This window comes from Dipodomys spectabilis, unplaced genomic scaffold (genome assembly GCF_019054845.1).
Source record: "Dipodomys spectabilis isolate Male_0828 unplaced genomic scaffold, ASM1905484v1 ptg000588l, whole genome shotgun sequence".
Taxonomy (NCBI): Eukaryota; Metazoa; Chordata; class Mammalia; order Rodentia; family Heteromyidae; genus Dipodomys; species Dipodomys spectabilis.
Window position 1 is genome coordinate 814,702 of NW_024871265.1, and position 72,089 is coordinate 886,790.

Below are 72,089 nucleotides of genomic sequence, written 5' to 3' on the forward strand. Positions count from 1 at the left end.
AGCTGGTACAATATATACAAGTCAACTATTGTAATGCGAGCCATCAGTAGAAGCAAGGACAAGAACCACATGATCATTTCCATAGATGCAGAAAAAGCATTTAACAAGATCCAACACCTCTTTAGGATAAAACCTCTGGAGAAGCTAGGAATCCATGGAGCATTCCTCAATATAATAAAGGTTGTATATGGCAAAGCTACAGCCAGCATTATACTTAGTGGGGAACAGGTTGAAGTATTTCCTCTAAAATCAAGACCAAGACAAAGATGCCACTCTCTCTACTCCTCTTCAATATAGTACTAGGAATTCCTAGCAAATGCAATAATGCAAGAGGAAAAAAATAAAGGGATCCAAATAGGAAAGAAGTAAAACTATCCCTCTTCACAGATGACATGATCCTGTATTAAAGAACTCCATACATTTCTCTCTCAAGTTACCTGAGCTGATCCAAAACTTTGGCAAAGCAGCAGTGTTAACCTTGCTTTTCTGTATGTCAACAATGAGAATAACAATATTGAAATCAGGAAAGCAACTCCATTTATAATAGCCTCAAAAAACAAAATGAAATACCTAGGAAAAAACTTAACCAAAGATACAAAGGACCTCTATGATGAAAATTTTTAAAACCTGAAAAAGAAAATTAAAGCAAATTTAAGGAAATGGGAAAAAAACAACGTCCATGCTCCTTGATTGGAAGGATTGACATTGTGAACATGGCAATCTTGCCCAATGCTATCTACAAATTCATTGCAATACCCATCAAAATCTCAACAACATTCCTCAATGATATCAAGGGAACAATCCAAAAATTCATCTGGAATAATAGAAGATCCCAAATAGCAAAAACATTCCTTAGCAGGAAGAACTGGCTGGAGGAATAGTAATACTAAACTTCAAGCTTTATTACAATGTCATAGTAATAAAAACAGTTTGATACTGGCACAAGAATAGGCATGAGGGCCAATGGAATTGAATAGAAAACCCAGAAATGAACCCACAGATTATAGCCACTTAATATTTGATAAGGGATCAAAAAACACAGGATGGAAGAAAGACAGCCTCCTCAACAAATGATTCTGGTAGAATTGGCTATGCACATGCAGAAAACTGAAGCTAGATCCTTCTATGTCACCTGCACCAGAATCATTTCCAAATGGATCAGTGACATCAATAAAAGACCAAATACCCTGAATATATTATAGGACAGGATCGGGGAAGCACTAGGGATCTTTTGCATGGGTTGAAACTTCTTAAGTAAAGATCCAGAGTCAGAACAAATCAAAGAAAGACTGGATAAATTGTATTGCATCAAACTGAAGAGTTTCTGCATGGCAAAGGACATAGATAGCAAGATGCATAGAAAGCATACAGAATGGGAGAATATTTTTACTAGCTGTGCTTCAGACTTGAGCCACATGTCTAAATATACTTAGAGCTCAAAACAATTAAACTTCCCCAAAACACAATTCCTTAAAGAAATAACAACCCAATTAATAAATGTGGTAAAGGCCTAAAAAAGAAGTAAGACCAGAAGAAGTAAGAATGGCCAACAGGCCCATGAAGAGATATTCAACATCTCTGGCCATAAAAGAAACACAAATCAAAATAACGTTGAGATTTCACCTTACCCCAGTTAGAATGACCATTAATCAAGAAAACTAACAATAACAGATACTAGCAGGGATGTGGCCAAAAGGGAACTTTATTACACTGTTGGTGGGAATGTAAATTCGTTCAACCACTCTGAAAACTAAAATGGAGGTTCCTCAAAAGACTAAAGATAAGAGCTTCTCTATGATCCAGCAATCTCCCTCCTGGTCATTTATCCAATTCACCACAAACTAGGCCCCATTAAAGCCACCAGCACAACCATGTTCACTGCAGTATTATGTGTGTGTGTGTTTATTGTAAAAATACTGTGCAGAGGAGTTACAGTTACATGAGTAAGGCAATGAGTACATTTCCTATTGAGCATTGTTACCTCTTCCTTTGATTTTCCCCTACCATCCCTTCCCCCCCAACTCCCCAACTCCTCCCCCACTCCCAAAGTTGTAAAGTTTATTTTTAACATAGTGTCTTGTATTTCTGATTGTTACAATGGGTCAACCTGTATCCTTATTTCAGCATTTTATTATTTCCCTTCTCCTCCCCAAATTAGAAAAATGAATGGCACCAGAATCAAATACAGTGAAAACAGGGGTTATACTGTGGGGGAAGAACATATAAAAGACACCAAAAAAATCACATATTACATTATAAATACATTAGAAACAATAGCAAGAAAGAAAAAATATTTGTGTCCCTATCTTGGGATTCATTTCACTTAACATCATCTTATATGGCCATATGTACATGGCTTTTGACCTTTTCTGCTTGTCCTAGACATATACTAGTTATTGTAAATAAGGGAAATCATGGGACCTAGGTTTCTTTGGGCCTGGCTTACTTCACTTAATATAATTTTTTTCCAAATCTTTCCATTTCCTAACAAACGGGGTGGTGTCACTCTTTCTAATGGTGGCATAGAATTCCAATGTATATAGACCACATTTTCTTGATCCATTCATCTACTGAAGGAGCATCTTAGCTATGGTAAATAATGCTGTGATAAACAAAATTGTTCTGGTAGTTTTGTGTAGCCTTGTTTGAGATTGTTTGGGTAATGCAGTTTTGTTTATGATAGCTAAGATATAAAATCAATCCAGATGCTCCTCAGTGGATAAATATATCAAGAAAATGTTGTAATATACATAATAGAATTCTATGTTTCTACCAGAAAGAATGACATTGCCTCATTCATAAGGAAATGAAAAGACTTGGAAAAAATTATATTAAGCAAAGTAAGCTAGACTCAAAGAAACATAGGTTACATGGTTTCCTCATTTGAAGTAGTTACAATGTGACTATAAATTTATAAGTAAACACAATGGATGGGAAAAGACAAAAAGTGACACCTGTGCATGATAAATTAAACAGGACTCTGAACATTTACACAGTGAGACCAAAGAAGGATATGCTTAGGCTTAATAATGATGTGCAAATGATCAAATAAAATGCTGTTATCAAAATGAACTCCAAGATATGGAAATAAGATTTTTATCTTGCTTTTTGGTTTTTTTGGTTGTTGTTTGTTTTTCTCCTTTTGTCATTGAATTTCATTTCTGTGTCATTTGTTTTATACATAAGTTTATCTGTTTGGGGATAGTAAAGGGAAGCACAGAAATGGTGGAACAAAGGGTGAACTAATTCAGCAGTGAAGTACACAACTTAAGGGGGAGGAGGGTTGGGAGGGAAAATCCTGAAAGAAAACAAGGGAAGAGGTGGCATTTTCAAAAAGAAATGTACTCGTTACATGACCTGTGTAACCATAGATCCTCTATACGTTACTTCTATAATAAAAATAAATATAAATAACTAAAATAGAATAAAAATCGTAAACACAAATCATATATATTTATGGCTATATGTATATATGGCTATATGTATATATATGTATATATGTATATATATATGTATATATATACATATATATATATGTATATATATATACATGCTCCTCTAATTAGTACAGACTATGATATGATTAGCTATCATCACTTATGTGTGCTTCTGGAAAAATCTGTGGGACATTCATTTTAAAATGAGAGGGAAATGTAGTGTTTTGAAAATAATTTTTACTACATGAGCCTCCTAGTAGTATGTTTGACTAAATTTTGTTCACCATATTATTTCCATCTCTACTCCTATAAGCTAACATTGCATATGCACGCACACACAAGCAGATACATACACACATCTGGGCATCTTGCCACACTTAGACAAAGAACTTTATCACTGGCTTTTTACAATACAAAACAATTAAATCCCATATGGTGTGAGGCTCAGTTATCATAATAGGGGCTGGACTAATGATTGCCTCAGCAAAGGCTAGTTAAAACAAAGTATGAAAGATGGGCAAATGAATAGTAATATACCCTTGGGCCTTTTTAGTCAGATAAGTCACTGAGCAGAAGCAACTGATCAGCATTGTGAATCGTGTGTGCGCCATGCATGAATGTGAGGAAAGGTGGTTTGTCTAGATGGCAAATGTTGAGTCAGCAAAAATGCCTGGACCTTGCCATATCCCTGTCTGAGACTCATCAATCACTGGAGAAAAACCTATCACTACCTATCACTCCAGTGCTGAAATAGATGTGCAAGGGCTCTGGAATGGTAGAGTGCTGCTTCAGAACCTGGGTTCTGACACACTGGACATCATTTAGGTCATTTGACTGCTTGGCTAACAGACTGGTTTTTCAGTCATCTGTCAGTTATTCTTCTTTCTGTGTTGGTGTGGATTTTACATACTCCTAGACAGCAGCAGTATGGATTTCTCAGACATTCTACTTCATTCTGCACAGCATTACTCCCACAATTGTGTTTCTGAACTCTCTGAGATCACCAGCCAAAGTGTGTTAAACATGTGCTACAGTAATATTTCATTGAAATGTATAAGGAAGATAGATTTCCATTGCCTCAAATTCTCTTTAGTCTAAGAAATATTTGCTATGCATGGTGGAGATGTGATGCATGCAGCATGGCCAATATTCATGGAAAATAGCCCTGAAACTGATTTCCCTGCACCCTTCAGTCCCAGAGTGACTGGAAGAGCAGCTTCTATCAAGGCGATTATGAATCTCAGTGGCTCCCTGACCAGAATACAAGTGTGAGCAAATATAGTCAGAATAATACAGCTAATTCTGCTTGGAGTGAAGACTTTAGACACAGGTGGATAGCTGTGTTTCTTGGTGCCACTTCCTGAATGGCAGTTAAAAGCCTGGTGGAAACCCTGGTGACCACAGTTGTATGAAGGGAACCAGGAAAAGTGCCTTGTAAAATTATGTACTCTATCCAACTAGAGCAAGTTCCTCTCTTCCCCCAACCAAACTGGACAGGGTGTATGGGGGAGGGGCTTCAGGAGCATTTCTCAAGTTGATTCTACTCATTCTTCCTGAATCAAAAGATTCTGGCTATGACCCCTATATTTTCATGTTTCTCTCTGACCAATGGTATACAAGAATTGAGGCCATGTCCACATTCCATGCTGCCTGATAGCACTGGTATTCCCTCTATTGGCTTACACCATTACCAGGAGTTGAGGGAGGTATACATGCTGAGTGGTAAGTGAGAGAACTGAGGTAACTTTGTAGATACAGTAGGAAGTAGACATAGTTGGTGGTGATTGTGAGAAGAGAGGTTATTTCAGAGAGCCTAGCAATTTGCTCCCCCTACCCTCTGTCCCAGTGCTAGAATGTCTGAGCAAACAAGACAAAAAAAAAATTAGCTGCAGGAAAGAAATTGCTGCAAGAATACCAGAAGAGGAATTGTCCTGAGGAACCTGCAGAATCCAAGAAAAAGAAGAGAACTAAAAAGGGAAGGAACCCCAAGACAATGGGCGCTGTAATTCAACTGAGGGTGTGATCAAAGACCACGCAGACCCTGATCCTCCTTGGCCTCTGTGCACAGTTGGAGATGCCAGGGTCAAGAGTGTCACCAAGGATCTAAAAAAGTGCTACCAACACCTAGTGCTTGGGCTAGACTCCAGCAGAATACAAAACCAGCAACTCTTCAGTGAGATTGAATAACAAGAGGAAAAGAAAGACATGCAGGATCAACAGAAGAAAGAGAATAAGAAGATAGCCTGTGTGTAGGAAGCATTGAAAACATCTGGAGCTCTACAAGCTAATCAATGCAGATGTTGGTTCCAGAAAAATTTGATTTACAATCTACCTTGACCCATGTGCAGCAGGTGACCAATGAAAGAGAAGCAGAGCATAAGCATCTTGCCAGCCATCTGCAGGCTTCACAGCAGCACCTCACAGAGCTAGAGATTACATTGTCTGCAGTCTCTACCATGCAGAATGAGACCAACACAACAACCTAGAGCTCATTAAAGCCCTGAATAATATGAAGCTGCAGGAAAAGGTCAGAATCAATGACAACCTAAAGGAAGAGATCACTGCCCTACAGGAGAGGTTAAAATTGCCTCTGACACAGAGACCAATATGACAACCAAAAATCACAAATTACAAGCACTAGAAGAGAAGGCAGAATTGTAAAGACAACTAGACAACCAGAAAGAGTTGGTGACAACATTCAAGTTGGAGAGAGATACCTTTTCAGAAGACTTGAGGGTGGAGAGTTCCACATGGAAGGAGAAAGTTCAACAGCTCTTGGAGCAGGTGGACAACCGAGAGAAGAGAAAGAGCAAAGGGTGAGACAGGTGTTGGACCTAGAGACCACCCTGGTAGAACTGAGAGAGCAGCTGGCAGAGCTGCTGCCCCCCACAGCTTCCTGCAGGGCTATCTCAGGCTGAGCAGCAGCTGCAGGCCCAGGCCTACCAGATGCAAAAGGAGCTAGTGAACCTGGAGGAGTGACTTGACATCCAGATACAGGAAACCCAGAGCCTGGAGCAGCAGAAGCAACTGTGGATACTGGAGAAGAAGGCTGAGGAATATGATCTGCATGGCAAGGAGCAACGCAAGATCCTTAAGACAATAGAGAGGGAACATGATACCATGAGATGCACCCTGGTGCGGTGCACAACTGAGAGCTGAACAATCAGCTGGCCCAGATGCAGGATGCCTTCCACAAGCTGAGTTACGAGATGGAAGACCTTGCCAGCCTCCTGTACTTAAAGCAGCAGGTAAAGAAACATCTGCAGAAGCCAGAGAAGTTAGGAGAATAGAAACAGATAGCTGAGTTAAAGAGCCAAGTGGCAGGCTGGAAAGGTGGCTCAGTGGTAGAGCACTTGCCTTGCATGCATGAAGCCCTGGGTTCAATTCCTCAGCACCACATAAACAAAAAGAAAAAAGCCAGAAGTGGTGCTGTGGCTCAAGTGGTAGAGCACTAGCCTTGAGCTGAAGAGCTGAGGGACAGCGCCCAGCCCCAGAGTTCAGGCCCCATGACCGGACTCCCACAAAAAAGAGCCAAGTGGCTCAGAATCTGCAGGAGCTGCTTTACTAGAACCTGGCCCTGCTGCAAGAGCTCCAAGCCACCTGTGAATAGCACACAGGCTCCAATCAGCAGGGTAGGAGGCCCTGTAGGAGTACCTGCTGAGGTAGAACCAGCTCCTGGAACAGCTGAAGCAGGAGCAGTTGCGGAGCTCATTGGGGGACCAGATGGTGCCTCAAAAGTTAAAGGACACACTGAAGTGCTTAGAACCAACAAGACATCAAAATGAGCAGCTGAAGGCCCAGCAGAGCTTCCTGGCTTTCCTTAGGAAGGTAAAGGGGTGACAAAAAAAGAAAAGGGTGAGGATGTGACTTCACCTGATGTGATTGTACTAGAGGATGTAGACAACCACAAACCATGTGGGATTTTTGCCTGGAAGCACAATTAGTTGCTGAGTCAAAGAATGCAAAACTTAGCCAGCAGCTGCAAGAGCAGCAGGCCTGCTGTGGGTGACTGGCCAACTTAACAGCCCAGTGCCAGATAAAGCTGGAGCACCAGTCCCTCTTCACCAAAGCTACAACTATGGCATGTCCAGGGACAGGAAAAAGGATACACAGGTGCCCAAGAAGCTGAAAATCTACTTTACTCATGACCTACTTGACAAGGAGGACTACCAGAATCAAGTGGATGAACTCCAACATCAATGCAGCCAGCTGTCAGAACACATCAGTGCCACTGATGGAAGCCTTGGATGAGCTGTATCAGGATAAAGACAAGTATGTCTACCAGCTGTCCCAGGAGAAGAGAGATAAGAAGAAACTACAGGATCTGCGATTTCACCTTGCAGGTAAAAGCACAGAGTACAATGACAAGATGCTGACAGCCACCAGGCCCCTGCTGCTGAAGCCCCCTCAGACCTGTCAGGCCTCAGGAAGATGGAAGTTATGGAGGAGCAGCAAGGTTTTGAGAACATGTGACTTAAAGACAAAGTGGAGCTTATCCAAGGAGAGGCTGGAGTGCCTTCTCCCCTGAAGAAACTCACCACAAAGTAGATCGTGTCACTGCTGTCCAATATCCAGCAGCACCAAGATGCAAATGATTGCCAGGGCTCAAGGACCTCATGATGGTTATTACAAAAAGTAAATACAAAGGAAGATAGGGAGTAATGGCATAGACTTCTATTAGCATATTGTATCAGTGATGTTATTTTAGAAATGACTTCCATATTAGCATATTCATTATGTTATTTCCTAACATATTTTATGCTGACTTATGGAGTAGTTTTCATAATTTTTGTATTTTTTATTATTATTAGAAAGATAATGTACAGAGGGGTTAAAGTTACATAAGTCAGGTAATGAGTACATTTCTTTTTTGGAGTCAGTTGTGGGATTGAAGGCGTGGGCGCTGTCCCTGAACTCTTTTGCCTCAAAGCTAGCGTTCTACCACTTGGAGCCATAGCACCGCTTCCATGAGTACATTTTTGGGTTTTTTGTTTGTTTTCTCAAATTCTTTATTGTGATTGAGTACATAATTTCCCAAATTTCACAGTATTGTGGGATAGTGATGCTTAGTTAAAGTCACAAACACATTCTAACTTTCATGGGGTAAGTTGTCTATCATGGTCTATAACATGAGTTCTATGAGCTTTTCTTCCTCATTGGATGATACATACATTTCTTTTGTTTTGCATAGCATCAGCTGTTCCCTCTTTCCCACTTGTTCCCTCCCTCCCATCACTGCCATTGAGTTGCTTAGTTCGTTTTGATCAATGTCCACTGCAGCTGATGTATGTTTTTCCCTGATTCCCTCTAGTTCTGTGTCATCCTCCTGGTTTCCCTTCGGTGTGCACATATATACCATATATGTGATCAGCAGCATGGGGTTATTTAGTAGTGATTCAACCAGATGAGTGGAAGTCCTTTGTTTCTTAAGTCTTGTTAATTTTGTAATATGACCTTACATTTTGGATTTAACATCCACTTATCAGGGAGACCATGTGCCATTTATCTCTTTGCTCTTGGCTTACCTCGCTCAACATGATTTCTTCTAGTTCCATCCATTTCCCTGCAAATGCCATTATTTTGTCCTTTCTAATGGTTGCATAATATTCCATTGTGTATAGATACCACAATTTTTGGATCCATTCATCTGTGGTGGGACATCTGGGATGTTTCCATATTCTGGCTATTGTGAACAGTGCTGCAATAAACATGGAGGTGCATGTGTCTTTGTATACTGGTTCCTGTTGGTCAGGATAGATGCCTAGAAGTGGTATGACTGAGTCATAAGGGAGGTCAATATTTAGCTTTCTGAGGACCCTCCAGACTGCTTTCCAAAGTGGTTGTATAAGTGTACATTCACACCAGCAGTGTAATGGATTGAGTTCCTCTTTCTCCACACCCCCTCCAACATTTGTCGTTGGCTAACTTTAGGATGTGGGCCATTCTGACTGGGATAAGGTGGTATCTCAGGGTTGTCTGTCTTTGCATTTCCTTCCCAACCAGGGATGGCAAACATTTTCTCATGTGTTTCTTTGCCATTTTTATCTCTTCTGAGAAGTCTCTCTTTAGTTCCCTTGCCCATTTAGTAATTGGCTTGTTATGTTTGGGAGGGATTAGTTTCTTGAGTTCCCTGTAAATACTGGATATTAACCCCTTGTCTGATATATTCCTGGTAAATATTTTTTCCCAGTTAGATGGTTGTCTTTCTAGCTTGGTTGCTATAGCTTTAGCTGTGCAGAAAGTTTTTGTTTTAAGGTAGTCCCATTTGTCGAGTCTCTCTCCAATTTGTTGTGACCCTGGGACTCTGTTCAGGAAGTTCCTTCCTGTGCCTATAAGTTCAAGTGTCTCTCCTACTCTGTCCTGCAGTAGTTTCAGAGATTCAGGTTTGATGTTAATGTCTTTCATCCATTTTGAGTTGATGTTGGTGCATGGTGATAGGCTGGGGTCCACTTTTAGTTTTCCGCATGTGGCCTCCCAGTTTTCCCAGCACCAGTAGTTGAAGAGGCTGCGTTTCTTCCACTGTATGTCTTTCGCTCCTTTATCAACTATCAGCTGACTATAGGCATGTGGTTTTATTTCTGGATCTTCTATTCTATTCCATTGGTCTTCAGGTCTGTTTTTGTGCCTGTACTATGCTGTCTTTGTTATAATGGCTCTATAGTAGAGTTTGAAGTCTGGCATCGAGATCCCTCCCATGTTCTCTTTTTGCCTAGAATTGTTTTGGCTATTCTTGATCTTTTGTTGTTTCATATGAATTTTTGGACTGCTTTCTGTATTTCAGAAATGTACATCATTGGGATTTTAATAGGAATTGCATTGAATTTGTATATTAATTTTGGCAGTATTGCCATTTTCACTACATTAAGTCTGCCTGTCCAACAACATGGAAGGTCTTTCCATTTCCTGGTGTCTTCTGTAATTTCTTACTCTAAGTTTTTATAGTTTTCATTAAATAGTTAGGTTAATTCTTAAATATTTTATTGCGGAAGGGTATTATGAATGGGGTTGCTTTCTTTATTTCCCTCTCTGTTTGTACATTGTTAGTGTACAGGAAGGCGACTGATTTTTGTGGGTTGATTTTGTATCCTGTTACTTTGCCGAAGTGATTTATAATTTCTAAGAGTTTGGGGATGGAGTTTTTGGGATCATGAAGGTATAGTATCATGTCATCTGCAAAAAGGGATAGTTTAACTTCTTCTTTCCCTATGCAGAACCCTTTAATGTCTTTTTCTTGCCTTATTGCCCTGGCTAAGGATTCCAGGACTATATTGAAGAGGAGTGGAGACAGTGGGCATCCTTGCCTTGTTCCTGATTTTAGGAGAATTGGTTGTAGTTTTTCCCCATCAAGTATAATATTGGCTATTGGTCTGTCATATATGGCTTTTATTTTTTTAAGAAATGTTCCTTCTATTCCTATTTTCTCCAGAGCTTTTAACATGAATAAATGTTGTATTTTATCAAAAGCCTTGTCTGCATCAGTGGAGATAATACTGTAACTCTTGACCTTGTTGATGTGTTGGATTACATTTATTGATTTACATATGTTAAACCATCCCTCTATCTCTGGGATGAAGCCTACCTAGTCATAGTGTATGATTTTTTTATGTATTTCTGGATTCTGTTAGCTAGAATTTTGTTAACCATCTTTGGATCTGTGTTCATCAAGGAGATTGGTCTGTACTTCTTCTTTTTTTTTTTTTTTTGCTTGGTTTGGGGATGAGTGTGATATTGGCATTGTAGAATGAGTTTGGGATAGCTCCCTCCTTCTCTGTTTCTCTGAAGAGCTTGAGGAGTATGGGTATTAATTCTTCTTTAAAGGTCTTATAGAATTCCGTTGTGAATCCATCTGGTCCTGGGCTTTTTCTTGTTGGAAGACTTCTGATTGCTTCCTGTATCTCGTTGTAAGATATTGGCTTATTTAATTGATTTACTTCTTTGCTCAGTTTAGGCAACTTGTATTTCTCTAAAATGCATCCATTTCTGCTATGTTTTCTTTCTTTAGAGAGTATAAGTTTTGAAAATAGTTCTTTATAATTGTTTGGATGTCTTGGGTATTGGTTGTGATTTTTCCCGTGGCATCCCTGATCTTGTTAATTTGGGTTTCTTCTCTTCTTAATTTTGCCAAAGGTCCTTCAATTTTATTTTTTTCAAAAAGACAGCTTTATGTTTTATTAATTTTATCTATAATTTTGCTGTTCTCTATCTCATTAATTTCCACTCTCAATTTGATTATCTGGCTCCATCTAGTAACTTTAGGTTCCATTTTTTCATGTTTTTCTAGCAGCTTTAATTGCAACATGAGATTATTTTCTTGGTCTGTCTTTATTTTGGGGGGCACTGAGGGTGATAAATTTGCCCCTTAGGACTGTTTTTGCTGTGTTCCAAGTTTTTTGTGATGTATATTCATGTTCATTAAATTATAGAAACCTTTTAATTTCTTCTGTTACCCAGGTGTTACTTAGAAGAGTGCTGTTCCATTTCCATGTATTTGAATAATTTCTGCAGTGTGTTTTGTTATTGCGAACTAGCTTGATGCTACTGTGGTTGGATAGGATACAGGGGATTATGTCAATCCCCTTGTATTTGCTTACATGAACTATGATATGGTCTATTTTGGAGAAAGTTCCATGGGCTGCTGAGAAGAATGTGTACTGTGTCATTTTAGGGTAAAATACTTGGTAGACGTCACTTAGTTCCACTTGAAGTATGGCCTCACTTAATTCGGTAGCTTCTTTGCCAATACTCTGGTTGGTAGACCTGTCCTTTGGTCAGAGTGGGGTATTAAAGTCTCCTAGTATTATCATACTTGGATCTATTTTATTCTGTAAGTTTGAGAGTATTTGCTTAACATATTTGGGAGCTCCAATGTTTGGGGAGTATAAGTTGATAATGGTAATATCCTCATCTTGGATTGTTCCCTGTAGTGTCCTTCCTTGTCTTTTTGTATTGATTTTAACAAAAAGTTTATTTTGTCAGATGTCAGGATAGCTACCCTTGCTTTCTTACTGGGGGCATTTGATTGGTACTTTTCCAGCCCTTCACTCTGAGTTTGTTTGTATGTTTGGCTGAGAGGTGAGTTTCCTGAAGGCAACAGATGGGTGGGTCATGTTTTCTGATCTATTCTGCAGTTCTTTTTTTTTTTGATTGGTGAATTAAGTCCGCTAATATTTAAGGTTATTATAGAGAGATGCATTGTGGTCCCTGTCATTCCCTGTTGTCCTGTTTTTATTCTTTCCTTTCCTCCTGTGCTTACTAAGTTAGACTTCTATAAATACCTGTCTGGTGAGAGTCCCCTTCCTGGGGACTTTCTTCAGGTTGTGTTCCCCCTCTTAGTATTCTTTGTAATGCTGGCTTATTGTTTATGAGTTCATTTAGTTTTTCTTTATTATTAAAGAAAAATTATTATTATTTATCATTATTTTCACTTCTCCATTGAATGTGAATGCTAGCTTTGCCAGGTATATCAGTGTGGGTTAGCAGGTATTGGTTCTCGGACGGTACTTTCCCAGGCCTTTTGTGCATTCAGTGTCTGTGTGGAGAGATCTGCAGTGATTATAATTTTTCCCATGGTAGTATAGCTCCTTCTTTGTTTTTGCTGCATGCAAGATTGTTTCCTTATTATTCAGATCTATCATTTTTACTATAATGTGTCTAGAAGTGTTTCTCCTGGGATCCTGCTTGTTAGGTGTCTATATGCTTCTGTTGTGTAGGTAAAATGTTCCTTTTTAAGATGGGGAAAATTTTCATTGATAATCTTGTTGAATAGGTGTTGCATTCCCTCGCTTTGACATTCCTTACCTTTGTCCACTCCAATTATATGAAGGTTAAATTTCTTGGCACTATCCGCTTTCTCTTGGATTTCCCTTTTGCATAATTTAAGTAATTTTTCCATAACTGCGACTTTTTGGTCCAGTTGGTGTATTCTGTCTTCTGTATCTGACATTCTAAATTCCATTTCATTCACTTTGTTAACTATGGCTTCCATTGTGGTTTGCACGGAGAAAATGGACTCATTTATAGATTCGATGTTGGTTCTCAACTAATTTCACCTTTAATGAGGTGTGTACTGCCTCTATTTTTGTACTAATCTTATCTTTTAGTGAGGTGTGTACTGCCTCTATTTTTGCGTGCACCTCCTGTTTGAGACCCTGCATCTCTTTCGATAGTTCGTCTCTGTGTTCTTTAAATTTCTGGTCTATTTCTCACTTTATTTCTTTTTTGTTGTTGTTGTTTAAGATTCTTTTTTTTTTTTATTGTGAGAATACCGTACAGAGGAGTTATAATTACATGGGCAAGATAATGAGTACATTTCTTATCAAGCATTGTTGCCTCCTCTTTTTTCCCCTTCCGATCCCTTCCTAGCCCTTCCCTTTTCATTTCTAAAAATTCATATGGAACAATAAAAGACCCCGAATAGCAAAAAAAAGATCCTGAACAGAAAGAACGGTGCTGGAGGAATATCAATACCAAATTTCAAACTCTACTACAAAGCCATAATAATCAAAACAGCTTGGACACAAGAACAGACTCCAGGAACAACGGAATAGAATTGAAAACCCAGAAATGAACCTACAGACCTATAGCCATCTAATCTTTGATAAGGGAGCTAAAAAAATAGAATGGAAGAAAGACAGCCTCTTCAGTAAATGATGCTGGCAAAATTGGTTAGCTACTTGTAGAAAACTAAAGCTAGATCCTTATATATCACCCTGCACCAGAATCAACTCCAAATGGATCAAAGACCTCGAAGTCAAAGCAGACACTGAAAACATTACAGGATGGAATAGGAGAAACCCTAGGTCTCCTTGGCACAGGCCGAAATTTTCTTAATAGAGACCCAGAAACACAACCAATCAAAGAAAGGTTGTACAAATGGGATTGCATGAAATTACAGAGCTTCTGCAGGGCAAATGACATAGCTCACAAGATCAATAGAAAGACCGTGGATTGGGAGAAGATCTTCACTAGCCATACAACAGACAAGGGTCTCATATCTAAAATATACCTGGAACTTAAAAAATTAAATCCCCCAAAAACAAATCTTCAAAGAAACAACTGCCCAATAAATAAGTGGGCTAAAGACTTAAAGAGAAACTTCTCTGAAGAGGAAAGAAGGATGGCCAATAGACACATGAAGAAATGCTCAATCTCTCTAGCCATAAAAGAAATGCAAATCACTTTAATTCTTGAGTCATTGCCTCCAGCAACTCTTGGATGTAGCTTTTGTCTTCCATTCCTGCTTTGCTTCCACTGGGGCTCTCCCTTCCGTGGCTGCTGGCTTTTGGGAGTAGCTTGCTATCCTGGGTGTTGATAACCCTTTGACCCGTCCAGCAGGTTCAGTTATTCGTTAGGCTCGAGGAGGCGCCTCCTAAAAACCAATGGGGGCGAGAGAGAAAAGAGACCAAGCGCATAAAGGAAGACAAAGTCAGTCTGAGTCCCGTCAAGGTCTGCTTTATTAAAGTGAGGCAGGGTTTATATACCCGAAGGGACAGGGGAAGGGAAAGAATGAAAAAACTTTGCAGAAGCAAGGGTGAGAAGTCCCGGGGTCAGGGATGGGTCATGCTTTTCCTTTGGCCGTTGTGCTAGTCTTTCTAAGAAATATTTATGGTTAGCCAGGCGCCATTTGCTTAGGGATGGAGATAAGAGAAATATTTATGGTTAGTCAAATGTTGTCTGCTTAGGGCTGGAGGAATATTATCTTTCCATATACTTTCTTGGCTCCCAACAACCCTTGTAATTTTTCTCTGTGATTTTTGCATGGGTATTCAGGGATTATTGGAGACTAATCTGAAATTTTGTTTTGGTCAATAGGTGTTCTTTGCTTGGTTGCTGTTTCTGGCCTGGTGGAGAGAGTCTGTACCTGGTCTCGGTTCTGTTGGGGGCCGACCTCCAGCTGCTGGTCTGACCCATGTAGGGCTCTAGGCTCTTTGCTGTATGTAGATCACTGGTAGTTCCCACCTTTAGAAGGACTGAGTGGCCAAGACTGCTCCGGTTGACTCCTACAGGTGCTCTTGGCAAGATTGAATGTGCTGGATGTACTCTCCCAGTTGCTGGAGTCTGGTATGGGCCCCTGATTTATTTATTTTTGTTGTTGTTGTTGTTGGCGGGTTGTGGGCCTGAACTCTGGGCCTGGGTGCTGTCCCTCAGCGCTTCAGCTCAAGGCTAGCACCCTACCATTTGAGCCACAGCGCCACTTCTGGCCCTTTCTGCTTATGTGGTGCTGAGGAATCAGATCCAGGGCCTCATGCACACAAGGCAAGCACTGTACTGCTGAGCTACCTTACCAACCTGAGCTCCTATTATCAGGTGCTGGCAGCCTGAGTTGTCCAATTCCCAGCCTGGGATATATGGGTCAGGTTCTGGTGGGGTTTGGGCTTCTGGTTCTCTTGCCCTGGACAACCAGGTCTTTTGCTGTCACAGGTGCGATTCCCAGGTGGTGCAGTTCCCTGTTTTCCCCTCTCTGCTGAAATGTATGTTCAGCTTCTGACTTCAATCAGGAGGAGCTGATTGTGTTGCTCAGATACCGGATCCCCAGGCCTGGTCCTGGCTCCCAGTCCCCAGCCTGGGGCTCGCCAGTTGGACCTGTGCTGCTGTGTATCCCACCTGGGTTATGCAGCCTGGACTACACAGTTCAAGTTTCCTCCACTATTGGCTGTTGTGTCCCAGGGGTGCTGTTCCTGGCTTGGGTGTTTAAGCTCCCTTCCAGGGGCACTCTTGATCTAGCCTGGCCAGCTGGATGTGCTCTATGGGCTGGTGGAGCTCTCGAACAGTTCCCAGTTTTAGTGGGTCCTGTAGTCCAGGTGTTGGGGTAGGGGTCTGGGTCAAGGTCTGGGGGTTCCCACCAGCTCTGGTCTCCCTTGAGGGGTACACTGTCCCCTGTGGGGTACTCACCCTGGAACTAGTTGTTGTTTCTGTGCAATGTAGGTCACTGGTTGCTACTTCAATCAGAGTTCAGTTGAGATGCTTGTGTGCTGGGCCACTCTATGGTGCTTGTGTGCTGGGCCACTCTGGTGGCTCTATGTGTTTCTCCTCTGTCTCTGCCTCTGTTGATGCTGTTTGAGTCTGTGCCCCGGGATGGACCTCCAGCCTCTGGCCTCCAGCTGAGAGGTGGGGGAGAGGCCTCTGTGTAGGTTCTGAGCACTGGGGTTTGTCTCTGTTTGCACTCTCCAGATCAGCACCAGTACCTTGCAGGTCTTCTGCTCTGGCATTCTGTGGGCATGGGGCCAAGTGGCTTTGGTGGGATGGAGCCCCTCTGCTCAGAGAGTGAGGGGTGGGGGTGGGATCTTTGTGCAGGCTCCTGGCTCAGAGGTTTCTCTGTTCATCATGATCAGCAGGCCCAACACTGGTACCTCAGGCATCTTCTGCGAGGGTGGTCTGCAGACAACCCCCTGTGTCTCTGGGGACTCTGGCAGCCCCTGCCAGGCCAGGCTGGCCATGACTTGGTGCGTTGCCTCGCAGCCAGTAAAGCTTGGGGGAGGGGTCTTCGCGCTTCTCTGTTCTGAAATTCTTCCATTTCTTTCTTTCTTTTTTCCACCTCCTGTTTTTCTCTGGGTATTTGTCTTTTTGTTGTTGTCAGTCTCTTGGGGAAATTAAGCATTGGAACTGGAACTCTCTTTCTGGTTGGAGAAAGCTGTGGCATTTCCCTACTGTTCCATCGCCATCTTGGTCCCCCCTCTCCCATAATTTTTATACTGTTAAAGGGAAAAATTATATTATTTCCTCAAATCATTATTTAACATTATATGTTGGTTCATTCATGCATTAAAAAAATCATACTCTGTTATCAGCAACACTTGAATTTTCTTAATATTTTAACATACTATGATGGTAATACACAGAAGTGAAAAAAATATTAAACTCTGAAAAAGAAGAAAAAGTTATTAAACTAGACAATTTGGAAACAAATAATATTAGTAGAACAAATGGAGATGTCCTGAAGTGGAAAAACATACATCAAAAAAGGATAGAAATATAATGCAGAATAATACAATATAATGCAAAATAATACAATACACAATTATAGAACATCTATAGTGAGAATATAAGGTATCTCAATTTTTCAATTCTGAATTGATCAAGTGACAAATGTGGTATATTGGTCATAGAATCAAAATATTAAAATTCAAAAAAAAAGGTAACCAACCAGTCACCCAACACCTTTATGCCTGACAATGAGAAAGCACTTGGCTCACCCAACTGAGTAAGTCCACAAGTTGATACAATGGGGAAGTTAAGTCACACACAAACATGTGCTTGGCTCATACAGTGATATTTTAAAATACAAAGTAGGTAGCAAAGTTAAAAGTTAAGACATTTCACATAAAAATCTGGTCTTCTGAATTTAGGAAGGAGGAAAAGGAAGAGGAGAAGAAATGGAAGAAGATAAAAATAGAATTGTATGCTCTCAGTGTATTGTAAGTGCTGCCTTCAGAAAAGGCTTAATTTTCCACAATCCATTGCAAGAATATTATGTTTGGTGTTATATATTTGTGCAAGTGACACTTTTTTGTTGGTTGTGGGGCTTGAACTAAGGGCATGGATGTTGCTCCTGAGCCTTTTTGTGCTCAAGGATAGCACTCTACTACTCAAGTCACAACACCACATCCAGTTTTTGAGTGGTTTATTGAAGATAAAAGACTCATGGGGACTTTTCTACCTTGGCTGGCTTCAAACCATGATCCTCAGGTCTCAGTCTCCTGAGTAGGCAAGATTGTAGACATGAGCCACCAGCACCCAGCTGTAAGTAACACTTTTTAAAAGAAGTTTGAGGCAGGCAATGTAACTCAGTGGTAGATTGTTTTCCTAGCATAAAGCCTTGGTTCAATCCCCACCACAATAAAAGTGGGTCTTAAAGGCATCTAATTTTGTGTAAGCCATATTATTAAGGTTATACTTGCTCCATTTATCTAAAAAGCAAGCTTACTATATACTACCTAGATGCTTTGGAATCTGAAGGGCCATGAAAAGGGTCTCTTAAGCAAAAGACTGAGTAAACACAAAGTTCCTGCAATTTCTTCTGAATGCAAACATCACATTTAGCTGATTTACTTCAAGTTTACATATGTCTATATTTTCTATGAGATTTTTCAAAGCAAAAGGGGAAAATAATTAAGCAAAGAGAAACAATCTCCACCTTACAAAAACAGAGGAAACAATCACACACACACACAAAATGAAAAACTAACAGTACACGGGATTTTTTAAAATCAAGATTAATGGTGAAAGATCAAATACTTTCCCTCTCAGACAAGGAAAATCACAAGGATGTCTTTTCCTACCATTGCTATTCAGCATAGTGGAAGTTTTAGCCACTGCAGTATGGTGAGAAAAGTCAACAAAAGTCATACATATTGAGATGGGATAATTAAAATAGCTTCTATTTTCAGAAACAAGAACCAGTAACAAAAATAACTCATAGACCTGAACACCAGTGGCTCATGCCTGTAATCCTAGCTACTCTGGAGCCTGAGATCTGAGGATCACAGTTCCAAGCTATCCTGGGCAGAAAAGTCTATGGGATTGTTACCTCCAAATAAAGTGAACTCAGAAAAAGCACTGTGGCTCAAGTGGTATAACACTAGCCTTGAGTACAAAAGGCTCAGGGATAGTGCCCACCAGCAATAAAAAAAAAAATCCTCCTAGATCTAATAATGCAATAAGCCACTAAAATTATAAGACAAAGAGCGAAAGTCAACATATATATATATATATATATATATATATATATATATATACAAATCCATTGTTTCTATGCACTGAAAATTATGATTTTGCAATATTGCCAAAGAAAATGAAACACTTATATAAATAAAAAAAAAATAGAGAACCTTTATAAGTTTTTAAAAACTGATAACTAAAGTCAAAGTTCTAAATACTTGGTAATAGGTGTTTTGCTTATCTATTAGAACACTCAGTTGAATAAAGGTGTCAGTTCTTTCTAAATTGAATGTATAAGCTTAATATAAATCCTATTGAAATCTTAGTAAGGGATTTTTTTAAACATAGGAAAGATAGTCTAAAATTTATGGAGACCCCAAGATATGTATTCAAATGTTTTTTCTTTCATGCGATTGTTTCTAACACATTTATCAGATTATTTCTTTTTTGCTTTATATGTCCCTCCCCCACAGTATAACACTTGCTTTCACTGTATTTGATGTTGGTATAATTTGTGAAGGAGATGGGGAAAACAAGTCGTTTAAGGATACAGGTGGACCCGTTGCAACTATGAGAAGTACAAGTTGTCATGTCGAAAACGAACTTTACAACTTTGGTGGGGGGGAGGTGATGGGGGGGGGAGGCTGGGAAGAGATGTGAAGGGTAAACAAAGGAGGAGGCTGCAATGCTTGATAAGAAATGTACTCATTATCTTGCCCATGTAATTGTAACACCTCTGTACAGTATGTTCACAAAAAATTAAAATTAAAAAAAAAGAAAATGAACTTTACAACTTTGGTGCAGGGGGGGAGAGGGGGGAAGGGGGTTGGGGAGGATTGGGTAGGGGGGCGGGAGGAGGATGGGAAGGGATGGGAAGGGGAAACAAAGGAGGAGGCTACAATGCTTGATAAGAAATGTACTCATTATCTTGCCCATGTAATTGTAACCCCTCTGTAAAGTATTTTCACAATAAAAAAAAAATTATGGAGAAACTACCCCAAATAATTTATATGGGAAGGGCCCAATGATTTCATTTATTTACTTTTTTTGGTCCTGGGACTTGAATCCAGGGCCTGGGCACATTTTTGCTCAAGGCTAGTGCTCTACCACTTTGAGCCACAGCTCCACTTTTGGTTTTCTGGTGGTTAATTGAAAATAAGAGTCTCAGCCTAAGTTTCCTACTTAGGCTGGCATTGAACCACTATCCTCAGATTTCAGTCTCCTGAGTAGCTAGGATTATAGGTGTAAATCACCACAACCTAGCTCCCAAAACAATTTTTAGAAAGACTAATAGAAAGCCGGGTGCTGGTGGCTTACCCCTGTAATCCTAGCTACTGAGGAGGCTGAGAGCTGAGGATTTTGGTTCAAAGCCAGCCTGAGGAGGAAACTCCGTGAGACTCTTATCTCCAATAAACCACTAGTACACCAGAAGTGGTGCTGTGGCTCAAGCAGTAGAGTGCTCGCCTTGAGCTGAAGAGCACACAGACCGTGCCCAAGCCCAAAGTTCAAGACCCACTACCAACAAGAAAGAAAGAAAGAAAGAAAGAAAGAAAGAAAGAAAGAAAGAAAGAAAGAAAGAAAGAAAGAAAGAAAGAAAGAAAGAAAGAAAGAAAGAAAGAAAGAAAGAAAGAAAGAAAGAAAGAAAGAAAGAAAGAAAGGAAGAAAGAAAGAAAGAAAGAAAGAAAGAAAGAAAGAGCAATAGTAGTATTGTAAATCTGTTAGGCTATGATAATCAAGATAATGTGATATTAGTAAAAGAATTGAAGAATAAAATAGATGGCAAAAAATAGACCCACACATATATGCTCAATTAGTTTTTAACAAAATAGCAAAAAACAATTCAAATGGCTGAAAGATATCCTAAATCATAAGTGGTACCGAACCAATTGAACATATGTAGGAAAAAAAAAAAAAACCTCAACCTAAATTTCAAGCCATACATAAAAATTAACTCATAATGAATAGTGGATTTAAACGTAAACGTAAGCTATGAAATGCTAAAACTTGTAGAAAAATAATTGGAGAAGATCTTTGATACCTGGTTCTGGGCAAGAATCAGACAACAAATGTGATCTATAAAAGAAAAATATGGGGTACTGGTAGCTCACACTTGTAATCCTAGCTACTCAGGATATTGAGCTATAAGGATTACTATTCAAAGCCTGCCAGGGCAGACTCTAATCTCCTATTAACTAAACAAAACCCAGAAGTGGAAGTGTGGCTCAACTGATAAAAGTTCTAGCCTCGAGCAGAAAAAGCCAAACGAGAGCACAAGACCTTGAGTTCAGGCCAGTACCAGGACAAAAACTAGTAAGCCAACATCCTTATGGAAGAGATGGTAACAGAGCAGTTGTGAAAAATAAATGAAGAAAATGTTCCTATAATACCACACTTCTACAATGTCTTATACGTGTCACTCCCGACCTTAAAACTTTTCAATGACTCCATCTCAGGATTAAACTTAACTCCTCATCCAGACTTATTTATCCACCTCTGTGGCATCATCCCTTCCACTCTGTCCTGTACTCACTCTGTGCTGCACACAGAGTTTTCTTCAAATACCTCAGTTTACCCATCCTCCCTGTTGTCCCCTAGACATGACTTACCAGTTGGAAATCCTAACACCCAAGACCAAATTTAGTCTCTTCTGGAAGGATGAACTCTATCAAATCCTCCATCAAATTGCTAATATCTTCCTAGCTTCCAACCAGAGGAGCCTAAGTTCCAACCTCAGCACATTGGCACCATGGTCTGAAGGGCCTCAGTGAGGATCACACACCCCCACTGCCATGCTTCCTCAGTTTATCCTCCAGGTCTCAGCTTACAGATCGGCTTTTGGAAGAAGGTTGCCCTCAGTGCCGACTGTATGCCTTCACTCATCTGTCCCTTCTTCCATCCCAGGGAGAAGTCGCACATCTGTTGTGCTGGTGTGAACTGGAACAACTGGGGTGAAGGAACAGATGAGAACTGTTGGGGACTCATGGCTGTAACTCATTCATTCTCACTCGTGCCCACATAGAGGCTCCTTTGTGCTTATTGTAGCACACTGAGGAAGTCTTAGGAAAGCCTCTACTCCAACTCCCTCAAGAGAAAAAGGCAGCCATCCCCCCACCCCCGTTTGTGATTCTTGCTCCTAGGTAGTAAGAGCACCTAGTTGGAGCCAGCTGGAAGGAGGTTCATCATGTGCCACACTTTGCCAATTCCATCTATCTTCAGTACAGCAATGGAAGTAGATGCATACTCTATTTCCTATACCTTACCACTTGGGTTCGGAAAGGAGAAACCAAATGGTTCCCTTCTCCAGCCCTGAGCCCAGCTGCAGGCCCCATCCAATCCGTATATCAGGGATTCCTACATCCAGCTGTGGTCAGATGCCTGTCTGGTTATTTACAAAGCAAGTCTTGTGTTCCCTGTAGGGTTTTGGCACACTATGCATAGAGCACCCTCTGAAAGGCAAGATCAGTAGGAGGACTCAGCCATTAAATCCTTTCTTGAATGCTTAGCATTAAATACATGGGTAGCAGGTCATAGATGTTCATTAAATAATCACGGATTGAGTATAATTAAAGATAATAGTCCAACAGAAGATCCCAGCCCTAGGAAGCCCACAGATATGGTTAGGGAGGCCCAAAGTGGGTGGCATGGCTTAAAATCCCATGCTGCACAACAGTGACCACAGTAGAAAGTTACTGTGGGAAGTCTAGAGGCTACTAGAAGTTGCCAGTGCATGATACCTCCATACAAGCCAGCTCTTCCTCTTTTATTTACTGGCAGGGAAACTTTCTCTTTGCCTCCAGATGAGTGGGTAAGAACACCTGCTACTGGCTCTCCATGCTTGTTCTCTGGCCTGCACCCAGCAGCCCAGGCATGGTGGGATCCATTTGTCTGTCTGCTGACTCACCTGTCTTCACTTGGGAACCCATTGTCTTTTGGCTTTTTTCCAAGAATCAGCCTTTCTCACCTCCTTAGTCCTTTATACATCATCTACACAGTCGCTTGTTATATTCATAGATCCAATGTAAACCAAAAGGCTTTTTGCCATTTTTCAACCTCCCTTTTAAATTATTATCCAAAGTTCTTTTTTTGTTCCCTTTGATGGTACTAGTTTGAAATTAGGGCCTTGCTCTTTCTAAGCAAGAGCCATGCCACCAGCCCTTTTGGCTTTTGTTTGTTTTCCATGTAGAGTCTTATGGTTTTGCTTCAGACCAGCCTCATATTGCAATTCTCCTAAATAGCTGGGATTATAAGTGTGAACCACCATACCCAGTCTGTTTTTTGAGACTGTGTCTTGCTAGTTCTTTTGTCCTGGCTGGTCTTGTCCTGAGCTGGCCTCATCCAATCATGATCCTCATCTCTATTTCCTGAATAGCTAGAATTATAGGTGTGCACTACCATAGTTGACCTCAAAGAACACCAAAGTGAAAATGATTTCTGTCTAAGAAATGTTAAAACTGAAAGATATCACCATGGTCTGCGGATGGCTGCTAAATGGATTTAGAAAGAAGTCATGCAACAAGCTACAAATGTTATAGCGGCTGTCTCTCTCTGAAAGGTGTGGTTGTAAGGCCAGGCATGGTGGAGAGCATTTGTAATTCCCAGCACTGGGGAGGCAAAGGTAGGAAGGTAGTTTGAGCCCAGCCTGAAGAATACAGTAAGACTCTATCACAAAAACAAAATCGGCCAGGCACCAGTAGCTCATACCTGTAATCCTAGCTACTCAGAAGGCTGAGATCTGAGAATTGTAGTTTGAAGTCAGCCCAGGCAGAAAAGTCTGTGAGACTCTCATCTCAAGTTAATCAGGAAAAAGCCAGAAGTAGAGATGTGGCTCATGTAGTAGAAAAACAGCCTTGAGTGAAAAAGCTAAGGGCTAGCACTCAGATCCTGAGTTCGAGCCCCAATGCCTATACTCTTACACACACACACACACACACACACACACACACACACACAAATAATAGCACCATAAAACAAAACAATCAGGTATGGTTAGTAATGATTTGTTCATCTTCTCTGTGTACTTGTTGTCTACGAGTACCTTATGTAACGTTGATATCCAGGGCCTCTGACTTCCTGCTCTTCTCACTAGAGGATAGTCATTCACTAAGAAAGGCACCTCAGCAAGAGTTGACAGGAACCAGACAGCCATGAGTGTCTAGACACAGAAGCTGAAGAAAGAATAGAGAAAAGCACTTGATCTCTCCACTATTGAGCTAAGACCTTCAGAAAGTGCTCTTATATCCCAAGCTGCTGAAGGAAGAGTACTTATAACTTTATAATGTAGAATCTAGAGAGGAAAACATATATGGTTCATTCATATGAAAGGTTGATTTAGTGCATGTCAGAGGCCAAGCTAAGTGCTGGACACCCAATAGTAAGCCTATCCACCTATCATGCCTCCTGCTTTTGCCAGTACTCACAATGTAGGGAAAATGAGGAAAATGGAGACGCAGGCATTTTAGGCAAAAGACTTAGCCAAGACAAGATACACAGGGACAACAGAGAAACCAATCTGCTCTGAGTAGTTCTGGCAGGGCCTCTGCTAGGTTGACTGGGGTTGACACTCTGGACACAGATGCCCCATAGCCCCTCAAGGTCAGGGTAACCTTTAGGGAGGGCAGCACTGCTTTGGAGTTTTCCTTTAATAATATTCCTTTTCAACTCAGTGAGACTAGTAAGGAGAGATTGCGCCAGAATTGTAAGGAGGCTGAGCCATGAGCCAAGGAAAATGAGGAAAACCTAAGCCCTGGGCAAGGACAAGGCTTGGAGAGACACAGGTAGTGTCTGGTATCTTAAGAAGGCAGAATGGGAGCGGTTGTTCCAGACCTTTCCTTTCATAGCCCCTCAAGGTCAGGGTAACCTTTAGGGAGGGCAGCACTGCTTTGGAGTTTTCCTTTAATAATATTCCTTTTCAACTCAGTGAGACTAGTAAGGAGAGATTGCGCCAGAATTGTAAGGAGGCTGAGCCATGAGCCAAGGAAAATGAGGAAAACCTAAGCCCTGGGCAAGGACAAGGCTTGGAGAGACACAGGTAGTGTCTGGTATCTTAAGAAGGCAGAATGGGAGCGGTTGTTCCAGACCTTTCCTTTCATATACATAAGTCATTACTCTAAGATAAAGTTGAAAAGGAAACAAAAAAAAATAGGACATAAATGAGCTAGGAACAAATCACAGAGGGCTGTGGAGTTAGATAACCAGAAAAACTACTTAAAAAAAAAAAAGTGGGCTGGGAAGGTGGTTCAGTGGTAGAGTGCTTGCCTTGCATGCCAGAGGCCCTGGGTTCGATTCCTCAGCACCACATAAGCAAAAAGAAAAAAGCCGGAAGTGGCGCTGTGGCTCAAGTGGTAGAGCGCTAGCGTTGAGCTGAAGAGCTGAGGGACAGCGCCCAGGCCCAGAGTTCAGGCCCCATGACTGGACCCAAAAAAAAAGTGGTTCCCATTGTACTTCCTGAGTGTGAGAAATAGTTAACCAGCACCTTTGTTGTTTTCAATTATTTTTATTAGCACATATTAATTTTACTAGGTAAAAGGTTTTATTGTGGTATTTTCACAAATTCATATAAATGTACCATGCTCATACTCCTCACTCTGTTACTCTTCTTATTCCTCCTCATCTCAAGCCCCCATTTTAATTTTCATTAAAACATGTTAGATGAATTTCATTGTGATCTTTTTATATGTGCACAGAATGTACTTCTACCATATTCTCCCTACAACCCTCCCTTCTCCTTTTTCCTCCTCCCACTAACCCTACAGAGAGTCCTCCTTTTATGTTCATGTCCTTGTTTATGATATTTTTTTATCTAGGTCCTGCATATGAGATAAAACATGCAATATTTGTCTTTATCAGTTGAGTTTATTTCATTTAACAGAAGAAACTCTCTTTTTAAAGAGTTTTATTTTATTTATTTACTTATATACTTATTGTGGGGGGGTCCTGTCGTGGGGCCTGAACTCTGGGCCTGGGCGCTGTCCCTCAGCTCTTCAGCTCAAGGCTAGCACTCTACCACTTGAGCCTCAGCACCACTTCCGGGTTTTTTTTCTTTTTGCTTATGTGGTGCTGAGGAATCGAACCCAGGGCCTCATGCATGCAAGGCAAGCGCTCTACCACTGAGCCACCTTCCCAGCCCCTTGAAGAAACTCTTATTCTATCCATTTTCCTACAATTGACATGACTTCAATTTTCTTACTTAATTTTATTCTATTCTTAGTTTTATTCTATTTTTAATACACTAATACATTCTTTACTATGGCTGACTAATCTTCTATTGTGTGTATACATATACATATATACACACACATACATCTGTGTACATATATATATATATATATACACATATATATACTGACACACAAATATATTTTTTATTTATCCATTGATGGATGGACACCTAAACTGGCTCTGTAACTTGAATTGGACAATATATTAAGTTCACTAGTCCAGAGTATTTTTTTATTTTATTTTTTTTATTGTGAAAATACTGTACAGAGAGATTACAATTAATGAGTACATTTCTTATCAAGCATTGTAGCCTCCTCCTTTGTTTCTCCTTCCCATCCCTTCCCATCCTCCCACCCCACCCCCACCCAATCCTCCTCTCCCCACCCCCCCCCACCAAAGTTGTAAAGTTCGTTTTCGACATAACGACTTGTACATCTCATTGTTGCAATGGGTTCACCTGTATCCCTAGTTAAATGATTTGTTTTTTCCCTTCCCCTCCACAAATTATACACATCAAATACAGTGAAAGTATGGGTTATACTGTGGGGGAGGGACATACAAAGCAGCATAGAAATCATCTTATAAATATGATAGAAACAATTACATAAAAGGAAAAAAAACAAAAAAAACATTTGAATACTTATCTTGAGGTTCATTCCACTAACATCAACTTATCTGCCCTTTTCTGCTTGACTCAGACATATACTAGTTATTGCAAATAAAAGAAACCATGAGACCTATGTTTCTTTGGGCCTGGCTTACTTCACTTAATATAATTTTTTCCAAGTCTTTCCATTTCCTAACAAATGGGGCAATGTCATTCTTTCTGATGGAGGCATAGCATTCCATTGTGTATATATACCACATTTTCTTGATCCAATCATCTACTGAGGGGCATCTGGGTTGGTTCCATATCTTAGCTATGGTAAATAATGCTGCAATAAACATAGTTGTGCTGGTAGCTTTAGTGTGGTCTTGTTTGTGAACATTTGGGTAAATGCCCAAAAGGGGAATTGCTGGGTCATAGGGGAGCTCTATGTGGAGTCTTTTGAGGAAACTCCATACTGCTTTCCAAAGTGGTTGAACAAGTTTACACTCCCACCGACAATGTAGTAAGATTCCCTTCTGTCCACATCCCCTCCAGCATCTGTTGTTATTAGAGTTCTTTTTTTTTATTTTTTATTGTGAACATACTGTACAGAGGGGTTACAATTACATGGGCAAGATAATGAGTACATTTCTTATCAAGCATTGTAGCCTCCTCCTTTGTTTACCCTTCACATCCCTTCCCAGCCTCCCCCTACCCCCCCAATCCTCCTCCCCCCCCACCCCGCAAAGTTGCAAAGTTCGTTTTTGACATGACAACTTGTACTTCTCATTGTTGCAACAGGTCCACCTGTATCCTGATTTAAACGACTTGTTTTTCCCCTTCCCCTCCACAAATTATACACATCAAATACAGTGAAAGTATGGGTTATACTGTGGGGGAGGGACATACAAAGCAACAAAGAAATAATCTTATAAATGCGTTAGAAACAAATGCATGAAAGAAAAAAAACATTTAAATACATATCTAAGGGTTCATTTTCCTAACATCACCTTATCTGACCTTTTCTGCTTGACTCATACATATACTAGATATTGCAAATAAGGGAAACCATGGGGACCTATGTTTCTTTGGGCTTGGCTTACTTCACTTAATATAATTTTTTCCAAGCCTTTCCATTTCCTAACAAATAGGGCAATGTCATTCTTTCTGATGGAGGCATAGAATTCCATTGTGTATATATACCTCATTTTCTTGATCCATTCATCTACTGAGGGTCATCTGGGTTGCTTCCATATCTTAGCTATGGTAAATAATGCTGCAATAAACATAGTTGTGCTGGTAGCTTTAGTGTAGTCCTGTTTGTAAACATTTGGGTAAATGCCCAAAAGTGGGATTGCTGGGTCATAGGGGAGCTTTATGTGGTGTCTTTTAAGGAACTTCCATACTACTTTCCAAAGTGGTTGAACAAGTTTACACTCCCACCAACAATGAAGTAAGGTTCCCTTCTGTCCACATCCCCTCCAGCATCTGTTGTTATTAGAGTTCTTGATTCTAGCCATTCTAACTGGGGTGAAGTGGTATCTCAATGTTGTTTTGATTTGCATTTCTTTTATGGCTAGGGAGGTTGAGCATTTCTTCATGTGTCTATTGGCCATCCTTCTTTCCTCTTCAGAGAAGTTTCTCCTTAAGTCTTTAGCCCACTTATTTATTTGGCAGTTGTTTCTTTGAAGATTTGTTGTTGGGGGATTTAATTTTTTGACCATAGTATTTTTTTTTAATCACTAGATCTTAGCTGGTCAACATGCAAAATTAAAACCAAATACATTAACAGAAGGATACCTGTGAGGCCTGGACACACTATTTGTGGCACACTAACATGTGCTGGTGCACTCCACTGGTACAAGGTACATGGAGCATCTTCCAGATGTTCTATTATAAATACAAGAACAAGTACTGCTGAGTCTCATGTCCTCAATGCTTCATGGCCAACTCCAAATACTTACAGGGCAGAGAAGAAATTTCTAAAGGACCTAGAAATTGTATTTGCAAAAGAAAAAAGGGAACTGAATGTGGTTTCCAACTTTTCTCAAGAAATCTTAAACTGCTTCCAAAATAATATTATCAATAATTAACAATATTTAAGAGAAATCAATTTCATGAGGAAAATGAAGTCTCCATGGTTTTCATAAGACCTTTTGCTTCCGTGACTGCATGTTAAGAGAAGATGCAGTAATGCGACAGAAAATTATTGTGAAGCAAAGCAGACAATTGCGAAATTTAGAAAATTTACTTCCCAACATCCTTCTTGACTGCTCAGGCCATCATCACAACAGAAAACACACATTACGGTTATTGTGTGACACAAATAAGAGTGACGTGGCAAAAGAAAACAAAAACCCCTCTGATTAACCAAAAACAGCCAACATGGACTGCCAGAGTGGCTCATAAGTGCTAGTGTTGTAAAGGCTAAGGAGCAGACAGTGTTTGTGACCACAACAGGAAGAGCCTTATGCCTTCCTTCTGCTTTCCCATTTACAAAGCATTTTCCCCACATTAGCTTATTGCAAAAGCCCAATTATAAGAGAGGTACTATTATATTTAACCAACGACTTTATATAAACTAAAAAATAAATGAGGGGGGAAGAGGATTGGGTGGGCGGGGGCGAGGGGAGGATGGGAAGGGATGGGAAGTGAAAATAAAGGAAGAGGCTACAATGCTTGATAAGAAATGCACTCATTATTTTGCCCATGTAATTGTAACCCCTCTGTACAGGATTTTCACAATAAAAAAGAATAAAAGTAAATATGAAACTTTTCTGACATCATGAGACAAACCAGAAAATTTTCTAGATGGGCAACATATTTGAAAAGATTACAAAGGAATACACATAAAAGGGGCTGGGAATGTGGCTTACTGATAGAGTGCTTGCCTAGCCTGCATGAAGCTCTGAGTTTGATTCCTCAGTACCACATAAACAGAAAAATCTAGAAGTGGTACTGTGGCTCAAGTGGTAGAGTGCTAACATTGAGCAAAAGAGGCTCAGGGACAGTGCCCAGGCCCTGAGCTCAAACCCCAGGACTGGCTAAAAGTTTTTTAAAAAACAGTAAATAAAAGAATAGATAAAAAAACATCAATATGCACATTTCAAAAATGTTTAATATCATTGACCATCAGGGAGAAAAGCTAGAATCACAATGAAATGCATCTAGGAAGCCACTATAATTAAATAAAACAAAAAGTACTTTCAAAGATATGGAGCAACTGCAACTCTGATATATTGCTGGTGTGAGTGCAAAATGGCAAGCCATTGCAAAAAACTGCTTGACAATTTCTTCCAAAATTAAACATCTTTTGTGTGTGTGTGTGTGTGTGTGTGTGTGCGCACGCGCACGCGTGCACGCATGCATGTGTGCGTGCACACTCACATGTGTAAACCAACGTGCCAGTACTGACACTAGAACTCAAAACCTCATGCTCTTAGCTCAAAGCCGGTGCTCTACCACTTGAACCACACTTCCAGTCAGTTGTTTCCTGGATACTTGGAGACAAGAATCTCTTGGATTTTCCTGACAAGGCTGGCTTTGAACCTCAGATCTCAGCCTCCTGAGTAGCTAGGATTACTTGTGTTAGCTACCTGGGCCTAGTTTACACTTTCATCATGATCCAGAATTGCCATTAACCAAGAGAATTTAAAACATAAGTCCACTCTAGATTTATACATGAATAGTGACAATATTTCTATTTGTAAATAGTCAAAAATTTTAAAAATATTAAGGCTCACCCACAGATGAATGGATATTCAATTTGTGATACATCTGTACAGAGAAAAACTACTCAGCAACAAAGCAAAATAAAAACATGGAAAAAACTCAACGACATTAAACTAAGTAAAAGAAGTCAGATACAGGGGACTGGGAAGGTGGCTCAGTGGTAGAGTGCTTGCCTTGCATGCATGAGGCCCTGGGTTCAATTCCTCAGCATCACATAAGCAGCAAAAAAAGAGCCAGAAGTGGCACTGTGGCTCAAGTGGTAGAGTGCTAGCTTTGAGCTGAAGAGCTGAGGGACAGCACCCAGGCCCAGAGTTCAGGCCCCACGACCAGACCGCCCCCTCCCCTGCCAAAAAAAAAAGAAGTCAGATACAAAGGACTGTACAATGCATAATTCTATTTATATGAAATTGTAGATGATCCCATTGAAGAGGTAGTGACAAGTAGATCAATGGCTATGCGAAAATAAGCTAGGAGGGTGACAGCAAAGGAGTATAGGGAATTTGAGGGTGGAAGCTGTGGCCTGATTCAATTCATGGTTGCATCATATCTAGCTGTACACTTCAATGCAAGTCTCATTGTATATACATTATTCCTTTGTCCAATTTATTTAAGAGAAAAACAATACAATTAAGTAGGACTCCACTTAGGCATAGAAACAACAACAATAAATAAATCACTTAACCTTAATCCTATGTACGTATACATGCAAAGGAAAGGCTTTAATCTAGAAGGAGGTCAGCCCACTGATAACATGGTTATCTTGGAATTAGAAAACATAGTTGGAGGTAAGAGAGTTACAAAGGGAAACAGGGAGCATTTCTTCTACAAATTCTGTGTTGTTTGAATTTAGGGTAGAAACAATGAAGACAAATGAGCAAGAAGGAGGAGAAGCCAAAATTTAATTGATTAGCTCTGGAGCTCTTGTGAAAGATGGTCAAACTTTCAAATTCTAGGAGAGTAATGTACTCCCAGGAGGAAGCTCAAAGGAGTGACCTTCACCATCACCTGATGCTTTCTCTGACAGAACACAAAAGTGTCTAAATGCAGCTTAGAAAACTCCCAATTGTGGGAAACAGCCAGATTTTTGTGGAAATATTTATTGTGATGTTTTCTGATTTCAAATATTAAGGAAACATAAGACTTTTTAACCATTACCTTCTTAGGGATGGAAAGAGTGAGCTCTGTTTCTGCTTTCTTACTCTCAGCTGCAGTTGTAAGAAGCAGGCCCTCACAGAGTCCCCTCCTTGACTAGCCACTAAGTAGACCTGAGACAGATACTTCAGCTGCAATTCACTTCTTGTTAGCCCCATCCTGTTGTTTTTTAAACATTATAGAATGCTATAACCTAGATCTTGCCTTCCCTCTTAAAAGCTTCAGCATTTTACTCTCTAAAATATGAGTCTGCCAGAAAATGGAAACAAGAGGTTTTTCTTTGTTGTCTTTTTCATTTCCTTTTTGCCTTGTTCATTTACCTGTCTTTGGGAGGGTAAGTAGGGCAGAAAAGGAGGGGGAAAGGATAAACAAATGCAGCAATACAAATGGACAATCCAACTTGTGGATGGGGATGGAAAGAAAAAACTGGGAGACAGGAAGGGAAGGGGTAACATCTTCCAAAAACAAATGTACTCATTGCCTGACTTATGTAACTGTAACTGCTCTGTACAACACCTTTATATTAACAATTAAAAAAGAAAATGGAAATATAAATCAGAATTTCTTATCAACTGGTACTTTTAAAAGACATATATTCAGTATGGCTATTTATGACAGCAATGAAGGTTGGAACACAAACAAATGCCACATTTCTCTTACAACAACTATTTCCCCTTGGTTTTTGGTTCAGTTGTGTTTTGTTTCACTAAAACCTTCCCCTTGTAAACTCACAATGAGGCTCCCTTGCAATGTGGGCACTTACCCACTAGGTGGTGCCTGAGAGTCCACCACTTGGAGAGTGAACGGCTACTCTGCCCTCATGTAAGGATAAAATGAAATGGTCAGTATGTAGTGGCCAGTAGCATTCTTGTCATGGGAAAGATGCTCAATCCATGGTGGCTGCTGCTTCTAAGGTTCACTTTAGAAGTCAGGATTTGTGGAAACCTTAACTGTACATGGTTTAACATCTTCCCCTATGTTAGACATAGGTGGAAGGTAAAAGTTAGGCTCATCTGATGCTTTTATTGTCTTAAGAAGGATCTAATGATAAGGTATCCACAGCTGCTGGACCAATGGGATAAAGCATATGAAAGACATCACTGGAAGTAAAGCATCAGGAAAAGTGAGGGGTAGCTAATAGTACAGAGTAGGCCCCAGCTTCCCTTCCTATCTGACCAGGTCCCTGCTCTACTTCATGGTAAGGCTCAAACTTCTTATCTCATCCCAGAACTAAAGCCCTTTATTTCATCCACTTTAATATTAGCTGTTTTTTGGAACATTAAAATAACAAAATAGGGGAAGACAGTGATATCGTCACAGTTGAACACCCTAGGTGTCTCTGACAAGAGATTTAAGATTCCAGCACACACTTCACCTCAAGAGATCCACACTAATCAAACTTTGAACAGAGGAGGAGACTCATTCCTACAGGAAAAAAATCCTACTGTGGAAATGCAAGTGCAGAAAACAGTGAAGATTTCAGAAGCAGCAAGAAAACCCCTACTGGGTGGCTGAAGCCACATGCCCTTTACCAGGCTATCCAGGAAAGACGCTTGAGACATAGCCCTGCCCCTGTGCCACCAAACTAAAACTCCTAGCTCTCGGCAAAACTCCCACCTGCAGACAGCAACACCCCTTGAAGAGACACTCAGCCTGGGAGGCACCTGGGAAAACAACACCAAGACTTACTCCCATACAGGAAAGAGGGCTGAAAACCATTACATCCCCCAACCCAGCATCTCTGATGAAGATAGGCCACATGTAGCTCCAGTAACAACTAGAGTCAAATTACAACTCTAAACTGAGGATCTTCCCTTCTTACTTTAGGACATTCCCACAGAAACTTCAGTACAGAACATCCCTAATCTCTGACACACTAAGCAGAGAGATTCTTTTATTCTCTCTCTCCCTCCCACCCATCCCCTTCTTTCTCTTTCTCTCCCTCAATCATTAGAAAACAAGAATCTCCAAGCTGAATGTTCTAGGTCTACTTAATGATGACTTAAGATAAGTATTTACACAATTTATAATATGTTGCTAGTAACATATACACATATAATATCCTAGTCTTCTTTATATCACATTTCTCTCTTCAAAAGTAGAGCTATAATTTGACAGGAGATAGCAAGTACCTTAAGCTTTTTAGAGAAGAAAGCATTAAAGTTCAGGGATTTTAATACAATTTCTCTTTATTTGACTTTCTTCAATATAGAATTCCTTCTTCAATATAGACTACAAGGTTGTTTTTTCTTTTTTTTCCACTTATTATTTTTTCTTCTCCTCCTCCCTCATGTATACTCTCCATCACACTCATTCCCAGTTCTCTCCTTCTTTTCTCCTCTAACTCCTCTATAAACTTGTACTCCTCTTGTTCATATATATCCTTGAAAACTACCCATCACCCATCCCCATCCTAACCTTACCTCACAACCTCAATATTTTCTTCTGATAGGCAAATTTTAACAGTATAATTCCATAGCACAACTGAACTCTACATCTCTTCAACCATCCCTACAAGCCCTGAATCCAGTAAGTAAATCTCCAGAAAAGGACTGAACACCAGCTGCCTAGGCCACCGAGAAAACAAGAAACAGCCTATTTAGAAGACTACAAATCCCCAAAAGATAAAACCAAAAGGGTCTTCAAAGAGCAGAACATCTCATAGAAATACTAGAAATATGCAAATCCAAAGAAATACAATAATCACAGAAAACAACAGGACAACAGAGCAGGAAATGGGGACCTAAAAGACACTTCACAACATGCACTAAAAGCATTGCTAATAAATTTAATTAATGAAAAGTTTGAAAACACATGCAAGACAACTTGTGAGCATGATGAGACTAACTAAAGAATAATGAAAGAATTCATGAAGAACACAAACAAGAAGCTAATTGATGTCCAAGAGATGGCAAAGGAGTCCAATGAAAAAGCAGCCACTTAGTTAAAGAAGATTAATGAAAATGCAAACAGACAAATCAGTGATATAGAGGTTCTTAGAAATCCTAAAACAAGACTTCAAAAAAGAGTAGAAGCCCTCTGAAATGACCAAACAGAACACAGAGAATTAAACAATGAAGTGCAAAGTCTGTGGCTGAATAAATGGAGTGGAAGACAGAGTCTCAGAACTGAAAGACAGAGCAGATCAGATTGAATGACAGAAGGCTATTATACAGAACAAATCCAAGAAACAAGAAAGAAGCCTCAGGAATTACAAGACTCAATCCAAAGACCAAATATGAAACTGATAGGTATTCTAGAAGGGGAAGAGGAGATAATCAAGAGGATAGCAAACATATTTCACAGAATCCTGGCAGACAACTTTCCATATGTATATGTATATACGTATATATATGGCCCATTCTAATACAAGCAGCATTGAGGATGCCCAATAGGCTGGGTCAGAACAGAACATCCTATTGCCACATTATAATTTGCAAAGTATCAATAGAGTCCAAGGAAAAGATCCTAAAACTATCAGAGAGGAAAAAATTGATTACTTATAAAGGAAAACCAGACAAATAACTACAGACTTCTCAGCAAGAAGAGCTTGGCCTGATGTATTCCAAACTCTAAAAATCAAACAAATACCAGCCCAGAATACTGCACCCAACAAAGCTCTCCTTCATAACTGCAGGACAAAATTAAAACATACCGTGACAAAGAAAAAAACTGAAGCAATTTATATCCACCAAACCATCACTCAAAAAAAAATTTAAAGATGTTCTTCATACAGGAAATCAATATAGTAAGAATATAGGAGGCATAGCCCCTAAAAAAGGAGATAACATGAAAGGCATTACCACACAACTCTCAGTCCTAACCCTCAATACCAATGGACTTAACCCTCCAATTGAAAGACATAGATTGTCTACTTGGATGGAAAAGCAAGATCTGTCCATCTGTTTACAAGAGATACATCTTGCCAACAAAAGCAGACAATTCTCAAATTGAAAGGTTGGAACAAAAATCTTTCAAGCAAATGGCCCCAATAAACAGGCTGGAGTAGCAATCCTAATATCAGATAATAAAAAAAAAAGACTTCAAATTTAAATCAGTAAAGAGAGACAAACAAGGTCATTACATGCTAATAAAGGGAATTCTACTACAAGAGGATATGACAATTCTAAATATCTATGCATCAAACCCTGGAACCCAACTTCATCAAACACATACTACTTGACTTAAAAGTACACATAGATCAATACACATTGACTGTTGGCAACTTCAACACATCTTTGTCCCCTCTGGATAGATCACCTAGGCAAAAACTCACCAATGATACCTCAAACCTAAATAACTTCATCGAACATCTAAATTTAGCAGACATCTACAGACTAACCCAACAGCATCAGAATATACATTCTCTCAGCAGCCCATGACACATTCTCCAAAATAGACCCTATGCTAGGTCACAAAGCAAATCTGTGCTTTTAATCTGAAAATATCCCCTGCATCCAACTACCAAAACAGAATAAAATTAGAGCTCAACAGCACAAGCCATCACAGAAAATTCTGTAACTCATGGAGACTGAAGAACACATTGCTGAATGATCAGTGGGTCATCGAGAAGATTAGAAGGGAAATTCAAATGTTTATAAAATGTAATAAAAATGAACACACAAAATACCAGCTCCTCTGGGACACAGCAAAGGCAGTACTCAGAGGAAAATGTATAACTCTGAGCACTTACATCAATAAATCAGAGAAAGTGCAAATCAACACTTTTATGTTACCTCAAGCTCCTTGAAAAGCAGGAAAAGCCAAACCTCAAATCAATAGATGGAAAAAATAACCAGAATTAAATCAGAAATAACTGAATTAAAGAATTAAAAAAACAGAAAATCATCAACAAAACAAAAAGCTGTTTTTTTAAAAAAATAAAATTGACAGACTCTTAGCAAAGAAGAGAAAACACCCAAATTTATAAAATTAGAGACAAAAATGGGAACACAACACAAATATGCAAAAATTCATGAATATTATTAAGTAATACTTCACAAAACTTTTGCCAATATATTTGAGAATCTGAGAGAAATGGAAGCATTCCTAGAGAACATTGATATCCCCAAACTGAACAAAGATTTATAGACGCATAACAAGTAATGAAATTTAAATTACAGTAAAGAACCTCCTTTCCAAGAAAAGCCTGGGACCAAATGGATTAACAGACAAATTCTATGAGGCCTTCAAAGGAAAACTCACTCCCAAAGTCCTCAAACACTTCAACAAAATACAAAGGGAAGGATTACTACCAAAATCATTCATTGTACAAAGCCAGCATAATGCTCAGCCCAAAACCAGAGAGGGACCCATCAAAGAAAGAGAACTATAGACCCATTTCTTTGATGAACCTTGATGCAAAACTCTCAATAAAATTCTGGCCACTAAATTCAAAAATTAAGAAAAAAAATCATACACTACAATCAAATGGGATTCATTCCAGGGTTGCAAAGCTGGTTCAATATATGCAAGTCAATAAATGTAATTTTACACATCAATAGAAGCAAGGACAAGAACCACATAATCATCTCAACAGATGCAGAAAAAGCATTTGACAAAATTCAACAACCCCTTAGGATAAAAGCTCTGGAGAAGCTAGAATCCATGGAACTTTCCTCAATATAATAAAGACTGTATATGACAAACTTACAGCCAACATTATACTTAATGGGGAAAAGTTAAAACCATTCTCTCTAAAATCAGGAATGTGACAAGGATACCCACTCTCTCCACTCCTCTTCAACGTGGAACTGAAATTCCTAGCAAAAGCAATAAGACAAGAGAAACATGAAAAGGGATCCAAATAGGGAAAGAAAAGCTAAAGCTATTCCTCTTTGCAGATGACATGATCCTGTATTTAAGGAACTCTATAGATTCCTCACTCAAGCTACTTGAGTTGATTCAAAACTTTAGCAAGTGGTGAGGTATAAAATCAACCCACAAAAATCAGGAGCTTTTCTGTATGCCAACAATGAGAAAAGTGATGAGGAATACATTTGTAATGGCCTCAAAAAATACCTAGGAATTAACCAAAGATGTGAAAAACCTCTATTGTGAAACCTCTGAAAAAAGAAATTAAAGCAGACTTAAGGAAATGTAAAAACCTCCCATGCTCCTGGTTAGGGAGAATAAGCATAGTAAAGAAGGCAATTCTTCCCAGAACAATATACAAATTCAATTCAATACCATTAAAATCCCAACAATTTTCTTCAAAGAAATAGAGAAATAAATCCAAAAATTCATATAGAATACTAAAAGACCCAGAATAGCAAAAACAATCATTAGTAGGAAGAACAGTGCTGGAGGAATATCAATACCAAACTTCAAGCTTTATTACAAAGCCCGAGTAATAAAAACAGCTTGGTACTGGCACAAAAATAGGACTGAGGACTAATGAAACAGAATAAAAGACCCAGAAATAAGCCCACAAACATATAGATACTTAATATTTGATAGGGGAATCCAAAAACACAGGATGGAAGAAAGACAGCCTCTTCAACAAATGGTGCTGGCAGAACTGCCTATCTAGGTACCAAAAATTGCAACTAGATATTCATATATCACCTTGCATCAGAATCATCTCTAATGGATCAAAGACCTCAATGTAAGGCCAGATACTCTGAAAATATTACAGAAGGGGTAGGGGAAAGCCTAGGCCTTCTAGGCCCAGGGCAAAACTTCCTAAATAAAGATCCAGAATCACAACAAATCAGAGAAAGACGGGATTAATGGAATTGTATCAAACTGAAGAGCTTCTTTGTTGTTTTTTTTGTTTTGTTTTGTTTTGTTTTGGGGGGGGGGTGCGCTCATGGGCCAGAACTCTGGGCCTGAGAGCTGTCCCTCAGCTCTTCAGCTCAAGGTTAGCACTCTACCACTTGAGCCATAACGCCACTTCCGGCTTTTTTTTTTCTGGTTATGTGGTGCTGAGGAACCGAACCCTGGGCCTCATGCATGCAAGGCAAGCACTCTACCACTGAGCCACCTTCCCAGCCCTCAAACTGAAGAGCTTCTGCAAGGCAAAGGATATAGCTAGCAAGATACATAAAAAGAGCACCAAATGGAAGAAAACTCTTCACTAGCTATGCATCAGACAAGGGCTTCATATCTAAAATATACTTAGAGTTCAAATAATTAATTCCCCGCAAAAAAACTCAAAAACTCAAAAACCCAATCAACAAATGAACTAAAGCCTTAAAGAGAGACTTCTCAAAGGAAGAAAAAAATGACCAATAGACATTTGAAGAAACCTTCAACACCTCTGGCCATAAAAGAAATGCAAATCAAAACAACATTGAGATTTCACTTCACCCCAGTTAGAATGGTCATTATCAAGAAAACTAACAATAACAGAGGCTGGTGGGGATGTGGCCAAAAGGGAACTCTATTACACTGCTGTGGGAATGTAAACTTATTTAACCATTCTGGAAAGCAGCATAGAGGTTCCTTAAAAAACTAAACATATAGCTTCCCTATAACTCAGAAATTTCACTTCTGGGAATGGACCACAAAACACACCACACTAAAGCCACCAGCATAACCATGTTCATTGCAGTATTCTTTACCATAGCCAAGATATAGAATCAACCTAGATGTCCTTCCGTGGACGAATGTATCAAGAAAATGTGGTATATATACACAATAGACATCTACTCATCCATTAGAAAGAATGATATTGTACCATTTGTAAGGACATGGAAAGACTTGGAAAAGATTATATTAAGCAAAGTAAGCCAGACACAAAGAAACATAGGCTGCAGGCTGCATGGTTTCGCTGATTTGTGGTAACTAGAATGTGCCTATATATCTACAAGTAAACAAGTAAAATCTACTGAATGATTTATGTACATATATATATATATATGTACACACTGGAACATGATAAATTATATTGGACTCTAGACATTCTCACACTGAGGAGGATATGCATAGGCGTAGTTGACAAAGGCTCAATAGCTATGTGCAGATGATCACACAAAATAATATTCTATGAAATGAACTCCAGGAAAAGGAAATGAGACATTTTTAGTTGCCATTGTTGTTGTTTTTGTTTTCTTTTCCTTTTGTGTGTTAATTTGTTTTTGAAAGGTTAAGAAAAGGCACATTAAACAAGGGTGAACAATAAAACAGTGGCACTTACTAGACACTTTGTGGAAAATGAACTGGCTATCTTGTGGGTGAGGATAGGAGGGAAAAATTAGAACAGTGACAGAAAGGGAGACATGGTTCAAAAAGAATCGGGTACATTACTCATTACCTGATTCATGTAACTGTAACCTCTCTATCTATCAACTCTAAAATAACAAAATAAAATAATTCTGCTTCCAATATTCAAACCCATCTATAAAACAAGCTATCTAATACCTAAATAAAACCAAATCAATAAAATATTTATTGTGTATGTGTTGGTTATTGAAATTTCTATTTTAGCAAAAAGTATACCAAAAAACTACATTTCCTTGGCTTTTTATGGATAAACAGGTCTTTCAATCTGACCATTTAAACCATGATGTAAATAATTTCTAGTAGAAGCTGAATGCTGTGATCTTCAGGAGGCTAAGATCATATGATGGTGGTTAATCACCAGTCTGAGCAGAAAAGTCTATGAGACTCCATCTCTAATTAACCAGAAAAATGCCAGGCTTGAAGCATGTCTCAAGTAATTGAGTACCAGCTAATAAAGTTGAACAAGCATGAAGCCCTGAGTTCAAACCCCAATACCAGCAAAATAATCAATAATAACTTCCAGCAAGCCAGTTGTAGCAGTTTTGGTAAGTCATTCCTACAAGGCCATTCATGATTTCTTGTGTGTCTAATACATTCACACTATTACTTATATCCAAAAGCAAAACCAATACAGCTTTTGATTCTAAACCATTGGAGGCAAAGGCTTCAGTCCTGAGAACTTCACACTAAGAGAAATGGCATTTTCCCATTAGTTCATTCAAATGACCACTGCACATTTCTGGGACCTGGAGTCTCCCTTTAGTAGAAATAGAATGAAATTAGAGAAGCCCTGTATTGTTAGGGAGTGTCTCAGAGTAGACAAGGGACTACAGGGTGTACTTAGGCCCAGTTTTGGAACAGCAGGCACTAAGGACAGGATCATAGGATGGACTTTATGTACAATATGCAGCCCATTTGCCCACAGTTGTCTTCATTTCATTTTTAAAGTCAGTTTCAGCATAGTTCTGGAGGTAAAAGGGGAAATGACCTGTCCTCAAGTGCTTGCATGTTGCTATTCTGGAAGAGTATGTGGTTTTCTCTATAATAGGCCTCTGTACGGCAGGCCACCTTTTACTGAAAAGACTCAGGCCCTGCTTTAAGAAAGGTCCAAATACTAGATAGGATACTAACAAAGTGATAGATAAGAATATTTCAACACAGACCTCAGCATCTCTGATGGTCTGACTCAAAGGCGATGCCAGAATCTTCTCTCATCTGTTTTGACATTGAGGGATCCCAACCTGGAAATCCTAAAAAAAAAAAAAAAAAAGATCAGTTCTCTTTGAATAGTTACCTACCTATCTGCCCTTCAGCCCATCTGTTTATCTGCTGCTGCTACTGCTATCGTTTCTTCCCTTCAGAACTCAGACTTGTCTTCTCCCACCTAATGTGACAGGTGCAATGTTCTCATACTTTCTCAATCTTTTGCTGCTGTAGAGTCAAAAAGGAGCCAAGAAAACTGATAATTCAGCAGGTCATCAGCAGCCCACACGGCTGGTAACCCTGTATTTTCTGTCACCTGTGTCTCCTCAATCACCACATCACCCCCCTCCCATCCCCTACCCCCCCATCCTCCACCCCCCCCCCACCCCTGCCCCTGCCTTTGCTTCCTGTCCCTTCTGATAAGATTTCTTGCAACCCTGTAGCTTTCTGGATCCTGTTCCTGCCCTTGCTCTCTTTCCCAGGATCTAGCTCAACAATTCAAAGTTATATACCATCAAACTCAGCCCAGTGGTACATGTCCCAAAGCCGAATCATTTCTTCCTAAACAGCCAAGAATCTTTTCTTCCTTCCTATGAACCCCTGAGCAACTAGTTTCCTTGAAGAACCATTCAGAACATGTATGGGCTTTAAGTGGGCATCTGTTATAATCCCATAACAGCTGTTCTCATAGCTGCCAGAGTATCCTGAGCTCAACTTGTCATAGAGCATAAGAAGTAAGGGGCTAGGGAACTTGATAGGAAAGCTCCCTTGTGAGTGTGTGTGTGTGTGTGTGTGTGTGTGTGTGTGTGTGTGTGTGTGTGTGTTTCTAGTGGTATACTGTGCCTGACATCTACAGCAATGACTTTCTGAGACTGACCTTAGTACAAAGCTTTTGAGCTATACGCTGAATAAACCCTCAAAATGGCCTATTTCAAAGGACAAAACAACATTGAGGGCAGATACAGCATTTTAATTGTCATCATGAACTCTTCTTTATTGTTTGATTTCTTTCCTTAAACTTCCATAAAAATTATGGAAGTTTATGCTCTAGAAATTTCAAAACTACAGTGTCTAGCTTGTATAGCCTGGTCTTCCTGTAACAATACAGTTAGTCCTGCTATGCGATGGCTTATTTATATCAAACATAGTCACAATGCTTAGAGCCAAGCATCATGAATCAAAAGTCATTTTCCCACCTGCCATATACTCAGCTCTGTGCTATGGGGATACTGAGTCCGCCCAGAACACAAGTCCCGCAGTTAGAAAGAAACAGTCGAACACTTTGATTTCAAGAGATCCATTCAAAGAGTGTGATCATGTTCTAATTCTTCATTCTAATTTTTTAAGAAAAGAAAAAAAACTGAAAAAGTGCTATAGACTCAGAGAGGCTGATTTATTACCAGCATGAAAGGAACTCTGCTTCAGGATCCCCCTAGACATGGTAATTAGATAGAGCAGCCTGCCCATTAGCAGTACCTGCCTTTTGCACCTGAGTTTTATTGCATAAAAATGCTAATTCGTTTGATTTGGTTATTTCACAGTGCATATATACATCAAAATGTCACTTTTATGTCATGAATACACACATTTCATTTGTCAATTATACTATAATAAAGGTGGAAGATATCTGGAGTAGTAATTTAAATTCTTAGGTTTAGAAAACCTCTTTACCAGTTCACTGCCCTACCTGGTCATACCAGCAGCACTATCACTGCCAATTACATGGATGGTTGCTGTCCCTTCATATCACATAATATTATTGCAAGAATTAAAAGAAATGAGTGACACAGATGTGAGTACCTCAATATTCCAATGTTTCCTAGAGGGATAAAGGCTCAAGAATTGGGATGTTTCTTGAAAATAAGTTCCCAGAATGTCTCAAGGGAATATAATATATACTTTCACTTTTTATTTTTCCATTCCTTTTTCACCTGAGTCTTTTTGCCTGCTCAATACTTACCCCATCTAGCCTGCAGGACAAGTCATTCAAGTGCAACTGTTGAAGGAAAGTAAAATCTCAAGAAGCTCACATGCTCTCAGCTGAATCCAGGACTGGGAAGGAAAGTTGAGAGGCCCCTGACAAGTGTTCTCCACCCGAAGGTCATGGCAAGGTAGGCATCAGAGTGGGTTATCACTTTTTCTAGCCTGTTGTCCCAGACCCTGGCCTTAAAACATGACCCAGCAGTCTGGAACCATTTCTCCAGTCCAAGTCAAGAACAGATGCTCTATCCAGCTTACTAGAACTTCTATCTGTTTGGATTGGACAGAACCAGAACCCAGACCCAATAGGAGTCATCCTTTTACATCAATCTGGTATGACAAAATATCCATTTCCCCAGAATTTCTCCAGACTGAGAGACTTTTGAACATTTCCTAAGGCTTTATTTCTACTCCCATACCTCAGACACCAGTCACTTAGAAAGTTGGAGAGTTTCAGTGTGAGTTGTTTTGCATCTCACAGGCAGAAAGCTCCTTTTTAAAAAAGAACAAATACAGGAGAGGAGTAAAGGAGCTGCTGTTATCCTGACAGGCAGCTACCTGGGAGCCTTCTCTTAGTAAAATTAACTTGGGAATTATAATAAAACCTAGCCATGCACAAAAACTTTTAATGCATTCTCTTCAAACTGCCTTCCTTATATTGCTCTAGGATGCTGAGGATCTGTGGTTATATGGAGATGACACTGGCATAGGGGACTTGAGGTAGAAACTCCTGAAAGTGGGATGCAAGGGAAAGGGTGAGTCAAGTTTATGAAGCAGCTCTCTCAGATGGCCTCTCCCAAACCTCTTCACTCACACTCTAGTTCATTCTGTCCTTGTTGAAATTTCTAGATTTATTTCAATTCTTCTTTAAAAAACAACAGAGGTCTCAGTGGATTCTTGAGGAGATAACTGGCCATATTCAATTCACGAATCATACCTTCTGGTATCTAGGGGCTACCTGGTCCTATCCAGGATAATGCTGGTCTGTTAGGGACTTCAGACATTTTTTTGGGGGGGGGGACTTCAGACATTTTTGTCAGCTTCATTTGGATCTGTTCTCCAGGGTTCAATAACCCTTAGCGGGATATAGTTTTCCAGCTAGTTATGAATTTGTTTTTTAATTTTCATTCCAACTCCTCACGTGGCATATTCCTTAGGGAAAAAAATGTCTATAGTGTTTATCAAGCACTTCACACAGTATCTTAAGTATCTGTCACATTTATTCCTATTTATTCCACAAGGCCAAAGTTCTTCTTCTCCTCACAGAGAAGGTCTTGCTCCCACTGTGGGACATCACAATTCAGGTACATGCATCCAATACAGACCCTAATGTGGGTCTGTAACATGTATCAGTTACATATTACATTCACCTTGAACATTCACCTTGTCTAGAAGGTACTACCTATAAATCTGCAAAGTATATCAAACTTAACCCATTAATCCTTTAGGTTGCCTTCTTCCTGTTTCAAAGCAAAGCAACAAAGCTGATAATTTCCTTGGTTTCCTGGTGGTGTTGAATACTACTACTTCATATGGTCAACCCAGAGGTCTCAATTATCCTCAATTTTGTTTCCTCAGCCTTCTACCTAGTTAGTCAGTAAATCCATTCTGAATCTACTAGTCTCAACATAGGTCAATTCCATCCCTTCTACAATGTTCTTATCTCTGCTGGACAGTCCCCCCCTGGACTGTTTGCCTCTCTGCCCTAAGCCTGAACAACTTCACCTCTTCTTCAACTATGGTACAAAAAAATGAACTTGCTAAAATGCAAATCAGATTATGTCACTCAGATTTCCCTTGCCTAATGAAAAAGGGGCTTCCTGGTCAATAAGCCTATTCTCCCAGATTCAGCTCTCATCTCTTCCCTGCAGAGACCTGGCCTGAGGCCTTTTTCCTGACAGGAAGATGTTCCCATTGCCTCAGACTCAATCATGGGGCTTGGTCATGGGGCTTGAACTGTGGGCTTGGGAGCTGTCCCTCAGCTATTCAGCTCAAGGCAAGAGTTCTACCCCTTGAGCTACAGTGCCACTTCCATTTTTCTAGTGGTTTATTGGAGATAAGAGTCTCAAGAACTTTCCTTCCCATGCTGGCTTTGAACCAGCCTTTGAATTCAGCCTTCTGAGTAGCTAGGATTAAAAGTGTGAGCCACCGCGACCCGGTGGGGACCCTGTCTTGATCCTTTGCACAGACCTCCATCACAGCATTTGTAACATTCTATCACTACATAATTATTAACTATTTTTTGCCTTTCTCCTCCCACACACACAAAAAATGAGTGGCTTGAGCACAGAGGCCATATCTTATTCCACTTTACATTTCCAGTGTTGAGTATAGTGACCTCCATGTAGTAGGATCATCCCCATGTGCCCCACCCTTTTCTGATGGTCTCCAACTTGGGATTTCTATATTTTCCATCAACCTGATTGTGGCTAGTTCTGCGCCCATTCCAAAATCTTTATTCCTCCAAACTCTTCCTCCTACATCAGTGCTGCCAGTGAGGACATAGGTGGATATGAAATCATACCTTGGGGCTTATGATGAGTACTTCTCAGCACTATCCAACTCATTGCTTTTTGAACAATCCAGACTCAGATACAGCTTGTATATACAACTTTTAAATGAGTCAAATCACTAAGGACATTAGTTTATGGTTCTCAAATCATAGACATGTCAGCTTTTCCAAACAATGGTCTACTAAAACATGGGAAATTTTCTCTAAGTGTGTAAATTGATGCTATTAATTCTTATCTGCATATATGATTTGGGGTCAGGTGAAACAGTCTCTGGTTGGATCGGTAATCAGCAACAGAGTGGAAGAAATAGAGATTGTTTTGACAGTTTTCTTTTTTTGTCCTACCTCTTGAGCCACACTCTCAAGTCTAGCATTTTTCTGCTTAATTGGAGATGGAGTGTTACAGACTTTTATGTCCTGGATGGCTTGGAGATATGATCCTCCCGATCTCAGCCTCAAAAAAAGTATCTAAGTACTTTTTTTGAACAGGTGGAACATCTCTTTATCCAAAATGCTGAGACTGGAAGTGTTTCCAATCTCAGGACTTTTTTGAAAATATAAATGCAAAGAGAGATCTTTGTATAGACTGAAGTCCAATCATGAAATTCATTTATGCTTCATCTATACCATATGCATACAGCCTAAAGTTATTTTTATACAATATTTTAAGTGTGCCTGCATTTCACTGACACACCAGGCCAGATGAGGCACTTTTCTTTTCTCTTTTTCTTTTTATCAGTCATGGGACTTAAACTCAGCTTCTGAGCACTATCCCTGAGCTTTTGTGCTCAAGGCTAGCCCTCTACTATTTTGAGCCACAGCTCCACTTCCAGTTTTCTGGTGGTTAATTGGAAATGAGTCACATGGGCTTTCCTGCCAAGCACTGGTTTTGAACTGTGATCCTCAGATCTCACCTTCCTGAGTGGTAGGATTATAGGCACAAGCTAACAGCACCTGACTATGACATACTTTTCTTTACACAAATTTAACTGTGATAATTTAGGATAGGTCTAAGAAACAAATGACTATGTTGTCACTTGCCAAAAATAGTCACTTTGGATTAATTTTCCTAAAACCAAAGTCAATATTTATGAAGATGTCCCAAACATTTGATAAACTGGAATTGAACTACCAACTCATATTAAAGAAATAAAAATAGAATACTTCAAAATCTGCATGATAAAAGTTCCCTAATCCCATTATCAAGACTTTTTATTAACAAAATTCTGGACCTCAGTTGCCTGGGTAGAACACAAATACAAACTTGAGTAAACAATTGCTATGTGACAAGTTCAACTACAGGTATATGCAACAATCTTCCATTCTGCTCAAATCAGGTTTCATTTTTGCACATTTCTAGTCTTTTCGTGGGCACCCAGTGAAGGTTTTATATGACTGATAATACTCTACCTTTGCTAGATTCCTCATTCCCATATGACACTGAAAATAAAGAAGGCAATGGCCCAAAAGCAACTCAGTGTACAATACACTATTCACATAAAGTCAGTAACCATTTATTGAGCACTCACTATACTATAAGGAACAAGCAAACAGAAAGGAAATGATCCAACTCTTCAGAAACTCTCATGGTCTAAAGACCTAAGAGAAAGGTAGACATAAATTTAAAAACTGGAGTATAGAGCACACAAGATAAACCAAGTGATAGAGAAGGGAAAAAGGAAGTCTAGGAAAATAGGAAAGAGAATAACTCCAACTGAACATTGTCCTAAAACACAGGATTCCCTGAAGCAAGATTCACTGAGAATATGCTTAAAGAAGAAAGCAAGTAGCTTTCTAACCTGGTATGATCTAAAGCTAAGAAAGTAGAGGGCACAGAAGTTTTGAATTCCTCCTCCAGAAGTTTGTGCTTTGTTCTGTATCACAATTTATGCTTTATGGTCTGTTTTATAAAAGTTCCACCTAAACTTGAAGCTAGTATATATTCTCTAATGATTGGGAACATATTCACTACATCAAGTTTGGTTTCATTAAACTTGCCGATGGCATTGTCTCATTTGATCTCCTTTCTTTTTTTTATTGTGAAAATACTGTACAGAGGGGTTACAATTACATGAGCAAGATAATGAGTACATTTCTTATTATGCATTGTAGCCTCCTCCTTTGTTTCCCCTTCCTATCCCTTCTCATCCTCCACCCCCCACCAAAGTTGTAAAGTTTTTTTTCGACATAACGAGTTGTACATCTCATTGTTGCAATTGGTCCACTTGTATCCCTATTTAAATGATTTGTTTTTCCCTTCCCCTCCATAAATTATACTGACATCAAATACAGTGAAATCAGGGGTTATACCGTGGAGGAGGGACATACAAAGCAACAAAGAAATAATCTTATAAATGTGTTAGAAACAATCGCATGAAAGAAAAAACATTTGAATGCGTATCTTAGAGTTCATTTCCCTAACATCAACTTATCTGACCTTTTCTGCTTGACTCAGACATATACTAGTTATTGAAAATAAGGGAAACCATGGGATCTGTGTTTCTTTGGGCCTGGCTTACTTCACTTAATATAATTTTTTCCAAGTCTTTCCATTTTAGGAGAAACCCTAGGTCTCCTTGGCACAGGCCAAAATTTTCTTAATAGAGACCCAGAAACACAACAAATCAAAGAAAGGTTGGGCAAATGGGATTGCATGAAATTGCACAGCTTCTTCATGGCAAAGGACATAGCTAGCAAGATCAATAGAAAGCCCACAGATTGGGAGAAGATCTTCACTAGCCATACAACAGACAAGGATCCCATATCTAAAATATACCTGGAACTCAAAAAATCAAATCCACCAATAACAAATCTTCAAAGAAACAACTGCCAAATAAATAAGTGGGCTAAAGACTTAAAGAGAAACTTCTCTGAAGAGGAAAGAAGGATGGCCAATAGACACATGAAGAAATGCTCAACCTCCCTAGCCATAAAAGAAATGCAAATCAAAACAACATTAAGATACTACCTCACCCCAGTTAGAATGGCTAGAATCAAGAGCTCTAATAACAACAGATGCTGGAGGGGATGTGTACAGAAGGGAACCTTACTGCATTGTTGGTGGGAGTATAAACTTGTTCAATCACTTTGGAAAGTAGTATGGAAGTTCCTCAAAGGACCCCATATAGAGCTCCCCTATGACCCAGCAATCCCACTTTTGAGCATTTACCCAAATGTTCACAAACAAGACCACACTAAAGCTACCAGCACAACTATGTTTATTGCAGCATTATTTACCATAGCTAAGATATGGAAGCAACCCAGATGCCCCTCAGTAGATGAATGGATCAAGAAAATGTGGTATATATACACAATGGAATTCTATGCCTCCTTTCTTTTATATTTTTAAGTTAATGTATATTTGCAATATGAGGAGTTTCATTATGATATTTCCATAAATGCACACAGTGCACCTTAAACAGATTCATCCCCTTCACCATGTTCTCCTTCATCCTCTCTCTTCTCCCTGCTTTTTCAAACAGTGTTTGATAAGGTTCATTAAATAAGTCATTATACTTTGATTTTTCTTCTTCCAAATCTCCTTCTCTCTCTCTCTCTCTCTCTCTCTCTCTCTCTCTCTCTCTCTCTCTCTCTCTCTTTGTCAGTCGTGGGGCTTGAACTCTGGGCTTGGGCGCTATCCTTGTGCTCTTACAGCTCAAGGCAAGCACTCTACCACTTGAGCCACAGCACCACTTCCAGTTTTCTGGTGGTTTAGTGGAGATAAGAATCTCACAGACTTTCCTGCCTGGGCTGGCTTTGAACCGTGATCCTAAGATCTCAGCTCCCTGAGTAGCTAGTATTACAGGCGTGAGCCACTGGCACCTGGCTTCTTTTTCTCTTCTTTTTGGTTGACTAGGATATGTGTTGGTTCTTCTCTTTTCTTTTTTCTCAGTAGTTTATTTAGTAAAGCAAAGAGGAATAGAAAAAGAGCTCCTGCCTTTCACGGATTGGACCAAAGAAAATGTTGGTTAGTTTATCTATTCCATGTTTCCCCTTGACTGTTTTGGAATTCATGCCTCCCATTTCTATTCATTTTATAGCTACCCATAATTATACTGCATAATTAATAAAGCCAAAAATGATTATCCTTCTATCCCTCCAGAAGTAGACAAGGAGTCCTAGAAGTTTAAGTGCCTAGTAACTTCAGTTATCTAATATTTTAGTTCTGAATTTTTTTTAATCCTCAAAAGTACCTACTAATAACCTCACTGTTGTTGCTATTTATGGAGGTTGTGTTTTTAAATTCACCCATAATTTTTTTTGGTCAGTCATGGGGCTTGAACTCTGGGTCTGAGCATTATCCCTCAGCTCTTCAGCTCAAGGCTAGCACTCTACCACTTGAGCCACAGCACTACTTCCGGCTTTGTGGTGGTTAAATGGAGATAAGAGTCTCATGGACTTTCCTGCCCAGGCTGGCTTTGAACTGTGATCCTCAAATCTCAGCCTCCTGAGTCGCTAGGATTACAATCATGAGCCACTGGTGCCCGGTTCACCCATAATCTTAACAATGTCTTTTTTTGTCTGTTTTTTGTTTCTGTTGCTTTAAACTTTTTTATTTTTAATCTTTAAATAGTTGTACAAGGGGTTATATTTAAATGGTATGTGTTACATGGCCATTTAAATGGACATGTATATCCATTCAAATGTCCAATACTCTTGATCAGTCACTTCTGTCATTGTTCCCATCCTACTTACCCTTCCCCCAAATCACATCATTTGCCACTTCCTTTTTCACATATGTACATTGAATATTATGACTATACTCATCCACTGTTCCTTTTTCCGTTTATGATCTCCTTCCCACTAGCCCCCCTCATTCAAAACATGTTTCAGTTTCCTGATACTCATTGTATTAAACTGTCTGTTAATTGTTCAAAGGGTTTACTCAGAGAAATTTCACTTTTCATTTTTAAAAAATTATCTGTAAATACTATACAAAGGAGTTTCAATCCAAGATGTCTGTATGAGTGCCATACATCTTAATCATCACTCTCCTCCATCTATCCCAACCATATTCATCCCCTCAAGTTACCTGGTTTCCTTTTCACATACATATATTGAATATTCTATGTGTTTGAACCAATCCTTCCTTTCTCCATTCATCTGCTCTCCCCACCCTTGACCTCCATCCACTATGACAAAACATGTTTAAGTTTCCTGGTATTCATTTTCTTAAACTGTAAGTTATTTGTGCAATCCAGTTAAGCTGGAATCCTCCCTCACATATGCCATGTGTTAGTCAATTTGTTTTTTATATATGTACATGACCTTGTACATGCTTACATATATAAATTAGATCTAACTTCCATATATGAGAGAAAACATGCACCTTTTGTCTCCCTAAACTTAACTTAATTCACTTAACATGGTTTTAGGGTTAGGTCTATTCCCTTCCCTCAAAATAATACAGTATTATTCTTCCAGATGGATGACTATATATATATATATATACACACATATATATATACATATATATAATCTAGCCATTTACATAACTTGGCTACAGTGAATAGTAATGAACATAAGTGTGCAACTAGCTTTACTGTGTCCTAACTTGCAACTTTTTATATAAATGTCCAAGGTGGAGATAAGAGTCTCACAAACCAGGCACTGGTGGGTCACGCCTGTAATCCTACCTACTAAGGAGGCTGAGATATGAGGATCATGGTTCAAAGCTAGCCCAAGCAGGAAAGTCCATGAGACTCTTATAACCAATAAACCATCAGAAAACCAGAAGTGGCGCTGTGGCTCAAGTGGTAGAGTGCCTGACTTGAACTGAAGAGCTCAGGGCCAGCACTCAGCCCCAGATCTAATTCAAGCCTCACAACTGACAAAAAAAAAAAAAAAATGTCTCACAGACTTTCCTTCCTGAGCTGGCTTTGAACCACAATCCTCAGATCTCAACCTCCTAAGTAACTAGAATTATACATATGAGCTTAGCTTGTCATTTCTTTTTTAAGAAGTCTCTTTTTCTCTCTTATTCTAATGTTTTTTGTCTATATTATGTAGCTTCACTACAACTGCTTTTCAGTGTACTTATCCTCCCAGTGTACATTGTGTTTCCTCTCTGAATTCAAAGCTTATGTTAGTTCCTTAAATATCTCATAAATCTCTTTAAATTGTGCTTTGTTCCTGCTCACCTTCTAAAACTTTAATAAAACCAGTTAGTTTGCATTCTAACCTTTTAGAATTCCTATATTTTCATATGAATTACTTTTATAAAATTGCTATTCATTTCTTTTATCTAATCTGAATTTTGAATAGTTTCTTCAGAACTATAATCCATTTCATTCATGTTTTCTTCAGCTATTTAACTCTTCTATTTAGATATGTATTTCAACAATTACCTATTTCACTTATAGGAGATCATGTCATTTTTTTCTAACTTGTCTTGTTTTCTTATTAACTATCTTTTATGTCTTTAATATTTCCTGCATGATAGAATTATATCTGTAATCATATACAATATACAATTATATACCTACAATTATATCTAGTTATACTGACACTTTTCACAATTAAGTGTGTGATTTTTGGCAGTGACTTCATTTCTTTGTTCTTTTTTACCTTATCTATGAAATTGAGATAATTATTGTACCTCCTTCATAGAGATGTAAATTTTAAATAAGTTACACATTTGTAGCACAAATTCTACTCTATTCTTATTCTATTTCTCTGTCAAGAAATAGAAATCCATGTAAGTACTTCAATCAGAGAAGGAATGATGTACAGGAAAGTGAGTCATAAATATTTTGATAAAAGGTACAGGAACAAAATTATATGCTGTGAGGCAGAGATCAGGAACTATAGCAAGCTGCCAATGCACATGGAGAAGCCTCTAAGTCCTCTCTGCTTTGCTTACCCAGAGCCAGGCTCAGAACTACCTGCTGATTACTGTCCTTTCAGATACTTTGCTCATCTAAGTCCCATGTCTTTAACTCCACACTGCCAGAAGGTTATCACAAGGACTGGCCCCTGGACTATCACTGCTATTGCCCATGTTGCTGGTGCTGCCAGAAGCACAAGACCAAGTGTATCTCTGTATCTACCTTCTAATCTGGTACAGTTAGAAGGGTGCAGTAGGAGACTGAGTACAGTGGATGTGGAGCTGAGTTGGCATGAAGGACAATCTGTTGTATAGCAGGACTGACACATTTCTTTTAGGGCCAGAGGTGTTAAGCATTTCTTCATGTCTATTAGCCATTCTTATTTCCTCTCCAGCCAAATTTCTTTTTAATTCTTTTTTCCAGTCCTGGGGCTTAAATTCAGGACCTATGTACTGTCTCTGAGCTTCTTTTGTTCAAGGCTAGTGAGCCCCAGTGTCACTTTCAGCTTTTTCTCTTTATGTGGTATTGAGGAATCGAACTCAGGGCTTCATGCATGCTAGGAAAGCACTCTACTACTAAGCCACATTCCCATCCCAAGTCCCTTTTTAATAGGTTATTCCATTTATTAATGAGTGGTTGTTTCTTTGAGGATTTGTTTGAGGGGGGTAATTTTTTAAGCTCTAAGTATGTATTAGATATGAGGTCCTTGTCTGTTGTATGGCTAGTGAAAATTTTCTCTCAATCTATAAGCTTTCTATTTCTCTTGCTAGCTATGTCCTTTGCCATACAGAAGCTCTGCAGCTTAATGCAATCTCTTTTATCATATTTTCTTTGATTTGTTGTGTTTCTAGATCTGTGCCAAGGAGCCCTAATGTTTCCCTTATCCCTTATTGTAATATTTTCAGGGTATCTGCTCTTACCTTGAGGTCGTTGATCCATTTGAAATTGATTCTGGTTATGGGTGATATATAAGGATCTAACTTCAGTTTTCTATATGTATATAGCCAATTCTGCCAGCAACATTCATTGAAGAGGCTGTCTTTCTTCCATCTGATGTCTTTTTGGCTCCTTCATCAAAGATTGAGTGTCCAAAGTTCTGTGGAATCATTTCTGGGTCTTCAATTTCTATTCATTTAGTCTCTTCATGCATTTTAATTGTAATTTTAATGTTATGTACAGAGGTGTAACAGTTGTATGCATCAGATAAACAGTATATTTCTTTTTGAACCATGTTTTGTTTTTACAAGTTCTCACTATGTAGCACAGACTGGCCTGTAACTTGCCATCTTCCTATTCCAGCCTCCTAAGTTATGGAATTACAAGTGTTATTACCACACCCAGAAAGATCCTTGGCAGTTTAATAGAAACAAGGAACAAGTGAGACTTTAGCCAAGCATATGAACTATGATGACCCTATCAAAGGGCCAGAGTTCACCAAGGCAGCCAGCAGAACTTTTTACCAGTGCTTGGAAGCTTGCTAGTCCCTGCTTGTAATGTGACTTAGTTACACCTTTCAAAGGATAACTTCTATATATTATAATGAGAGTAGTTAAAGATGGATGATGCTACAAGCACATGTTATCAGCTAACAGTCCATTATTAGGCAATGGAAAAAAATCTGGTTTGCTTCCAGGCATAAATAAGAAATATTTAAGAAAGAAAGCTTGATAAGTATAACCACACCCAACTGTATGGGTTACATGTCATGTTTCCTGGTTGCATTTATGTTCTCACCTGACTTGACAGGCAGCATAATGAAGGGGGTACTCAGAAAGAGGAGGGTGGGGTACCCCTGAGGGGCAGCTGGAACAAGCTAGCAAGGCAAAGGCAAGGGCCATTTCAAGGATCAAGTCCACCGAACACATAGATGGGTGGGTGTGGCAGCAGTGAAGGTAATTGGAAGAATTCAGGACAAGTGTATAGGTTTTCACTTGAGCAACTGAGTAGTTACTGAAAACCAGGAAACTTGAGAATGGACAGGCTGGTAGGAATGTCATCAGTTCTGTTTAGGCAAGTTAAAGATGTTTAGAATACATCTAGATGACTATGTCAGTCCTATAGTCAAAGATATGAACCTGGCTAGTGGCTCACACCTGTAATCCTAACTACTCAGGAAGCTGAGATCTGAGGATCATGGTTCAAAGCCAGCCTGGGCAGGAAAAGTCCATGAGATTTTTATTTCCAATTAACCACCAGAAAACCGGAAGTGGTGCTGTGGCTCAAGTGGTAGAGCACTTGCCTTGAGCTGAAGAGCTCAGGGACAGCACCCAGGCCCAGAGTTCAAGCCTCACAACCAACAAAAAAAAAAGATATGAACTTGAAGCACATTCTCAGCATCTCTTGAACCAATATAAAACTTGAGTTTTCCCAAATAGTTTCCAAATTGTTGATGATCTATGAACTTGAACATATTAAAGTCCCACTTCATGGTATTTAAACACCATCTGAAAACAGCACCTTAGAAAATCAACTGAAAGCTGGGTGCTGGTGGTTCATGCCTATGATCCTAGCTGAGATCTGAGGAGTGAGGCTGGAACCCAGCTGGGAAGGAAAGGTCTTGAGACTCTTACCTCCAACAAACTACTCAGAAAAAGCTGAAGTAATATTGTGGCTGAATCACTAGCTTTGAGCCAAAGAAACTCAAGGACGGAGCCCAGGCTCTGAGTTAAAGCTCCAAGACTGGCATGAAAGAAGAAAGGAAAGGGAAGGGAAGGGAAGGGAAGGGAAGGGAAGGGAAGGGAAGGGAAGGGAAGGGAAGGGAAGGGAAGGGAAGGGAAGGGAAGTGGAGAGAGAAAGAAAAAATGAGAAAGAGAAGGAAGGGAGGGAGGAAGGAAGGAAGAAAGGAAGGAAGGAAGGAAGGAAGGAAGGAAGGAAGGAAGGAAGGAAGGAAGGAAGGAAGGAAGGAAGGAAGGAAAAAGAAAAAGAAAGACAAAAGAAAGAAGTTAACTGAAGCTTCCTGGTCATACCACCAACTCCCACAATGTTTTTCCGAGAAAATATTTCCTGCCATTCCTAAAGCAGGGTCTTAGTCCCCTCCTAAACCCCAGCATTCCTATTCCTTGGGCCAAACTCCCATCTTTTTTAATGTAGAAAGGGCCTCTAAACTGCCCCCCCCTACCTGACCTCTCCTAAGTACAGCCATTGCTCAAGAGATGAGGGGAGGGAGAGAGGGAGGGAGGAAGAAAAAGAGACAGAGAGAGACAATGGCTGAGAATCTGGAAGGATGGCAGTATGCTTAAGAACCCCTGACTAGTCACACCCTTTGCATCCTAGCTACTCACCTGTCTCCCTGGGCAGATGCCATCCAACTCTCTCTCATCTTCCAGTGCTACTTAGGCAGCTACCTTTCTCCTGCACATCCTCCCAGCACTGGCCTCTTTAATCCTTTCATTTCCTCCCCTTCATTGGCCTTTATCTCCTGACCACCCGTGTTTATGTCCCCAGCCATTAAAGTCTACCTCAAATGTTACCTTACCCTTGAAAAAGAAAATGGAAATTATTTAAAACACTTTATTCCAGAAACAGCTTATCTCTTCTGGCACACAGAACAACCATAACAGGTAAATGGTGACACAATACATAAGTGAGCAAACAGATGCAGCATAGGAAAGAAGATACAGCTAGGCAGTGACAAGCCTGAAACTCAAGCTAAGTCTGTTGACATCAACATCTGTGTTCTTGATCACTATATCACTTTACCTCCAAACCCAGCAGCTCAGCCTTGACCTCACATACTACACAGATTATGGCTTAAACCAACCCTAGAGAATGTCTTGCCTCCATGGGACAATTAGTTAGTCCCCAGGTGATTCCACTGAGGACTCAGGAATGAGACTCACTATCCTACTTTGTCTCTGGCTTCCTCTGAACTTCATATCACTTTGTTCCTAATCTTGAGTCAATCAGCAATTTCTCCATGACACACACTCTACAGTACATACAGGGCACTGGGTACCAATAAAACAAAGAGTCCCTCCTCCTAATGGAGATTGCTTTCAAATGTAGTAACTATGGAATGTACACAAATAGGAAAAGAACTTGTTTTATACTATCTTTGTGGCTTTGGGGTCGGGAGGGACTGCTCACACAAGAAACCAATGGCATAGACCACCAATTTCAACTTATTTAAATAATAAGCTTTTTATGCAGAGACACTATTAAAAAGTCAAACAATCAGCCATGAACTGGGAGATGATGTTTACAACATATGCATCTCAGAGAAGATTATTTTTCAGAGTATTTGATTCTTCAATATTGATTCTTCCTATAACCAAAGAAGAAAAGGAATCCAGCAGGAAAAAAATATAAATTCATTTGTATCAAAGATTAAACCCCAAATGGTTAGCCAACATTTTAAAAAGATGTTCCACATTATTAAATGTCTAGTCAATATTATGAAAAATTAGAGAAATAGAGATAATAAGATACCTAGTAAGATTCCATTTTACACTGTTAAATACATGGACCAAAATTCTGGCTACATCAAGTGTTGTCAAGAATATGGAATAAAGAGACTTCTGAGAAACCACTCGTGGGCGTGTAATGCAGACACCTGTATATAAAATGCACTAAGTACACAATAGGTGGAGCAGGAAGTGATGTGGGACCATACAGCAGATGGGGCAGCAAAGGGTTTATGAAAGCTGAAACCTAAGGGAGGAAAGGGTGTTCCAGGTAGAAAGAGTCTGAGCCTGGACAGTTCAAGGCCAAACAGAGTTACAAAGAACCTGAGTACTTTTTAGATAGCATAGATTTTTATTTATTTTTTATTATCTTTAAGTAGTTGTACAATGGAAATGTCATAAAGCAGTTTACAAATATAATGCATCTTGATCAGTGTCACCCCTTTCAACATTCTCACCCCTCTTTGACCCACCCTTCCCTTACTTTTCTTAACTTTGTGGCATATACAATGAGTGATGTATTCTCACACACACACTACCCTCCTTCATTTGTCAACCCCTCTCTCCTTGCCCCCCTCCTCTGATGTACTCATTTCCTGGTATTGATTTTCTTGGGCTTTGACCTAGTCTTTCTGAAAGATTATACTATATGAGCTCCCCAAAGAATCTATTAAACATTATTTAATGTGTAATTAATTTATTTGCATACCACTCAACATGTTTACTTATAGATGTATGGATACATTCTATCTACCACAAATAAACCTTTGTTTCTTGGGTTTGGCTTGCTACACTTAATATGATAGCATAGATTTTTAATATATATTTTATTGTAAAGATACTGTACAAAGGGGGTTACAGTTACATGAGTAAGGTAATGAGTAAATTTCCTATTGAGTATTGCTACCCCCTTCTTTGTTTTTCCCCTACCATCCCTTCCCTTCCCATCTCCTCAACTTCTCCCCCTCCCCAAGCTGTAAAGTTCGTTTTCAACATAGTGTCTTGTGCATCTCATTGTTACAATGGGTCAACCTGTATCCTTATTTCAGCATTTTGTTATTTTCCTTCCCCTCCCCAAATTATACAAGATGCAGGGCACTGCAATCAAATACAGTGAAAACAGGGGTTATACCATAGGGGAAGAACATACAAAAGAAACAAAAAAAATTACATGGTACATTTAGATACATTAAAAATAACAAGAAAGATAAAACCAACATAGGCCCATGGTTTCCCTTATTTGCAATAACTAGTATATGCCTGAGACAAGCAGAAAAGGTCAGATAAGTTGATGTTAGGTGAAATCAACCCCAAGATAAGTATTCAAATGTTTTCTCTTTCATGTGCATGTTTCTAACGTAATTATAAGATGATTTCTTTGTTGCTTTGTATGTCCCTCCCCCACGGTATAACCCCTGCTTTCACTGTATTTGATGTCGGTATAATTTGTGGAGGGGAAGGGAAAAGACAAATCGTTTAAATAGGGATACAGGTGGGCCCATTGCAACAATGAGATGTACAAGTTGTTATGTCAAAAAACGAACTTTACGAGTTTTCTTCCAAGGCCTGAGTTGGATGGAGCCAGCAGCTCAGCCAAGCTTTGTCAGTATCAAAGATGGAGATCTCCGGTAGTGGGGGGGAGGGGTGGCCTTCCCTCCCCGGCTCCCTGAAAGGAGTGAAGGCGTTAGAATTCTACTCACGTCAGTCTTGGTTCCTGGGTCATCTCTGGTCTGAGAACTGCAGAATGAAGATGTCTGCTCCTTGTCGGTTCTTGCTGGTGTTGAGTAGAATCCGCTCGCCCGCCCATCTGGCTCCTTCCGCCCGGACTCTCTGTATTGCAGGTAGTCACACATCCACTTCAGGCTTTCCCCCTGGTTCATTGGAGAACAATGTCTCATGGATTTCCAGCCATGGAACCCACTTCCATCTTCAGATCTCAGCCTCCTGAGTAACTAAATGACAGGTGAAGCTCCAGGCCTCAGCTTTGTAGTGGAATTATACGAGATGTGGGACACGAGTCTTTGCACACTCCAAACCCAGCTCCCTGCATATCCCCATCCTTGAAGATGGAAGCCCCCATGGTGACCAAAGTCCACTCACTTCTTTATTTGCTCATCCTATTCACAACTAGGGCAGAGGTATCCATGCCTAGAGAAGTCCAGGATGGTTTTACCTCTAATGTTCTCTGTCCCCTACCCTGGGCAGATATAGAGATACTCTGGCTGACTCCTAGATTGGAATATTCATCCAGCAGAAGAGGAAGTCTAGCTCTGCTGCTCCCTGAATCCTAATCTACTTGAAATCGCCCCTCACAGTCTACAATTCCTGAACACATCTATACTGTCAATGTGACCAGCTGCTTCCCAGACCTGTCAGGAAGCACAGGACCTCTTACATTTACACTCAGTGTCTGCTTCTGACTACCACGTGGGTTCTAGAACATTTTCTTTCTTTTTTTTTAATTATTGTGAGAATACCATACAGAAGAGTTACAATTACATGGGCAAGATAACGAGTACATTTCTTATCGAGCATTGTTGCCTCCTCTTTGTTTCCCCTTCCCATGCCTTCCCATACTCCCCCCATCTCCCCCCATCAGATCCCCCCCCCCCCACCAAAGTTGTAAAATTTGTTTTTCAACATAACGACTTATACATCTCGTTGTTGCAATGGGTCCACCTGTATCCCTAGTTAAACGATTTGTTTTTGCCCTTCCCCTCCACAAATTATACCAACATCAAATACAGTGAAAGCAGGGGTTATACCATGGGGGAGGAACATACAAAGCAACATAGAAATCATCTTATATACTAGTTATTGCAAATAAGGGAAACTATAGGACCTATGTTTCTTTGGGCCTGGCTTACTTCACTTAATATATTTTTTTCCAAATCTTTCCATTTCCTACAAATGGTGCAATGTCATTCTTTCTGATGGAAGCATAGAAGTCCATTGTGTATATGTACCACAATTTCTTGATCCATTCATCTACTGAGGGGCATCTGGGTTGGTTCCATATCTTAACTATGGTAAATAATGCTGCAATAAACGTAGTCATGTTGGTATGCCTCCATCAGAAAGAATGACATTGCCCCATTTGTTAGGAAATGGAAAGACTTGGAAAAAATTATATTAAGTGAAGTAAGCCAAGCCCAAAGAAACATAGGTCCCATGATTTCCCTTATTTGCAATATCTAGTATATGTATGAGTCAAGCAGAAAAGGTCGGATAAGGTGATGTTAGGAAAATGAACCCTAAGATATGTATTTTAAATGTTTTTTTTCTTTCATGCATTTGTTTCTAACACAATTATAAAATTATTTCTTTGTTGCTTTGTATGTCCCTCCCCCACAGTATAACCCCTGCTTTCACTGTATTTGATGTCGGTATAATTTGTGGAGGGGAAGGGGAAAAACAAGTCGTTTAAATAAGGATACAGGTGGACCTGTTGCAACAATGAGAAGTACAAGTTGTCATGTCAAAAATGAACTTTACAACTTGTGGGGGGAGGATTGAGTGGGGGGGGGGAGGGAGGATGGGAAGGGATGGGAAAGGTAAACAAAGGAGGAGGCTACAATGCTTGATAAGAAATGTACTCACTATCTTGCCCATGTAATTGTAACCCCTCTGTACAGTATTTTCACAATAAAAAAAAAAAAACGAACTTTACAACTTTGGCAGTGAGGGGGGGATAAGAAAGATGGGGGATGAGGGAGAAATGGGAAGGGATAGGAAGGGGAAACAAAGGAGGAGGCAACAATGCTTGGTAAGAAATGTACTCATTATCTTGCCCATGTAATTGTAACTCCTCTGTACAGTATTTTCACAATAAAAAAAGAAAGAAAGAAAGAAAGAAAAAACCACTTGTGCCCCTATCTTGGGATTCATTTCGCTTAGCATCACCATAACTTATATAGTCATAGCTTTTGACCTTTTCTGTAGAGCATAGATTTTAAGCAAGGACATAAATATTCATTCATTCACTTTGCAAAATTGTCACTAGCACCTACCAGTGAGCTGGGGGTTACTGTCTAGTTTCAAGACTAGAGCAATAACAGAGGTAAAGAACATAGGTACACATGAGATACAAGGGATGTAGAAGGAAACAAATGTGATGATTGACTGGACTTGGAATCAGAGTAATGAGTGAGAAGGCTCACAGTGATATTCCCAACTATATGGGTGGATGGGAAGACATTCATGAGTCTACTGGTCTGATTTTGTTACTCTAATAAAATGCCAAGAGTTCTGGGAAGATGGTGGAGGAGAAGCTGGAGGCTAAACAAGCTCTCGCATAGAAAGCAGTTTTAGTGTTCCAGTGAACAGTCCTAAGCCAGAGAATCACACCAAGTGTGCCATCATAGAACAGAGAGTTAGGCCAGAGAAGGAAAATCCAGGCAAGGAGACAGATCTGAGCACTTGCCGGCAGCTGCGGCCGTAGCCGCCATACCTGCAACAGAGAGACTCCGGGACAAAGGCACCAGACGTGGCGGGCGAGCAGATTCTACTCAACACCAGCAAGAACTGACAAGGAGCAGACATCTTCATCCTGCAGTTCGCAGACCAGCGACAACCCAGGAACCAAGACTCGGGCGTGAGTAGAAGCCTGACATCCTCACTCCTTCTCAGGGAGCAGAAGAGTGAAGGCCACCCCTCCCCCACACTACCGGAGATCTCCATCTTTGATACTGACAAAGGCCTGGCTGAGCAGCTAGCTCCAACTCAGACCTTGGAAGAAAACCAACAAGACCACAATGAACGTCAAGAAACCGTACCCAAACTGAGAATACAAGAACCACAGGAAGAACCCAGTTGCCCCAGCCCCCAAGAAGGTGGATAAAATGGCAGGAATTCCCAAATACCTCTCAGTCCTATCTCTCAACATTAACAGACTTAATTCTCCAATTAAGCGACATAGACTGTCTAGTTGGATTAAAAAACAAGATCCTTCTTCTGCTGCCTTCAGGAGTCACATCTCGCCCATAAAAACAAACACATTTTCAATGTGAAAGGCTGGAACAAAATCTACCAAGCAAACAGCCCCCATAAACAGGCAGGAGTTGCAATCCTAATAGCAGATAAAATAGATTTCAAATTAAAATCAGTGAGAAAAGATAAAGAAGGTTGCTACATACTAATTAAGGGATCTCTCCTTCAGGAGGATATTACAATTCTAAATATCTGTTCGCCAAACAACAGAGCACCCAAATTTATCCAAGAAACACTACTTTCCTCAAATCCCACATAGATCCAAAGACATTAATTGTTGAGGACTTTAACACACCACTTTCCTCACTAGATAGATCAACTCGGCAAAAACTCAACAGAGAAACCGCAGATCTAAACAACTACATAGATCAACTAGATTTAACAGACATCTACCGAATATGTCACCCAGCAGCATCAGAATACACGTTTTTCACAGCAGCACATGGAACATTTTCCAAAATAGACCACATTTTCTGCCACAAAGCAAACTTGTCCAAATTCAGAAACATTGAAGTTATACCTTGCATTCTCACAGACCACAAGGGAATAAAATTAGAACTCAACACCAAAAGCCACCAAAGAAAGCCCTGTAACACATGGAGGCTGAACAACACACTGCTGAATCACAAGTAGGTCATGGAAGAGATTAGAAAGGAAATTCAAATGTTCATGATATTCAACAAAAATGAACACACAAATTACCAGCTCCTCTGGGACACAGCAAAGGCAGTACTCAGGGGCAAGTTTATAGCTGAGTTCCTACATCAACAAATTGGAGGGATCAGAAGCCAACAATTTAATGAGACATCTGAGCTTCCTTGAAAAAGAGCAGCAATATAAACCCCAATCCAGTAGAGAGAAATAAATAATTAAAATTAAATCAGAATTAAATGAATTAGAATCCAAAAAAAACATAGAAAGAATCAACAAAACAAAGAGTTGGTTCTTTGAAAAAATTAACAAAATTGACAGACCCTTAGCAAATCTTATCAGAAAAAGAAGAGAACACACCCAAATAAATAAAGATGGGAATGGAAACATCACCACAGAAACAACCAAGATTCAGAACATTATAAGGGAATATTTCTCAAAACTTTATGCTAATAAGTTTGAGAACTTGGCAGAACTGGACCTTTTCCTAGCAAATATTGACATGTCAAAACTAAACCAAGATGAGTTAAAACATCCCATATCAAGCATTGAAATAGAAACAGCAATAAGAGACCTCCCAGCTAAGAAAAGCCCAGGACCACATGGTTATACAGCAGAATTCTACAAGGCATTCAAAGCAGAGCTCACACCAATACTCCTCCAGCTCTTCAATGAAATTGAATCTTCACTACCGAACTCATTCTACGAAGCCATCATAACCCTCATCCCAAAACCAGGCAGGGACTCATCAAAGAAAGAGAACTGTAGACCCATTTCTTTGATGAACATGGATGCAAAACTTCTCAACAAAATTTTGGCCAATCGACTTCAACAATTCATCCAAAAAATCATACACCATGATCAAACAGGATTCATTTCAGAGATGCAAAGCTGGTTCAATATACACAAATCAATTAATATAATTCATCACATCAACAGGAGCAAAGATAAGAACCACATGTTTATCACAATAGATGCAAAAAAAAGCATTTGACAAGGTCCAACACCCCATTATAATGAAGGTTCTGGAAAAAATAGGAATACAGGGAACATTCCTCAGTACAATAAAGGCTGTATATGACAAACCTACAGCCAGCATTATACTTAATGGTGGAAAAACTAAAGCCTTTCCTCTTAACTCAGGAACAAGATAAGGATGTCCACTCTCTCCACTTCTCTTCAATCTAGTATTAGAATGTCTAGCTACAGCAATAAGACAAGATGCAAACATAAAAGGGATCCAAATAGGGAAAGAAGTAAAACTCTCCCTCCGCAGATGACATGATCTTGTATTTAAAAAATCCCACAGACTCCACTCCCAAATTACTCAAGCTGATTCAAAACTTTGGCAAAGTAGCAGGGTATAAAATTAACCCCCAAATATCAATGGCTTTTCTGTATGCCAACAATGAGAAAAGTGGGGCTGAAATTAGGAAAGCAACTCCATTCGTAATAGCCCCACAAAAAATAAAACATCTAGGAATTAACTTAACCAAAGAAGTGAAGGACCTCTATGATGAAAACTTTAAAATCTTGAAAAAGGAAATCAAAACAGAACTTAGAAAATGGCAAAACCTCCCCTGCTCCTGGATTGGAAAGATTAACATCGTGAAAATGGCAATACTTCCCAAGGCTATCTACAATTTCAATGCGATACCTATCAATATTCCAACCTCATTCTTCAAGGAAATAGAAGAGGCAATCCAAAAATTCATATGGAACAATAAAAGACCCCGACTAGCAAAAACGATCCTCAACAGAAAGAACATTGCTGGAGGAATATCAATATCAAATTTCAAACTCTACTACAAAGCCATAGTAATCAAAACAGCTTGGTGCTGGCATAAGAACAGACCTCAGGACCAATGGAATAGAATTGAAAACCCAGAAATGAACCTACAGACCTATAGCCATCTAATCTTCGATAAGGGAGCTAAAACAATAGAATGGAAGAAAGACAGCCTCTTCAGTAAATGGTGCTGGCAAAATTGGTGAACTACTTGTAGAAAAATAAAGCTAGATCCTTATATATCACCCTGCACCAGAATCAACTCCAAATGGATCAAAGACCTCGAAGTCAAAGCAGACACCCTGAAAACAATACAGGATGGAATAGGAGAAACCCTAGGTCTCCTTGGCACAGGCCGAAATTTTCTTAATAGAGACTCAGAAACACTACCAATCAAAGAAAGGTTGGACAAATGGGATTGCATGAAGTTGCAGAGCTTCTGCATGGCAAAGGGCATAGCTAGCAAGATCAATAGAAAGCCCACGGATTGGGAGAAGATCTTCACTAGCCTTACAACAGACAAGGGTCTCATATCTAAAATATACTTGGAACTCAAAAAATTAAATCCCCAACAACAGTCCTCAAAGAAACAACTGCCAAATAAATAAGTGGGCTAAAGACTTAAAGAGAAACTTCTCTGAAGAGGAAAGAAGGATGGCCAATAGACACATGAAGAAATGCTCAACCTCCCTAGCCATAAAAGAAATGCAAATCAAAACAACATTGAGATTCCACCTCACCCCAGTTAGAATGGTAAAAATAAAGAACTCTAACAACAACAGATGCTGGAGGGGATGTGGACAGAAGGGAAACTTACTACATTGTTGGTGGGAGTGTTAACTTGTTCAACCACTTTGGAAAGCAGTATGGAGGTTCCTCAAAAGACTCCACATAGAGCTCCCCTATGACCCAGCAATCCCATTTTTGGGCATTTACCCAAATGTTCACAAACAAGACCACACTAACGCTACCAGCACGACTATGTTTATTGCAGCATTATTTACCATAGCTAAGATATGGAACCAACCCAGATGTCCCTCAGTAGATGAATGAATCAAGAAAATGTGGTATATATACACAATGGAATTCTATGCCTCCACCAGAAAGAATGACATTGCCCCATTTGTTAGGAAATGGAAAGACTTGGAAAAAATTCTATTAAGTGAAGTAAGCCAGGCCCAAAGAAACATAGGCCCATGGTTTCCCTTATTTGCAATAACTAGTATATGTCTGAGTCAAGTAGAAAAGGTCAGATAAGTTGATGTTAGGGAAATGGGAAATGAACTCTAAGATATGTATTCAAATGTTTTTTTTTCTTTCATGTGATTGTTTCTATCACATTTATAAGATTATTTCTTTGTTGCTTTGTGTGTCCCTCCCCCACTGTATAACCCCTACTTTCACTGTATTTGATGTTGGTATAATTTATGGCGGGGAAGGGCAAAAACAAATCATTTAACTAGGGATACAGGTGGACCCATTGCAACAATGAGATGTATAAGTCATTATGTCGAAAACAAACTTTACAACTTTGAGGGGGGAGGGGCATTGGGTGGGGGGATGGGGAGGATGGGAAGGAGAAACAAAGGAGAAGTCTACAATGCTTGATAAGAAATGTACTCATTATCTTGCCCATGTAATTGTAACCCCTCTGTACAGTATTTTCACAATAAAAAAATGCCTTGAGAGAAGCTATTTTATGAAGAAAAGAAGCTAAATAAGCTCATGGTTCTGGAGATTCAGGGGCTTGTTGCTAGCATAGCTCAGCTCTGATGAGAATCTCATAGTAGATGACACTACAATGGCAGGTACATGCAGGAGCAAGACGTGATAACATGAACAGGATGACAAAGAGAAATTTAGAGTTTGATAACAATCTGCCTCCTTCAAGACCTAATTCAGGGATTCCAGAAGAACTCCCTTGAACCCTGTTGAGAGCATATTTCCAATGACTTAAGGATCTCCCACTAGGCCTCACCTCTATGTATATCACTATATTATATATCACTGACTAGACTTCCAATGCATGAGCCATTGGAGGGACACATTAAAACCATGATGATGGGCTAGAAGTCAAAGAGGAAGACAGTGGCAATGTGTGCAGTTTGAAACACTTAAAGGGCAAACAGATTATATAAGAGACTGTGTGAGGAATGGCCAAAGGAAAACCAGTATGGTATTGTAGAGAATGAAGCAGGAGAAAGTCACAATTCAAAAAAGGAATCAAAATGGTCAATAACATGAAATGCTATTGAGAAGTCAAATTCTAAGAAAATGTTGAGAATTCTCCATGCACTTTTGGGACAAAAGAAGAGTGGTTCTGATTAAGTGGTAGGAGGGAGAGAAAATGTTGAAGGCTGAGACTGGGAAAGAAAAATCAATGCCTTCCCATTCAAGAGAAACAAAGTAGTAGGTAAGAAGGAGGTGGTGTGTTAGAAAATATTAGACTTTGCCAGAAAACCACACAGACATCCAGGTACAAAGAAATGGTTTATTGCCGGAAAGGGACTGGCAAGACCCCTTCTCACAAGAGAGAAGAAGTGCTAGCTATTGTCTCAGTTGACCTTTCTACAATGAGGTTTGAGAGATCTTGCTGCCCTATATAGTTATAGCTGTCCAAAGAGTGCCATCTCAGCTGACCTATATGACCTGCACTCGAGGTTTTAGGGGATCTTACTGGCTTATATGGTTATAGCTTCCCCAAAGGAGTGCCATCTCAAAGGATAAGGGCGTAGGAGCTGATTATTTATTGCCTTTACTAAATAGGCCTAGTGTTTGCCTAGGAAAGGAGCATGCCAAGCTATGAGAGAGGAGGGTATTGGGCTAATAAACTGTCTTATAAACTGGTCTAGTGGAAAGAGCCAGCAGAGTATAAAGTTAAGAAATGAAAATGAGCCTGAAACAGCAATAGCCCTTGAGAAAACATATGTGTTTCAGCCCCAGCTGGTTTACTGCAATTCACTTCCCGCACTAACCACCCATAGTTAGCACAAACTCCACAAATTAAAGTGCACAGTCCACATTGAGACTGCCCCTACTTCAGATACCAGGCATATTTAAGTTCACAAATCACTCACAATTTTGAATGACTAGCTATTAAGTTCAAGGGTCCTCACAATCTCTCAGGTTTGATAATTGGTTAGGATTACCCCTATAAATAAGGAAAAATTCCTTATCACAATTTTATTACAAAGGATACAAATCAAAAGAGCTAGCCAAGTGACCAGGTATATACACAGGTCAGACACAGTGCTTCTGTGTCCATTTCTTGTGGAATCAGAATTTGTCATGAAGAAGTTTTTCCAAGCTATAGTATCCAGAGTTTTTCTGGTGGTGGAGAGGGGGTCTTGTTATATATGTAAGGTTGATTAAATCATTGGCCATGTGAGTGAACTCAATTTTAAAGACCCCTTTCCTTCTTAGGTATCTGGAGAATGTGTTGATTCAAGAGATTCTACCATGTGATTTTTTTGTTTCTTTGTGTGTTCCTCACCCACGGTGAAAAACCCTGTTTTCACTGTATTTGATGTCAGTGCCCTGCATCTCTAATTTGAGGAAGGGAATGTAAAAAACAAAATGTTTAAATAAGGATACAGGTTAACACATTGTAACAATGAAGTGTACAAAACACTATGTTGAAAACGAACTTTACAACATCAGCTGGGGAATTGTGGATGTGGAAAGGAAGGGATGGTAGGGGAAAAACGAAGAAGGAGGCAACAATGCTCTAAAGGAAATGTACTCATTACCTTGTTTATGTAACTGTAACCCCTCTGTACAGTATTCTTATAATAAAAAATGGAGAGAGAGAGAGAGAGAGAGAAAGAGAGATTCAAAGCCCAAACTTTTAATGTATATAATGTATAACTGGCTTTTTGGGTGGCCAGCCCTGATCCTAAAGTTATCTAGGGTCTAGTCAGTAGTTAGCTCATTAGCATAACAAAGACATTCATATCACACAGGAAATTCCCAGGATCCCTAAGAGGACCCTGAGACAAAAGAGCTCTCTTGGTCAGCACTGGTGGCTCATACCTGTAATCCTGGCTACTCAGGAGGCTGAAATCTAAGGATTACAGTTCAAGCCCCAGAGCCAGCAAAGAAAAAAAAAAAGAGGGCTCTCTTTTTGTATAATTAAAATAAATTAGTCAAGTGCTCCAGGCTCATACCTGTAATCCTAGCTACTCAAGAAGCTGAGATCTGAGGATTGCAGTTCAAAGCCGCCAGGGCCAGAAAGTCTGTGAGACTCTTATCTCCATCTAACTACCAGAAAACCAGCAGTGGAGATGTGCCTCGAAGTGACAGAGTGCTAGCCTTGAGCAGAAAAGTTCAGCGACAGCTCCTAGGTCCTTTGAAGCCTGACTAACAAAAAGCAAACAAACAAGCAAACAAAAACAGCATCATCAGATCTTAGCCCCTTGTTTAGCTATAATTCTATAATCCACCAGGACCCAATTAGGAATCAGGTTTTGAAATCAAGGATGTATAATTAAAATTATTTCTGAGGACAGCATGCTTGAAATACAAAAGCTCTAAAGGACTGATGAGCAATTCGACAGCTGGTAGAGGGAGGAGGTAGTAGAGCAATTTCCTCCAAAACCCCAAGCAGGTCTAATGTATACAGTGGAAGTATCACAAATATCACCCAACCTCAATTGTAGAATGAAAATCGGAAGGCTGCTGAGTAGATCAGCAAGAGGGTGGTTGAAAATAGAGCATAGAAATGAAGCTTATTTGTGCATTGAGAATATTGGGGGAGAGAAAGCGAGAAGGCTGGTGGTAGTGATCATGGTGAATGATGTCTGCGAGAAAATTACATAAATAGAGCTGATCTGAGATCATATGTATGGCCAAAGGGAAAGCCTTTCCTCAGAAACATACGTTGTTTATATTCAAGGTAATAAGTTCCTTGAAAGGAGGTACCCATGTAATTTACCTTTGAATGGCTAACAGTGTTAAAAAAAAAAAAAACCACTACTTTGAAGGTACATACAACTTTAGAGAATAGATGATGTTAAATTGCAAAGGATGTTGAAGATCTCAGGAAGGCCCTGTGTGGTGAGTAAGCTCATGGGAGGAGAGGGCCTCTATTTTTCCATTTGGACAAATGCCTGAAGGACAAATGATATAGTAGGAAGTGTTTACCACTGCAGCCTTAAACCAAGCAATGGCTTTCTAACTAAATGTCATCAGTTATAAATTCCTAGTCATTAACTCACATACAACTAGCAATGCCTACTGGATTTTCTTTACTGTCAAAGACTCATTGGCAATAATGAAACCAAGACCATTTTCATTAGGAAGGGAAAAAAGAGTCAAGAGAGAGATAAATATTTCTTATGTGTTCATGATGGTCCATCTCTGTGAGGTCCTCATTGGTTTTGCTGTCTACATTGTAGCCATGAGGACAGCAGGACAAGAACTTGACTAATTTGGGGGGTTCCTGCTAGGAAGGCAGTACTGCATTCAATCCCTTCTTTTCCTTTGCAACTTACCTACCAAGTGCCACCTAGACTCCTTTAGCTCATTCCCTAAGTGCATACCTGTAAGTTGGGATGTCCCTGGGAAGAAGTACAATTTTGTCACTGCCTCTAAGAACCTGCAGATAGTGGAGAAGACTAGGTAGGTTCTAAACCAGTTACAGTAAAAACAACACCTTACAATGGATGATAAATCTTGTTACCTTTCAACTAAGTTGAAAGATTATTTTCTGGGTATTAAGGTGATGAACTGATTTTTGTTCATAAGATTGATTTAGATCTAGCTAAAACTTTTAAGGAAGAGGAAATTTCTCTGGCCTGGAACAAAATGAACCTGAATCTTATTGTATCATTGAAACTTTAAAATAGTGTCTCATAAATTCAGCCTTTGTAATTTGTTGGTATTTGTTAAATTTTACAAATGCTAGCAGATTCCTTGAAATCTAGTTGCCTAAGGATTACATTACTAAAGGAAAATTATTCAGAGAAACTTGTTAACACACAATGAGGAAGACCTTATTCACCACCATCACACAGTACTTTAGGGACCACTGCTGTGGGATTTTGCAGTGGGGAAGAGAGATTGAACACAACTTCAAATAAACATGAGAAAATAAGAAACATTTACAAGGTATCAAGTGGGGGAAGTCAGTGGATGGAAATTTATGAAGAAGGAATATCAGTTTCAGGGGTCTTCTGGCTAAGCTGATTCAGCATGATCCTTAGTATAGTATAGGGTGACTACAAATGGCTAGTGGTATAGCACAAGCAACCTAATTAGATACCTGAAGTGATTGGAACTTAAGGAGTTACTGCTAAAGTGACTAAGCAGGATTCTTTACAAAATCTAGATTTTATAAGAAGGTGCACAGATGAACCTAAGAGAAGCTTGGGGGCCTAAAGTTTGGTCAAGTGGAGAACTTTTGTTAGCATAGCACCTACATGATCGCCCATATAGTTAAATACTAAGCCCAGAAGGGAGACATGAATTCAAAGAAAACATTGGGGCTTACTGCTCCCTTTTCTTCCTGTTTTTACTCACACTACTCTAGTTACTGTGGAACTAGGGAAGGGCAATTTCTCACCCATCAACTCCCTCCCTCCCTGTCTAAACTGCTATACCTGACATTCCTTCCTTATTCTACAATTTCACTTCTATGCTCCATCTCTCAATCATTTTATTTCTGGTCTCTAGCAATCTTCTGATTTTTATACCATTGAACTCTCTGGACAAAATCTGAAGCTGGGTGGTATTCATGATCTGCTTCTACTGTATTTCCATTGGGAGAAACTTGGGGCTGCTGGTGAGAGTTCTAATGAACTTGATTGGTATGAAGTCCTTCAGTTAATCTAATTCCTGTCAGAGCAGCCATCTGTAGGAAAGCAGTGTGGGAAAGGACTATTTATCTCCTAGAGACCAGACTGACAGAGAAAGTTCTGCTGAAGATTGCAGCCCAGGCTGATGTTGAGATTTCAGAGTCTTGACTACTCCAAATACGTAGAGTAGTAGAGTGTCCTTTCTCCATCTGAATGTCCATGGAGGCAAAAATCGTTGGATGCTGGGCACCTGTGTTGCAATCCAAGACTTACCCAGCAAGTCTCATCATTTGACTTTCAAATGACCTTGGGAACTCAGTAAGAGAGATGAGCAGATTTCAGGAAGTTTAAAGTCTCCTTTGGAGCAGGACTTTATTAGGAAAGGTCGTTGTCTTAACTGAACAAGCAATTTTAGAAGGAACTGCTACGTGGAAGTGAGAATTAGGAAAAGAACGTACTTTGTCAGCTAGGATATTCCAGTCTACAGGGCAAGACTCAGGGTTATGATCCTCCTACTCAAAAACTCTGAACTAAATGACTCTAAAATACTTTCCAAGGGGAAAATGAGAGCTGGCTGGGTGCTGGACAACTTACTGAAGGAAAACAATCAAACATAGACAAAGGAGATCCTAAAAAACCAACAGACAAAAATATCATATGCACTCATTGGGCAAAGTTCTAGGAGAAACACAAGGGGAAAAACCCAGATGCTTCCCTCAGCTTTTCGGAGTTCTAAGAATTCTCAAAGAGGTAGAATACCAAGTACGCTAGAAAGGGAAATTTGAAGATGTGGTAAAGGGACATGGTCATTATAACAGAGAAATGGAAACATACCCATCTGAAAGGGGAAATGAAGAAGTTCAAATATTCCAATGCACCCAAGATCCCTCCTTAAGCCTTCTTGTCCTGCTCTGAGTATCACCCAGGAGA